This window comes from Cucurbita pepo, chromosome 3, assembly GCF_057944985.1.
Source record: "Cucurbita pepo subsp. pepo isolate OVF chromosome 3, ASM5794498v1, whole genome shotgun sequence".
Taxonomy (NCBI): Eukaryota; Viridiplantae; Streptophyta; class Magnoliopsida; order Cucurbitales; family Cucurbitaceae; genus Cucurbita; species Cucurbita pepo.
In genome coordinates, this window is record NC_141800.1 from 10,063,291 (window position 1) to 10,135,379 (window position 72,089).

Consider the following 72,089-nt stretch of genomic DNA (forward strand, 5'->3'; position numbering starts at 1 on the left):
CATGGCATACATCAGACTACCGACCGCTGATGCATAAGGAATGTGTCTCATATTCTCAACTTCTTGAGGTGTCTTAGGACTTTGTTCCTTCAACAAATGAACTCCATGCCTGAAAGGTAATAATCCTTTCTTGGAGTCCTGCATCTTATATCGAATCAATATTTTGTCGATGTATGATGCCTGAGACAATGCTAGTGTTTTGTTCTTGCGATTCCGAACAATTTGGATTCCAAGAACAAATTGAGCCTCTCCCAAATCTTTCATTTTGAATTGTGTTGCTAGCCAATGCTTAATGTCAGTTAGAAATCCCATATCATTTTCAATGAGTAAGATATCGGCAACGTACAACACCAGGAAAACTATTGTAGAGTTGACTATCCTTTTATAAACACAAGGTTCGTCAACATTTTGTTTAAAGCCATAAGATTTGATCGCAGAATCAAACTTTATATTCCAGGATCGAGATGCTTGCTTCAACCCATAAATGGATCTTTTAAGCTTGCAAACCCTTTGCTCGTGATCCTGTTCAATGAACCTCTCTAGTTGAGCCATATAGATACTCTCTTCAAGATTGCCGTTTAGAAAGGCTGTCTTAACATCCATTTGCCAAATTTCATAATCATAAAATGTGGCAATAGACATTCTAATCAATTGAAGCATAGCAACAGGAGAGAAGGTTTCTTCATAGTCCACCCCCTCTCTTTGGGTATAAACCTTTGCTACTTTTGAGCTTTAAAAGTCTGTACCTTACCGGTTTAGTCTCGTTTCCTCTTATAGATCCATTTGCAACCAATAGGTTTTACCCCATCTGGTTGATCTACAAGTTCTTAGACTGAATTGAAGTACATTGACTCCATTTAAAGATTCATGGCTTTAATCCACTGATCTCTATCTTCATCATTCATTGCCTGTTTATAGGTCAATGGATCCTCAACGCCATCATCAGGTATGATGACTTGAGTTTCTGTCAAACCCAAGTAACGATCGGGTTGAGTTATAACCCTCTCACTACGTCGAGGCATTTTCAACTCTTGAGAAGGATGTGATTGACCAGAAGTGTCAGCTCCATCAACAACTCTTGTTGAAGGACTAGCTTGATCAACAACTCTTGTTGTTTTATCAGTAGCTTCTTTAGAAATCTTACTTAATACTAGTTTGTTGCGAGGTTGATGATTTCTTACGTGGTCTTCCTCTAAGAATGTAGCATTTGTTGATACAAACACTCTATTTTCTTGAGGGTCATAAAACAAACCACCTTTCATCTCTTTGGGGTATCCTACGAATAGACATAATTTTGAACGACGTTCTAATTTCTTGGGGTTTTGCAACAACACATGTGCTGGACATCCCCAAATTCTGAACTGACGTAAACTACCTGATATGAACCAAGAGATATTCGATCAACAAGGTAATCCGAATCTTACTCCCCTTGTAGTGATTCCTTATCTTATCACATGCTTTCCTAAATATTCTCTGAAAACGTGATTCATTAAGCGCATAAATGTACTAGGAGCATTAGTTAACCCAAAAGGCATAACAAGCCATTCATACAATCCAAACTTAGTTTTGAACGCGGTTTTCCATTCGTCTCCTACATGCATTCTAATTTGATGATATCCAGATTTCAAGTCAATCTTTGTAAATAAACATGAACCATGCAATTCATCAAGCATATTGTCTAGCCTAGGAATAGGATGTCGATACTTTACCGTGATTTTGTTGATGGCTCTACAATCCACAAACACACGCCACGTTCCATCTTTCTTCGGCACTAATAAGACTGGTACAGAACATGGACTCAAACTCTCTCGTATATAGCCCTTCTCCATAAGCTCCTCTACTTGCCTTCGAATTTCTTTAGTCTCAGTTGGGTTGACTCTATAAGCTGGCCTATTAGGAATTACTGCCCATGAAGTCTATTTTATGTTCAATACCTCTAATGGGAGGTAGTCCTTTAGGGACTTCATCTTGGAATATGTCATCAAATTCCTGTAAAAGAGATTGAAACATACTAGGCAAAGACAAATTATTATCATTAGAGACCAAACATCCTTCCTTGTACACAAGTACAAAGATGGTTTTTTGTGAGAACGTTGCCCTTCTAACCTCTCCAACTCTAGCAAAACAACTCACATTCTTTCCTTTTTTTCCAATTTCATTCTTTTTTTCACTATGGTTTTCTCGTTGACTTTTCTCTATTTTTTCACTCAACTCTTTTTCCTCAAACTCTTTCTTTTTTTCTTCCAACTTTAATTGATCAGCAAATACATTTGCAGAACTCAAAGGTACAAGAGTGGTTTTTCTACCATCTTTTACAAAAGAATACCGATTCAAATAGCCATCATACATAACCCTCCTGTCAAATTGCGATGGTCGGCCAAATGTCTCCAGCATGCATTGGTAAAACATTACAAAGAACTTCATCTTTATATTTTCCTAAAGTATAAGATATTAAAGCTTGAGAAGTTACCTTCATTGTTCCACTGTCATTGAGCCATTGAAGCTTGTAAGGTTTAGGATGGTGTTGGGTTGGAATTAGCAACCTTTTGATCAGCATTGTACTTACGACATTGGTGCAGCTTCCACTATCAATTACAAGACTACAAGAAGTTCCCTTGACCAAACACCTTGTGTGAAATAGGTTGTCTCTTTGATCATCAACATCATTCTCTGTAACTTGAGTTTTAAGAAGTCTTCTGGTTACAAGTACCAAATGACTCCCATCTTCTAGTGCCTCCTCATTCTCCTGGATTTCCTCTTCAACTAGCTCATCATGGTCACTTTCCTCACTATCTGTGACAACTTGTCCATTCTTGATGATCATGACTTTCTTGTTAGGACAATCATGACTAAGATGACCAATTCCTTGACATTTCCAACATTTGATGTCTCTATTTCTTTCTCGAACCTCCTTATATTCCTCCGCTTTCTCTTTACCCGTGGAGGTCTCAGCTTTGTTCTTTTTGTCAAGATCATACTTGCCTCCAACTTTGAAATCTATCTTTTCAATATTTGCATTCTTTTTCCAAGTGTTGAAAGTAGTAGACTTTGAAATACCATACCTCTTGGAGTTCTCCTTCTCCCAAGCTAGTTGCCCTTCGATTTTGACAGCAAGGTGTAACACAATTCTTGCATGTCAAAGTACGCTTGCCTATCCACTTGGTGAGCAAGTTGTTGGTTTAACCCACCAAGAAATCTAGCTATTGTATCTTCCTCATCTTCATCAATACATGCTCTATTCATAAGGGTCTCCATTTCTTTGTAATATTCTTCAACACTTTTGGATTCCTGTTGTAAAGTATAGAGTTTTTGCTTGAGTACTCGAGAATAATGCTTAGGAATGTACCTTTTTCTCATTAATGTCTTCAATTCCTCCCACGTTTCAATTGGTTCTTCATAATTTCTCCTCCACTCTAATTTCAAAGATGTCCACCATATAATGGTGTAATCACAAAATTCAGCCACAGCAAGCTTCAACTTTCTTTCTTCACTAAAATTGTAGCAATCGAAGACATGCTCAATTTTGCTCTCATATTGCAAATACTCCTCAATATCAGATCTCCCATAGAAAGTTGGAATTTTTAGCTTTACTCCCCCGACTCCTTTTTCTTTTTCTCTCCCATACTGGTACTCCCTCTCAATTCTTTTTTGTGCTAAAATTTCTTTACCCCTTCTTCTGACTCTTCCTCTCCCTCGACCGACATCTCTCCCTCCCCTAGGACTATGTCCAGCTAAAAGGGTGACATTATCATCTTCTTCATTTTCAACTCCTTCATTCAAGAGTACTTCCCTCCCTTGAAGATTACCTAAGGCTATTTCAATTCGCTCCATCCGGTCTATCAATGTACTAATAACTTGATTCAAACGAGTAATTATTCCGACCTGTGCTTCTCTCCACCTATGGGGGTGATCTCCCCTCCATTTCCTCCATCTTGGTTCATGATTGTACAAACAGTAGTGGAATATGTTTAGGACCTCACACACTCAACTCACTGATTTTACACTCAGGGACACTCGTGTTTATACGCACAAAGGTAGGCTGTTTGGGAAAGTGACTAAATTATGATCAAGGTAGGCTAATATATCGGTAAAGCAATTCTGATAGTAGCAAGCTATTCAAGGCAATCAAGATAAGTTAATTATGAAATAACAACAAAATAAAACAAGACGTGAACCAAAAAATAAGGGACACGAAGATATTTTTGGATATAATTGCACACTGAAAAAAAATTCCAAAAAGAAAGGACGTGAAGATTTTAAGAACGATCTAACTTTCCCTTTTTACAGAATTCGGGAAATTTATATCTTCAAGCGTAGATTATGAGGAAAAAAAAAATATATATCAAACACAATGGTTCTAGATTTAGATGGATGAAGAAAAAGATATGAATTGAAGTTTATTTGATCTTCAAATAAACATGCAAATGATCTAAAAAAAATATATGATAAATATCGTTTATAATCACAATCGTAAGAACAAATATGATAAGATTTTTTTTTTTTTCAAGAACTCAACGTGATCTGATATGAACCAAGAGACATCAATCATACAATATACTTCAATGAAGATGTGAAGAAAAGGTTGTCAAAATTATCAAAAGATGTTTCAATTCATGCTACATTGAAGAAGAATGAAGTTTGATTGTTGTAAATTTTGGGTGGGTTATAATTTGGAGTAATTTAGAGTTATTGTATTTTAAGACTTTTTATTTCATTTCGGTTACATTTACATAATGGCTAATTATGGCCATAAAGTGTGAATGTTACAACTTTTGGAATGCCTTTAATAGTTTCATTTTGAGGCTATATAAAGCCATGTATGTTGTATTTGTAAGGTAGACTTGGAAAATATATTAAAAGAAGCATTTGTGCTTTCTTTAGCCAATGGCTAAGTTTCTTTGCAATTCTATGTAGTTTAGATTGCATGTAGAATCATTCAAGCTCGACATGATCAATCTTGCTTGTGGAATGATTCGAATCTCAAACAAGTGTTTGAGATATTTGATCAACAAGAGTCATTCAAGCTAGACATGATCGATCTTGCTTGTGGAGTGATTCGAATCTCAATCAAGTGTTCTTGCCTTGAGATATTCGATCAACAAGGTAATCCGAATCTTACCCCCCTTGTAGTTGATTCCTTATCTTATCATTTGGTATCAGAGCTTCAGGCTCAAGATCGGATATATGTTTCCTTTGCGTTTCTTCTCAATTTGATTTTTATTTATTTTCATCTTCTTAGTTTTTAATCAACCCAGAGTTCAAAATTCAATCTTTGCTCTATTTAAAATTTTGAGAGGTGAGAATGAGAGATTCATTTGTGTAACTGAGTGTAAAAAGAGTGTCCTAAAATTCCTTGAGCGTATACTCTTGAGAGAGTGTTGTGAGGTCCGTCGTATTTCCATAACTTATTTTTTGCAGCAAAGTTACACAAATAGATTCGAGGACGAATCCTCTTGAAGAAGTGGAGAATGATATGAACCAAGAGACATCAATCATACAATATACTTCAATGAAGATGTGAAGAAAAGGTTGTCAAAATTATCAAAAGATGTTTCAATTCATGCTACATTGAAGAAGAATGAAGTTTGATTGTTGTAAATTTTGGGTGGGTTATAATTTGGAGTAATTTAGAGTTATTGTATTTTAAGACTTTTTATTTCATTTCGGTTACATTTACATAATGGCTAATTATGGCCATAAAGTGTGAATGTTACAACTTTTGGAATGCCTTTAATAGTTTCATTTTGAGGCTATATAAAGCCATGTATGTTGTATTTGTAAGGTAGACTTGGAAAATATATTAAAAGAAGCATTTGTGCTTTCTTTAGCCAATGGCTAAGTTTCTTTGCAATTCTATGTAGTTTAGATTGCATGTAGAATCATTCAAGCTCGACATGATCAATCTTGCTTGTGGAATGATTCGAATCTCAAACAAGTGTTTGAGATATTTGATCAACAAGAGTCATTCAAGCTAGACATGATCGATCTTGCTTGTGGAGTGATTCGAATCTCAATCAAGTGTTCTTGCCTTGAGATATTCGATCAACAAGGTAATCCGAATCTTACCCCCCTTGTAGTTGATTCCTTATCTTATCATGATCTTTAGGAAGAAAATGAGAACAAAGTGAAAAGTTGATGAATAATGGCGGAAATGACAGCAAGAAAATAAATGGACAAATTTAAATAAAAGATAAACAAGAGCAGAAATGAAAGATAAAATCAATTCTAGAGTTGGCCACAAAGATGTAAACCTGGCTCTGATACCAAATTGATAAGGCAACCCTAACCCTCAGCCCAATGATCCAAGCTTTTGTTGAAGCAAGAACCTTTGAATCAAAGTAATTAACACCTCTTACGATCGAAGATCTAGAAGCTAGATTTGGAAACCTTGTTCGAAATTGAGTCACTCCACAACTTAAATTGAGTCACTCCACAATCTAACTTGATCAAGGCTTGATTGAATGGCTCGGGTGCAATCAAGAATTGCTTGAAACTTAGAAATAGCAAATATGATGCTCGGATTTCTAAGAGAAACTACGCGCGGAGAGCTCAATTAATTTCAAACCTATCGCATTAGCCACTCAAGCACATCAACATTTGTTAAAAAAAGATATGTTTAATTTCATAAATTATGTAAAAGTCAAATCGTCAATTTGACTTCAATATTTTTTTTTTCACAAAATTTTGAAATTGAAGGAAAATATCAAAGAAATCATATTTAAATTTTAAAGGGTTAAGCCAAGTGAATCGAGAATAATCATCAATAAAAATAACATAGTAAAAAAAACCCGAATTGGTTTTGATGGGGCAAGGTCCCCAAAGATCACAATAAATAAGATCTAGCACGTTAGATGACCTACTTTCATTGCGAGAATAAAGCAATCAATGATTTTTCACAAGCTGCCAAATACTACAAAATGCTCACCTTGCAGAAGCGTTCGCAAGCTGCCAAGTACTACAAAAGCCTTCAGCAAGGTCGAACGTACTGTTGGTTGCAGCGGTTAGCATAATGACCCTCCGTTTGACATATTTCACAACGAGGTGGTGGACGATTGTGACCTGAGTTGGTTTATCCTCGATTGGAAGAGTTATTTTTGTGGGAATAAGAACAACCTCGCTGGTTCCTAGAGGAAGCATGGTGGCTTCAATGGGTGCGACCATGATTAATGGCTATGAATGTCGGAGGAATGGAGTCAGAAAAATAAGGAGAACGTTGGAATAACTCAAAACTTTCAGCTTTTGAGACTAAATCTGTAAAATAGAGGGTGAGGAGTGAGAACCATTTGAGCAGTAGAAAAAGTTAAAAAATTGGTGCCGAGTCCACAAACGAACTAGTACACTTTATCAATGTCCTTGACAAGTCTGCAATGGCATGAAGTTGGTCACAAATTATGATATGAATCCAACAACTGATCACTTCCATGTACCCGAACGAGCAATTACAAGAAGTGATACAAAGAAGATTCAAGTATCAAATTAAGAAAATAATGGAGTAGCTGACATTGGAAAGTGATTAGAAGACTTGTCATGGGTAGTTGAAATACCAATTAAGACAATTCATGGATGCCTTATTTTCTTCAATTTGTATTTAATAACATTTATTAATAGTTTGTATGAATGCCTTATTTTCTTCCCTTTGTATTTAATAGCATTTATTACTAGTTTGTATGAATGTCTTATTTTCTTCAATTTGTATTTAATAGAATTTGTAGTTGGTGGTTCAACTTTTGATAAGCCCCTACAATGTTGGAATTTGCAAAGCTAGAGGTCCTTCTAGAATCCTTGCAAAATGTTCACAGAGAAAGCTAACTTAACGGATTGATTCCAACCAAAAGCTGGTTAGAAGATGAATGACTCTTAGATCGAACTTGGAATCTATGATGCTCACTCTTAGATATCAAGACAATTCACTCCAGAATTAGCTTGATCAAAACTAATTCAATGAATCGGTTTAAGCATCAAACCTAAAGCAAGTTTTGAAAAAGAATAACACCAAAAGGGTATCAAGAAAACACAAAGGTTTTGTCTATTCAACAATTCATTCCAAACATGAATATTACATGCCTTTAAATAAGCCCAAAAGATAACCCTAACATAATAAGGTTCAGCCACCAACTACAAATCACTAATAAATGCTATTAAATACAAATTTAAGAAAATAAGGCATTCATACAAACTATTAATAAATGCTATTAAATATAAATTAAAGAAAGTAAGACATTCATAAATTGTCTTAATTGGTAGTTCAACTACCAATGACAAGTCTTCTAATAACTTTCCAATATCAGCCACTCCATTATTTTCTTGATTTAATTCTTGAAACTTCTTTGTATTACTTCTTGTAATTGCTCGTTCGGGTACATGGAATTGATCAGTTGTTGGATTCATATCATCCCCCCTTTCTTTAAAAGGATTTGTCCTCAAATCAAATTCTTCGTTCTTTCCGGACAAGAACTGAATATTGTAAGTAAAGTAAATTTCTTCCCACACAAGGTAAAAGTATACTTGTTCATCAAACTATCAAATGTTACCTTTCTATCATATTGCCAAGGTCGGTCGAATAAGATGCCCCCCCGCATGCATTGGTACGACATCACAAAGAACTTCATCTTTATATCTCCCAAGAGTAAAAGAAATAAGAGCTTGGGAGTTCACCTTAATTTCTTCTTTGTTTGTTAACCAATGAAGTTTGTACGGTTTTTGATGGGGATGGACAGAAAGTTGAAGTCTTTTTACAAGGAAGAGCTTACCACATTTGTGCAACTTCCACTATCAATCACCAAGCTGCATGGGTTTCCTTTGATCAAACATCTTGTGTGGAACAAGTTTTCCCTTTGATCTTCAAATTTCTCTTCCTTGATTTGAACATTGAGTACCCTTCTTGTGATCAAAGATATGGAATTACCTTCTTCAACATACTCATCATCATATGCTGCGATTTCTTCCACAACCTGTGAATCATGATCCTCACATTCATCATCTGAATCAAGTATACCATTCCTTATCACCATAACTTTTTTATTAACACACTCTTTGCTCATGTGTCCAAACCCTTTGCACTTCCAACATTGAATAGAACTAGACTTCTCCTTTACTGTCTTTGAAGCTTCATTCTTCTTACCATTGGAACTCTCAGCCTTCACTCTTTTAGCAGCCACAAACTTTTCTTTTGGTGACATTGATTCATTTCTATTCACAAAACTATCCTTGTTCCAAGTTTTAGAATTTGAAAAGGTGTTAGTTCGTGATGTGTACCTTTTTTAATGCTCTTTTTCTTCCTTCAATTGATCTTCAATTTTGAGAGCAAAATGATACATGTCTTCCAGATATGATGGTGGATTTCTGTCAACAAGATGAGCAATTTCTCGATTCAAACCTCCAAGAAATCTAGACATGGTATCTTCTTCTTCTTCTCTAACATTTGCTCTTTCCATCATAGTCTCCACCTCTTGATAATATTCCGCCACACTGTTTATTTCTTGCCTCAAACCTTGCAATTTAGTTTTCAAATTTCTTTCATAATGTTTTGGAACATACCTTTTTCTCATGGCTTCTTTAAGTTCTTCCCATGTCTCTATTGGATTCTCCTCTTTTTTTCTTCTCTCGGATTTGAGATGTTGGTACCAATTACCAGCATGATTGGTAAATTCGGCAATAGCAAGTCTCATCTTCTTATTTTCACTATAGGTGTTGCAATCAAACATATGCTCTATCTTTCTTTCCCACTGCAAGTATGCCTCAGAATCTGCCGTTCCACAAAAGGGTGGGATTTTGAGTTTAACTCCCTCATCTCTATCTTCATGTACTCTTTCCATCCTTTTAGGTTGCATAATAGTTGCATGGTTATTTCTTCCTCTCCATCTACCATCAACTTGTCTTTCTTGTACTACTAGACCTTCATCTTCTTGTAATGTTCGTTCTTGTCTTTGTTGTTGCGCCCTTGTTTCTTGTCTATCTTCCATCATTTTTCATCATACCTTGAATTGCTTGAAGAATGGTTGTATTAAGATCTGATACTGGTGGTACTCCTTCTCTATTATGTGACATTTTGTTATCAAGGGATCTCTCCAAACTTCTCACAAAAATTTCACTCAGGGACACTCGTGTTTAACACTCAAAGGTAGGCTTTTGGTACTAGGTCAAGAATGTAAAGGTTGGTCTTTTTTTTTTTTTTTTTTTTTGTGCAATCTTGCTTTAAGCTTGATTATAACCAATTCAACGATCAATTCTAACAAGCTAAGACTAGTATCTCAAGGATCAAGAACTTGAAAATAAATGATAAGAACTAAATATATATATTTTTTTCGATAATCTGAGAGAGAAAAAATTGATAGAAAAAAATAACAATAAAGATATTTCACCTCTAGAGCGGCCAAAGAACGTCGACCAAATGCTCTGATACCAAATGATAAGCGCCTACAATGCTGGAATTTGCAAAGCTAGATGTCCTTCTAGAATCCTTGCAAAACGTTCACAGAGAAAGTTAACTTAACGGATTGGTTCCAACCAAGAGCTGGTTAGAAGATGAATGACTCTTAGATCGAACTTGGAATCTATGATGCTCACTCTTAGATACCAAGACAATTCACTCCAGAATTAACTTGATCAAAACTAATTCAATGAATCGGTTTAAACATCAAACCTAAAGCAAGATTTGAAAAAGAATAACACCAAAAAGGTACACATCACGAACTAACACCTTTTCAAATTCTAAAACTTGGAACAAGGATAGTTTTGTGAATAGAAATGAATTAATGTCACCAAAAGAAAAGTTTGTGGCTGCTAAAAGAGTGGAGGCTGAGAGTTTCAATGGTAAAAAGAATGAAGCTTCAAAGTCGGTAAAGGAGAAGTCTAGTTCTATTCAATGTTGGAAGTGCAAAGGGTTTGGACACATGAGCAAAGAATGTGTTAATAAAAAAGTTATGGTAATAAGGAATGGTATACTTGATTCAGATGATGAATGTGAGGATCATGATTCATAGCTTGTGGAAGAAATCGCAGCATATGATGATGAGTATGTTGAAAAAGGTAATTCCATATCTTTGATCACAAGAAGGGTACTCAATGTTCAAATCAAGGAAGAGAAATTTGAAGATCAAAGGGAAAATTTGAAGTTGCACAAATGTTGTAAGTAGCTTCCTTGTAAAAAGACTTCAACTTTCTGTCCATCCCCATCTAAAACCATACGAACTTCATTGGTTAACAAACAAATAAGAAATTAAGGTGAACTCACAAGCTCTTATTTCTTTTACTCTTGGAAGATATAAAGATGAAGTTCTTTGTGATGTCGTACCAATGCATGCGGGGGACATCTTGTTCAGCCGACCTTGGCAATATGATAGAAAGGTAACATTTGATGGTTTGATGAACAAGTATACTTTTACTTTGTGTGTGAAGAAATTTACTTTACTTCCGTTGTCTCCATATGAAGTACATTGTGACCAATTGAAATTAGAGAAGAAAAGAAAAGAATATGAAGAACAACAGTGGAGAGAAGAAACTAAGGTAAAGGTGAGAAATAAAAAGTGAGAAAAAAAAACAATATTCAATTCTTGTCCGGAAAGAACGAAGAATTTGATTTGAGGACAAATCCTTTTAAAGAAAGGGGGGATGATATGAATCCAACAACTGATCACTTCCATGTACCTGAACGAGCAATTACAAGAAGCAATACAAAGAAGATTCAAGAATCAAATCAAGAAAATAATGAAATGGCTGATATTGGAAAGTGATTAGAAGACTTGCCATTGGTAGTTGAACTACCAATTAAGACAATTTATGAATGCCTTATTTTCTTCAATTAATATTTAATAACATTTATTAATAGTTTGTATGAATGCCTTATTTTCTTCAATTTGTATTTGATTGCATTTATTAGTGATTTGTAGTTGGTGGCTGAACCTTATTATGTTCGGGTTATCTTTTGGGCTTATTTAAAGGCATGTAATATTCATGTTTGGAATGAATTGTTGAATACAGACAAAACCTTTGTGTTTTCTTGATACCCTTTTGGTGTTATTCTTTTTCAAACCTTACTTTAGGTTTGATGCTTAAACCGATTCATTGAATTAGTTTTGATCAAGCTAATTCTGGAGTGAATTGTCTTGGTATCTAAGAGTGAGCATCATAAATTCTAAGTTCGATCTAAGAGTCATTCATCTTCTAACCAACTTTTGGTTGGAATCAATCCGTTAAGTTAGCTTTCTCTGTGAACGTTTTGCAAGGATTCTAGAAGGACCTCTAGCTTTGCAAATTCCAGCATTGTAGGCACTTATGAGGGAATAAATCCCGTCCACAAACGTCTCGAATAAATCTCGTCCACAAACGTCTTTTGTCGGGAGACTTAAATACCAACAATATGTTATGTAAAATTCAGATTCGTGGATGAATGTAATTCAGATCTCAAATTGAGACGTTTCCCTTAGAAATCCGAGCATCATATTTGCCATTTCTAAGTTTCAAGCAATTGTTGTGGTAGAATTGCACCCGAGCCATTCAATCAAGCCTTGATCTAGTTAGATTGTGGAGTGACTCAATTTAGAACAAGGTTTCCAAATCTTGCTTCTAGATCTTCAATCGTAAGAGGTAATCTAATTCTAGCCTTATCTCTTGGTTGATCCAAATTTCGTATAAGGAGGTGTTAATTAGTTTGATTCAAGGGTTCTTGCTTCAACAAAAGCTTGGATCGTTGGGCTGAGGATTAGGGTTGCCTTATCACATACACCCCCATATTGATAGAACATGAAAATAATAAAGACATATCTAAGATAAAAAAAAACATGCAAAAGGGGTTTGGAAAGCCCATGTGGCCATGGACAACACGTCCTGGACAAGCATGTCGTATATGGATTTATTGCACTATTTATTGGTCTTGAAGCATGTCAAGTTGAATGTGAGATTTTTATTTCGCAAAGAAAATATGTCAAAGATATTATGAGTAAATTTAGTATGCTTAATTGTAACCGTGCAGTCACACTAACGAATATTAATGAGAAATTACAACATGAGGATGAAGCAGAAATGGTAGATGTTAGAAGGTTCAAAAGCTTGGTTGGCGGATTAATTTACTTAATGCACACACGACCCGACATTGCATTTCCTGTTGGTATTATTTCTAGGTTTATGCAACATCTTTCGAAGGTTCATTATGGAGCAGGAAAAAGAGTTCCGTTAGGTTGTCGGAACTATGGTGTAATAGCCCAAAAAAAAAAAAAAAAATCATAAATAATGAAATAAATAAAGAAATAAACCAATAAAAATAATTATAAAAAAATAGTTAAAAAAAAAATAATAAATAAACAAAAAAAAAAAAAACAACCTTTCCCCACTCCTCTCCACTAACCTCTCATCCCTTCCCACAATTATGTCTCCTCAACCCATCCTTATGCCAAAAAGTAACCTGCAAAAAAACAAAAAAAGGTCAGATTTGAGAGAAAAGTAAAATGGCATTCAAGGCGCAGATGGCAGATTTAGAGATTTTGGTCTGTTATTAAGGTAAAATCTTATCTCAAATTTTCTTTTCCTTTATATTATGGTTATAAGAAATTAATTTTGGATCAGATCTTCTTTCCTTTATCCAATATTCTACCCGCTCATGTAATAATCAAATCTCATTTTTGTCCTATAAATTTGTAAGATTAGCAAACAATCTATTAAAATTAGCCAATAATATCCGTTTAGAAAATAAATACTGAGTAGTCTGTTTAGAGAATGTAAATATATTTATACAATTAGAAGTGAGGAGGGAAGATTGAGGAAAGATTTGGTAAACATAATTTAAAAATAAAATCGAAAAATATCAGAGGACGAGTATCGGTTCAACCAGCCAAGTCAACATTTGAATAAGCCACTAGCACACTAATAATGGATGGACGAAAGGTAAGACCAAAGTGGAGTGTTCCCTTTGTTGGGTTTTATGTCCTAAAACTCATAGTTTGTAAACAAAAACATATTCTATTTTCAATAAGGTTATTATTGATGTTTATTTCGTAAAGATTGTTATTGAATAAAGTGAATTTTACTATTATTAATCTAAATTCAATAAACTAAGAACACTATGACTATAATATGATTACTTGAACTATATGTAGAGACATAAGAGTGGATCAAGTTCAAGTATATCGTCAAAATGATCTATAGTACAGGGATAAGGCTGAGTACCTTATCCTGGGGACACTATGGATGCGGCCTACTTTTGTATATGACATAAACAATGTGGTCACTAAATTGTACATGCAAAAACATGTGAGTGGGGGCGTCCTATAATGAGTATTGCATAAGATCAGACCATGAAGAAAATCTCTCTCACTTTATAATGTCGTTTATTGTTGAGACTGATTTTCTTTTCATTCGATGACCTTGGTAACTCGATCTTAATCCTGAGCTAACCATGAACTTCTGTTTATTCGGAATTATCCTTAGATTTGCATGGGTGAGAGTGGCTCGAGTTCGCCGACTAAATAGGCCTCCCATTCCAGGGGTAAGATTGGGTGAATGGCTGGGGACGTGGGGTGTAAGATGGAATTCACTCCTACCCACTTTTAGGGATAGAAGAGAGTAGTTCCCTTAAGTACTGACTCCAGGTCTTGAACAAGGGGCCCCACCCTCTCATTGGCATGAGAGGGATACGGTTTACTGGTAGGATCACAAACCAATTGTTCATTAGAGGATCAGTGGGACATAAGGAACAAGAAGTAACTTCAGGGGTAAAACAGTAAATTGACCCAGCTCTAGTTACAAACAACTTTTGAAGGATCGACTTACTAATCATGGTTATATCAAATGGACAGAAATATATGTATAGTGAGGGGAGTGCAACTACTAGGCTATAGTGGAGTGTCCTAGTAGTTAACGAATGTTGGTTAACAAGGTTAATGAGTTTAACCGGTTAATCTTGGATCGTTGAAGCCGATGATCTATAGGTCCATTAGGTCCCTCTGCTAGCTCATATCGGACTAAACCATAGAACAGTATGATAAGTGAGTTCAAAGTGTTCGAATTCAAATTAGAGAATATGCGCTACATATATACGATATATTTAACCGCATTTTTTTTTATTTACGAATTAAACAAAAAGAGAGAACCAGAGGTATTTAAATAAGATTTAAATATTTTAATCAAATATGTGTTGGAATTGATTGAGATTGACATTTGAATTAATATTAAATATTAATTAAATAGTTTAATTAATCATTTAATATTTCTTTAAATCTAAATTAATTATTCAAATTAATTGTTGAATTAAAATGAAGAAAGTCAAAATGTTGACTTCACTTCATGGAATAATCCATGTTTGAGTAAGTGGAATTTTGAGGTGTCAAAATTTGGTTTAACCAAAGTTGCATGCTTGCCAAATAAACCCCACAAATTTGAGTGGAATTTTGAGTGTGGTTAACTCAAACTTGCATGCTTGCCACATAATCCCAAACATTTGAGTGGAATGTTGAGTTTCAAAATTTGGTGATCTCCCATTTGCATGAACATGCAAATATGACTCTATAAATAGAGTAATCAAGGTACATGGAACTTCTCGTTGGAGAAAAACCTTGAGAAAAACTCTCACAAACTCTCTCTTCATATATACTAAATCCCTTCCAAGTTTAGTCACTCATCAGTTTCCACAATCCAGTTCTAAGGCCAGAGAATAATGGAGAAGGCACTAGTGGTGGTTCGAAACTGTTTGTGAGGAAAAAAGAATTTGAACTACAAAAGGTTAGTATTCAAACTCATTGAGTTTTAATGCTTTTGAACATGCTAGCTAATTTACTATAATTGATATACTTAGAGTGCCTAAGATCTAAATTGCTTCTGCATGTGTTATATGAACACCATCATATTCAATAACAATCTTTACTGAATAAACATCAATAATAACTTTATTGAAAATAGAATATGTTTTTGTTTACAAACTATGAATTTTAGGACATAAAACCCAACCGCATGCTTGCCACATAATCCCACAAATTTGAGTGGAATTTTGAGTGTCAAAATTTGGTGATCTCCGATTTGCATGAACATGCAAATATGACTCTATAAATAGAGTGATCAAGGTACATGGAACTTCTCCCTTGGGAAAAACCTTGAGAAAAACTCTCACAAACTCTCTATTCATATATACTAAATCCTTTCCAGTTTAGTCACTCACCGGATTCCACAATCTTGTTCTAAGGCTAGAGAATAGTGGAGAAGACACTAGTGGTGGTTCAAAACCATTCTCGAGGAAAAAAGAATTTGAACTACAAAAGATTAGTATTCAAACTCATTGAGTTTTAATGCTTTTGAACATGCTAGTTAATTTACTATAATTGATGTACTTAGAGTGTCTAAGATCCAAATTGCTTCCGCATGTGTTATATTAACACCATCACACAGCTATACATCACCCGCCACACTCAATTTGATGAGATTAACTTTCTGCTGCCTCTAGCTCCTAGACCCAACCTTTTTCCTCTTCATTTTTCAAATTTATTGTAACCGCATCTTTACCATATTGATTTATCCCCCTTACCACTTCTTCACTACACATTCCTTGATCCAGTTCATCCCTGTCTGATATTTGTTCTGACCTTGTGGATGAGTTTGTGCAGGTTGTTACTTCTCTTGTAGGTTCCTCTTTGCTACCCTCGACTTCTGATCTTGCCTCTATTGTACCTACTGCTGATTCCTCTTCTTCTTTGGGCTCTCATCCTATGATCATTCGAGCCAAAGTTTGTATCTTCAAGATTCATCATCCAGCAAATCTTGGTATTTTGGGCTCATCTTGACTTCTTTCTGCTCTTCTTGCATCCACTAAGCCAAAAGGATTCGAATCTGCGGCTAAGAATCCTGCTTGGGTCGCTGCCATGAAAGAAGAAATTCGAGCTTTACAACAAAATGACATTATTGTTACCGACAACAACTCATCTCTTCTTGACAGCTTTACTTGCAAGTTTCATTTTGAGTTTGCTACCAAGGATTTGGGTTCTCTCAGTTACTTTCTTGGTCTTGAAGCTTCATCCACTCCTAATGCTCCCTTTATTATTCAGTTAAAATAGCTTGAGATATTCTTACTCGTGCTTAGTTGCTCGATAGCAAATAAGTTCACACCCTCATGGTTGTTTCTCAACACTTGACTATTTATGATTCTCCTTTCTCTAATCCTACTCTCTATCAATCTCTTGTTCGTGCCCTATAGTACTTGACCATAGCATGTCTAGATACGGCCCATGCTGTCAATTTTTTCAGTGAATTTTGGCATGACCCTACGGCAGATCACTTTCTTGCTGTCAAACGTATTCTTCGCTATGTCAAGGGAACACCCCACTTTCGTCTTACCTTTCGTCCATCTACTGTTTCTAGTGCCATAGTAGCTTATTCGGATGTTGACTGGGCTGGTTGTCCCGATACTCATCGTTCTACATCTGGCTATTCTATTTTCTTGGTAACAATCTCGTTTCTTAGAGTGCCAAAAAGCAACCTACTGTCTCATCTCTTGAAGTGCCTAAACTTCCATGGCTTCCTTAGCGTCGACGTCATCCATGCAAGGGTACCTTACCTTCACCTAAAAATAAGAATAACACGTAGCTTTAGTATTTTAAGAAAACTTAGTAACCCCAAGGTTGAGGTCAGAAATGCCTACACAAGCAATTATGGTGGGACTTATTCTTTTAAAAATATCATAACATGGCTTTGGGCTCCACTTTCCAGTTTAGGTAAGGTTGGACGTGCAGTACTTCCTCACACACGGGACACACAATGCCCATGGACCCACCAAGTAAGCGTACGTACCCCAAGCTTGGTTCGTCAAGCTACCGCACGCTAGTACTGTGAACACCAAGGAGGGTAAGAACCCACATGATATCATGACAAACATAAATATCGTAAGGTACACATCCTTACTAATCATAACGGAGAAATATCTTGATGCACATACCACACATAAATGCATGAGATCTCCATATCTTAAAATCATGGTATATGTTTAAGATACAAATTGTACCTCCTTTCATTCATGATATAAGGTGAATATAGATTTTACATAATTATACTTATCACATCTTTCATAATTAGTGTATATAAGTTCGAGGGTTGCGCATCATGTGTCATTGATAATATAATATAACTCCATATTATGACATGAACATATTATAGTATAACTTACAACATGGCACAACATAACATGACATAGCCTAACATAATGGAGCTCTACAACATAGCATAACATAGCGTAAATGTAAGATAGTACACGTCATACAACGATAAAATATGTTACGTGCAGAGACATAGTGCATGTGTCGTTCATATAATAATCAAATCATCCAACCAAACCAACATTAAGGTCGCTTATCTGAGTAACTTAACTTAAAGAAAGTAATTTATCCGTGGAGCTAGTCCGGATCTGTCACTTGAAATTCAAGTCAACTTACGGGAGTTTACAACATCGAGTTAAAATATGTTTGAGCGATTTAATCAACCTAATCTTCATAATTAAACATCTAATTTAGCTAAGAACATTTTAAATTGGCCAAACAGTGGTTGTACTTATCTTAAATACATCTGAAATGCCAAAATCGACTCTGGTAGGGTCAGAAATGATAGGAAAGAGGTCTAAAATAGTGGAGTGGGCTAAAAATGGCTAATCGAATAAACTAAGTTGTTAGAGTGGCCAGAAGCCGAGCCAAGTCGTTGCTGAGAAGAGGCATTGATAAGGCAACCCTAATCCTCAGCCCAACGATCCAAGCTTTTGTTGAAGCAAGAACCTTTGAATCAAAGTAATTAACACCTCCTTATACGAAATTTGGATCAACCAAGAGATAAGGCTAGAATTAGATTACCTCTTACGATCGAAGATCTAGAAGCAAGATTTGGAAACCTAGTTCTAAATTGAGTCACTCCACAATCTAACTTGATCAAGGCTTGATTGAATGGCTCGGGTGCAATTCTACCACAAGAATTGCTTGAAACTTAGAAATGGCAAATATGATGCTCGAATTTCTAAGGGAAACGTCTCAATTTGAGATCTGAATTACATTCATCCACGAATCTGTTTTTTTTTACATAACATATTGTGGGTATTTATAGTCTCCCGACAAAAGACGTTTGTGGCCGGGATTCCATCCCGATCCCCTTTAATCTCCACAAATGACGAAGTCAATTTTGACCAATTGACCATTACAAAATGAAAACAAAAAACAATAAAATCTTTCAACAAATGTTGATATGTTTGAGTGGCAAAAAAAATAAATTTAAAATTTATTAGGCTTCACTTGTGTAGGTTTAAACCCTGTTGTTGACATTTTTAATGTTTTCCAACTTCAACCGTGAAAATATTCACCCTGATTCTTATCAGGCATGGGTCTCAACGTCTGGTTGGGCGTGCGGGTTTGGGTAGGTCACGCAATTTAGATGCGCGTAGGTCGAGTCACCAGGTCTGGTTGGGTTGGGCTTGGAGTCTGGAAGATCTAGGCCAAAGGTTATTGGGTTGGATTTGGTGTGTCTGTGATTGCGTTGGACCGAAAATAGATTGGTTGAAGGCTATTGGATTTTATCAAAGTCTATCACAAGTTTTGCTCCGAACTTGTTGTCTAGGCACTACCTCTAAAGCTCAGGTTCGGTTTCTAACTTCGCTTTCCAAGCTTTAAACTTGGATTTGGGCAAATTCCTTTTGAATTTTTCTATTATTATTATTATTTTTTTTTTTTTTTGTGATTTTTCTCACTTTTTGGCAATCTTTTTTTTTATCTAATTTTGCACCCTAACCAACTACAACACTGAGCTATTTTTTATATTTAATTTTTCTAGGATTATCTAACATTTTTCCTAAAGTCAAAATGGGAAGAGTGGTAAGACATTGAGATAAACAAGTGGATAATTTTGATATTTAATTTCTAATCTCAAATCATAAATTTCTAGAATACACCCGTTAATCCCGACATTTTATTTTCTAAACTTAAACATAAATTATTCCAACTAAGATCTAAAAATTGCAACATGGTTTACACAATTGACTCGAAGAAAGATTCAAGAACATGACTTGGAAGGAACAATTGAAATCAAGTTGGGTACCTAACACTTTCTGAAGACTATGCCAAAATACCAACACAAAACGTGGGTCCCGGTCCAATACAATAGACACTCAAACTCCATGCAATCTAACGATTTCTCTCATGTCTAACTATCCCCAATTATCCTCCGTGTAGGTGACCTTACTACGTAGAAAGTGTGTCGACTTGGTCAATCTATCAACGATTACCCATATCATTGTATACCATTTCAACATTCTAGGTTTACATCTTTTTGGTCGACTCTAGAATTGATTTTATTTTCATTTCTGCTATTGTTTATCTTTTCTTTAAATCTGTTCATTTATTTTCTTGCTGTCATTTCTGCCATTATTCATCAACTTTTCACTTTGTTCTCATTTTCTTCCTAAAGATCACGTTTAGATCTTGAAAAAAAAAACTTATCATATTTGTTCTTACGATTGTGATTATAAATGATCTGTATCATTTTTTATAGATCATTTGCATGTTTATTTGAAGATCAAATAAACTTCGATTCACATCTTTTTCTTAATCCATCTAAATCTAGAACCGTTGTGTTTGATATTTTTTTTTCTCTCATAATCTACGCTTGAAGATAACTTCTAAATTTTCGAATTCTGTAAAAAGACAGATTGTTCTTAAAATCTTCACGTCCTTTCTTTTTTGAATTTTTTATTTTATTTTTCAGTATGCAATTCTATCCCAAAAGATCTATGTCTCTTATTTGTTTGTTCACTTCTTGTTTTATTTTGTTGTTATTTCATAATTAACTTATCTTGATTGCCTTGAATAGCTTGCTACTATCACAATTGCTTTACTATATATTAGCCTACCTTGATCATAATTTAGTCACTTTCCCAAACAACCTACCTTTGTGTGTATAAACACGAGTGTCCGTGAATGTAAAATCAGTGAGTTGAGTGTCTGAGGTCCTAAACATATTTCACTACTGTTTGTACAATCATGAACCAAGACGAGGAAAATGGAGGGGAGATCAATGATCTAGTTGAAGAATTCCAGAAGAATGAAGAGGAACTGGAAGATGGGATTCATTTGGCACTTATAACAAGAAGACTTGTTAAAACTCAAGTTACGGAGAATGATGTTGATGATAAAAGAGACAACCTATTCCACACGCGGTGTTTCATCAAGGGGACTGCTTGTAGTCTTGTCATTGATAGTGGAAGTTGTACCAATGTTGTAAGTACCATGTTGATCAAAAGGTTACAAATTCCAACCCAAGATCATCCTAAACCTTACAAGCTCCAATGGCTCAATGATAGTGGAACAATGAAGGTAGTTTCCCAAACTTTAATATCTTTTACTTTGGGAAAATATAAAGATGAAGTTCTTTGTGATGTATTACCAGTGCAAGTTGGAGATATATTGCTTGGCCGACCATGGCAATTTGACAGGAGGGTTATGTATGATGGCTATTTGAATAGGTATTCTTTTGTAAAAGATGGTAGAAAAACAACTCTTGTACCTTTGAGTTCTGCCAATGTATTTGCTGATCAATTAAAGTTGGAGGAAAGAAAGAAAGAGTTTGAGGAAAAAGAGTTAAAAGAAAAACAAGAGTGGAGTGAAAAAATAGAGGAAAATCAAGAGAAAAAAAGAAAATGAAAAAAGAGATGAAATTGAAGAAAAAGGAAGAGAGAGAGTTATTTGGCTACAGTTGGAGAGGTGAGAAGGTTTTCACAAAAATCCATCTTTGTACTTATGTACAATGAAGGATTTTTTGTCTCTAACTATAACAACTTGGCTTTGCCTAGTGTTTTTCAATCTCTTTTAAAGGAATTTGAAGACATGTTTTACAAGGACTGTCAATCTCTTTTAAAGGAATTTGGTGGTGCCTTAATGGGACATCTTAGGATTAATAGAGTTTATAAGATGTTGCATAAACACTTCTTTTGGTCGAAGATGAAGCACGATATCCAAAAATTTTGTAGCAAATGTTTTAAACACAAAGAAACTAAATCTAGATCACAACCAAACGAATTTTATACTCCTTTGAATGTACGTAATAAACATTGGACTAATATATCTATACAATTTGTTCTTGGTTTACTGCACACTAAAAATGGTAAAGATTGTATTTTTGTTGTGACATATATATTTATTAAAATGAGTAAAGATGGATGATGCAAAGCATGTTGCTGACTTATTCTTTAAGAAAGTAGTTTATGGATTTAATACACTTCATTTGCCTCATATTCCTTCTAATTTCCTTCTAATATTTTTGTGAGTGAAGCATGCAGATTTGATCAAAACATTTCAACATTTCAAAAGGAGGTGAAGGAAAGGTGATGATTTTGTCTGATTCGAGGACGAATCCTTAGGGGGAAGATGATAAGAATCACGGTGTTCCAAATGGACCTATGGCAAAAAATATGTCAACAACAGAATTTCGAACCTACGTGCGGAGAGCCCAATTGATTTCAAACCGGTTGCATTAGCCACTCAAGCACATCAACATTTGTTAAAAAGAACTATGTTTAATTTCATAAATTATGTAAAAGTCAAATGGTCAATTTGACTTATTCTTTTGTGGAGATTAAAGGGGATTGGGAATAAATACCGTCCACAAACGTCTCGAATAAATCCCGTCCACAAACGTCTTTTGTCAGGAGACTATAAATACCCACAATATGTTATGTAAAATTCAGATTCGTGGATGAATGTAATTCAGATCTCAAATTGAGACGTTTCCCTTAGAAATCCGAGCATCATATTTGCTATTTCCAAGTTTCAAGCAATTCTTGTGGTAGAATTGCACCCGAGCCATTCAATCAAGCCTTGATCAAGTTAGATTGTGGAGTGACTCAATTTAGAACAAGGTTTCCAAATCTGCTTCTAGATCTTCAATCGTAAGAGATAATCTAATTCTAGCCTTATCTCTTGGTTGATCCAAATTTCGTATAAGAAGGTGTTAATTAGTTTGATTCAAGGGTTCTTGCTTCAACAAAAGCTTGGATCGTTGGGATGAGGATTAGGGTTGCCTTATCAGCTGCTGTATGCCAAGCTTGTTGTAGTACTTATAGAAGCTCGCCAAGGAGAATTCTTTGCCTCGGTCCATGCGCAACACTCAAATCTTCTTCCGGCATTAGGCCTCTACTCGCGCTTGAATGCGCTTAATCGCTTCTGTCGCCTCACTTTTCACTTGCAGCAGTATCAGCCACATGAAGCAACTTTTGTCATCGACGTAGCGGGAGGAAGAGGGTCTTGCCACCTAATAAGGCAACCCTAATCCTCAGCCCAACGATCCAAGCTTTTGTTTTAGCAAGAACCCTTGAATCAAAGTAATTAACACCTCCTTATACGAAATTTTGGATCAACCAAGAGATAAGACTTGAATTAGATTACCTCTTATGATCGAAGATCTAGAAGTAAGATTTGGAACCTTGTTCTAAATTGAGTTACTCCACAATCTAACTTGATCAAGGCTTGAATGGCTCGAGTGCAATTCTACAACAAGAATTGCTTGAAACTTAGAAATTGCAAATATGATGCTCAGATTTCTAAAGGAAACGTCTCAATTTGAGATATGAATTACATTCATCCATGAATCTGAATTTTACATAACATATTGTGGGTATTTATAGTCTCCCGACAAAAAACGTTTGTGGACGGGATTTATTCCCGATCCCCTTTAATCTCCACAAAAGAATAAGTGAAATTGACCATTTGGCTTTTACATAATTTATGAAATTAAAAATAATTCTTTCTAACAAATTGGTGAATTAAAATAGAGAAATTCAAAATATTAACTTCACTTAATGAAAAAATACATGTTTGAGTTAGTGGAATATTGAGGGTCAATATATGGTTTAACAAACTTGCATGTTTGCCAATAATCCCACAAATTTGAGTGGAATTTTGAGTGTCAAAGTTGGTTTAACCAAACTTACATATTTGCCAAATAAACCCCACAAATTCGAGTGAAATTTGAAGTGTCAAAATTTAGTTAATTTAAACTTGCATGCTTGCTACATAATCCCACAAATTTGAGTGAAATTTTGAGTGTCAAAATTTGGTAATCTCAAATTTGCATGAACATGCAAATATCACTCTATAAATACAGTGATGAAGGTACATGGAAAGTGTTTTTGTAAACCTTTGAGAAATTCTCTCAGAACTCTCTCTTTACATATATTAAATTCATTTCAAATTTAGTCACTCACTGGATTCCACAATCTCGTTCTAAGGTCAGAGAATAGTAGGGAAGACACTAGTGGTGGTTCGAAACTGGTTCGTGAGGAAAAAAGAATTTAAAATACAAAAGGTTAGTATTCAAACTCATTGAGTTTTAATGCTTTTGAACATGCTAGCTAATTTATTATAATTGATGTACTTAGAGTGCCTAAGATCCAAATTGCTTCCGCATGTGTTATATTAACACCATCAATTGGTATTAGAGCAAGTTTTAGGCACTTTATTTACATTAATTTAAGCATGGTGGGTACCATTTCATTGAATGAAATTTTGTGGTTGCTAAAGTGGATGTTTATGGTTTTGGCATTTTCTTTATGCTTCTCTTTGATACTGTTATTGTAATTGGCCTAACGTGTATGAGCTTTGATGAGTGAAGAAATGTCTGTAATTTTTATGAGTCATTAGAGTCCATTTTAGGTTGTAATTAATTGATAATGGAAACAAAAGCAAGCTTAACCGAAGAAGATGATGGAAGAGGCGGTTTGGGTGTTTTTCTATTGGTTGGGGTCTGGTTCAACATTTTAAGGGATGGTTCGACCGGTTCGTGATCCTCGGGAGCGGTTCAAGTTATTTTTAATTATTAATGTAATAATTTAGTTAATTGCTTGCTTTAAAAATGTCAAAACCAATCCACTTTAGTGTGTTTAATTAATTATGCATTGTGAATGTATGTTTTAATTAAATAGAAAATGTATATATATAAAGTATGTCTTATAGATTTAAAATCCCATCATAGGCTAAGCATGTTTCATGCATTACAAGTATGTTATAAGTGTTAAATGTCAAAACCAATCCACAGTAGAAATATGTTTAGTAGAGTATGATCACTCGACTTGGATACTGGATTCAGGGGCCACTAATCATATTTGTTTTTTTTTTTTTTTCTTCAGGAAACTAGTTCTTAGAGAATGTTGGCGGAAGGCGAGATAACACTCAGGGTTGGAACAGGAGAAGTTGTCTCAGCAAGATCAATAGGAAATTTAAAGTTGTTTTTCGGAGATAGATTCATTATATTAGATAATGTACTTTTTGTTCATGGAATGAAAAGAAATCTAATATCTATCTCTTGTTTATTAGAACAATTGTATAAAATATCTTTTGAAATCAATGAAGTGTTCATTTTTAAAAGAGGTGTTCATATTTGTTATGCAAAACTAGAAAACAACTTAAATATGTTAAAACCGAGCGAAACAAAAGCTATTTTAAATACTGAGATGTTTAAAACAGCTGAAACTCAAAATAAACGACGAAAGATTTCTCCTAATACCTATCTTTGGCACTTAAGACTAGGCCACATTAATTTCAATAGGATTGGGAGATTGGTTAAAAGAGGACTTCTAAATGAGTTAGATTAGAAGACAACTCTTTACCTCCATGTGAGTCCTGTCTTGAGGGTAAAATGACTAAACGACCTTTTTCCGAAAAAGGTTATAGAGCCAAAGAAACCTTAGAACTCGTATATACAGGTCTCTGTGGTCCAATGAATGTCAAAGCATGAGGAGGGTATGAATATTTCATCAGTTTTATTGATGATTATTCAAGGTATGACTATCTTTACCTAATGCATCACAAGTCCAAAGCTCTTGAAAAGTTCAGAGAGTATAAGACTAAGGTTGAGAATCTATTAGGAAAAACTATTAAAATACTTTGATCAGATCGAGGTGGAGAGTATATGGACTTAAGATTCCAGGACTATATGATAGAACATGGAATCACGTCTCAACTCTCAGCCCCTAGTATGCCTCAACAGAACGGTGTAACAGAAAGGAGAAATAGAACTCTGTTAGACATGGTTCGGTCTATGATGAGTTTCGCTCAATTACCTGATTCGTTTTTGGGATATGCAGTGGAGACTGCTACATAAAATTTGAACATAGTTCCTTCTAAGAGTGTTTCAGAAACACCTTATGAGTTTTGGAGAGGGTGTAAAGGCAGTTTATGTCACTTCAGGATTTGGGGATGCCCAGCACATGTGTTGGTTTAAAACCCCAATAAATTAGAACGTCGTTCAAAATTATGTCTATTCGTAGGATATCCCAAAGAGACGAAAGGTGATAAGGCAACCCTAATCCTCAACCCAACGATCCAAGCTTATGTTGAAGCAAGAACCCTTGAATCAAAGTAATTAACATCTCCTTATACGACATTTGGATCAACTAAGAGATAAGGCTAGAATTAGATTACCTCTTACGATCGAAGATCTAGAAGCAAGATTTGGAAACCTTGTTCTAAATTGAGTCACTCCACAATCTAACTTGATCAAGGCTTGATTGAATGGCTCGGGTGCAATTCTACTACAAGAATTGCTTGAAACTTAGAAATGGCAAATATGATGCTCGAATTTCTAAGGAAAACGTCTCAATTTGAGATCTGAATTACATTCATCCACGAATCTGATTTTTACATAACATATTGTGGGTATTTATAGTCTCCCGACAAAAGACGTTTGTGAACGGGATTTATTCGAGATGTTTGTGGATGGGATTTATTCCCGATCCCCTTTAATCTCCACAAAGAATAATTCAAATTGACCATTTGACTTTTACATAATTTATCAAATTAAACATAGTTTTTCTAATAAACATTGACGTGCTTGAGTGGCTAATGCGGCAAACTTGTAATCAATTGAGCTCTCTGTGCGCAGGTTCGAATTCTGTTGTTGACATAGTTTTTGAATCTTTTGGAACACCGTGATTCTTATCATCTTCCCCTCTTCAGAAGGATTCGTCCTCGAATCAGAAAAAAATCACCACCTTCTTTCCTTCACCTCCTTTCCTTCACCTCCTTTCCTTTTGAAATGTTTGAATCACCTCCTTTCCTTTTGAAATGTTTGAATCACCTTCTTTCCTTCACCTCCTTTTGAAATCTTTTGATCAAATCTGTATTAAATCTATAAACTACTTTCTTAAAGAATAAGTCAGCAGCATGCTTTGCATCATCCATAAATCTATCTGCCACATGCTTCATCTTCGGCCAACAAAAGTGTTTATGCAACATCTTATAAACTTTATTAATCCTAAGATGTCCCATTAAGGCACCACCATATGCTTCTCTAAAAAACAAGTCTTTTATAGAGCATTTAGGAATACAAAGCATACTCTTAGTAATTAAAAATTTATGAAACACATAATAATCATCCACCACTTTTTTTGCAAGACAAGATACATAAATAGTTCTAAAGTCTTGGTCATCTCTATATAATTCAATAATATGCTCAACTCCATGAATTTTTGCAGTAAGAGAAGTAAAGAGATCATACCTTTTAGATAACACATGAGCTACTGTATTATCCTTACCTTGCTTATACTTGATGACATACGAAAATGTTTCAATAAATTCCACCCACTTTGCATGTCTACGGTTCAGTTTGCTTTGACCCTTCACATACTTCAAGTTTTCATGATCAAAGTGGATCACAAATTCTCTAGGCCATAAGTAGCGTTGCGGCACATGCAATACATGAACTACAACCAATTCTTTATCATAGGTAGGGTATTTCAATGTTGCCCCATTTAGTTTTTCACTAAAATACACTAACGGCTTTTCATCTTGAATTAAAGCAACACTTATGACCAAACCACATGCATCACATCCAATTTCAAAAGTTTTATAAAAGCTAGGCAAAACAATAATGATGCATTGTTTAATTTGTTCCTAAGCAAATTGAATGCATTCTCTTGCATTCCTCCCCATTTAAAAACAACATTCTTTTTCACTAAGTCATTCAATAGTTCAGTTATGGTTCTAAAATCATTTATAAATCTCTTATAGAGGTTAGCTAACTCATAAAAACTCCAAACTTTACGTGCACTCTTTGGTGTTGGCAAATCCATAATGAATTTAACTTTGTCTCTCTAATGCTATTCTACTTTTATCAACTATGAAGCCAATATAGTGAACTTTTTCCATGCAAAAACTACCCTTATTAAAATTAAATTTCTCTTTTCTATGTGTAATCAAAACTAATTTAACATGCTCCACATGCTCAAGCAAAATCTTCAAATAAATTATAATATCATCAATATAAACAACAACATGTTTTCTCATATATTTTCGCAAAACATTATCGATTAAGCGCATAGGTGTACTATGAGAATTAGTTAACCTAAAAGGCATAACAAGTCATTCATACAATCCAAACTTAATATTGAAAGTTGTTTTCCATTCATCTCCTACATGCATTCTAATTTGATGATATCCAGATTTCAAGTCAAACTTTGTAAATAAACATGAACCATGCAATTCATCAAGCAGCCTAGGAATAGGATGTTGATACTTTACCGTGATTTTGTTGATGGCTCTCCAATCCCCGCACATGCGCCACGTTCCCTCTGTCTTCGGCACCAATAAGACTGGTACAGAACATGGGCTCAAACTCTCTCGTATATAGCCCTTCTCCATAAGCTCCTCTACTTGCCTTCGAATTTCTTGAGTCTCAGTTGGGTTGGCTCTATAAGCTGGCCTATTAGGAATTACCGCCCCTGGAATGAAGTCTATTTTATGTTCAATACCTCTAATTGGAGGTAGTCCTTTAGGGACTTCATCTTGGAATACGTCATCAAATTCCTGTAAAAGATATTGAAACATACTAGGCAAAGACAAATTATTATCGTTAGAGACCAAACATCCTTCCTTGTACACAAGTACAAAGATGGTTTTTTGTGAGAACATTGCCCTTCTAACCTCTCCAACTCTAGCCAAACAACTCACATTCTTTCCTTGTTTTCCAATTTAATTCTTTTTTTCACTATGGTTTTCTCGTTGACTTTTATCTATTTTTTCACTCAACTCTTTTTCCTCAAACTCTTTCTTTTTTCTTCCAACTTTAATTGATCAGCAAATACATTTGCAGAACTCAAAGGCACAAGAGTGGTTTTTCTACCATCTTTTACAAAAGAATACCGATTCAAATAGCCATCATACATAACCCTCCTGTCAAATTGCCATGGTCGGCCAAGCAATATGTCTCCAGCATGCATTGGTAAAACATCACAAAGAACTTCATTTTTATATTTTCCTAAAGTAAAAGATATTAAAGCTTGAGAAGTTACCTTCATTGTTCCACTGTCATTGAGCCATTGAAGCTTGTAAGGTTTAGGATGGTGTTGGGTTGGAATTAGCAACCTTTTGATCAGCATTGTACTTACGACATTGGTGCAGCTTCCACTATCAATTACAAGACTACAAGGAGTCTCCTTGACTAAACACCTTGTGTGAAATAGGTTGTCTCTTTGATCATCAACATCATTCTCTCTAACTTGAGTTTTAAGAAGTCTTCTGGTTACAAGTACCAAATGACTCCCATCTTCTAGTGCCTCCTCATTCTCCTGGATTTCCTCTTCAACTAGCTCATCATGGTCACTTTCCTCACTACCTGTGACAACTTGTCCATTCTTGATGATCATGACTCTCTTGTTAGGACAATCACGACTAAGATGACCAATTCCTTGACATTTCCAACATTTGATGTCTCTATTTCTTTCTCGAACCTCCTTATATTCCTCCGCTCTCTTTACCCTTGGAGGTCTCAGCTTTGTTCTTTTGTCAAGATCATACTTGCCTCCAACTTTGAAATCTATCTTTTCAATATTTGCATTCTTTTTCCAAGTGTTGAAAGTAGTAGACTTTGAAATACCATACCTCTTGGAGTTCTCCTTCTCCCAAGCTAGTTGCCCTTCGATTTTGACAGCAAGGTGTAACACAATTCTTGCATGTCAAAGTACGCTTGCCTATCCACTTGGTGAGCAAGTTGTCGGTTTAACCCACCAAGAAATCTAGCCATTGTATCTTCCTCATCTTCATCAATACATGCTCTATTCATAAGGGTCTCCATTTCTTTGTAATATTCTTCAACACTTTTGGATCCCTGTTGTAAAGTATAGAGTTTTTGCTTGAGTACTCGAGAATAATGCTTAGGAATGTACCTTTTTCTCATTAATGTCTTCAATTCCTCCCACGTTTCAATTGGTTCTTCATAATTTCTCCTCCACTCTGATTTCAAAGATGTCCACCATATAATGGCGTAATCAAAAAATTCAGCCACAGCAAGCTTCAACTTTCTTTCTTCACTGAAATTGTTGCAATCGAAGACATGCTCAATTTTGCTCTCATATTGCAAATACTCCTCTGGATCAGATCTCCCATAGAAAGTTTGAATTTTTAGCTTTACTCCCCCGACTCCTTTTTCTTTTTCTCTCTCATACTGGTACTCCCTCTCAATTCTTTTTGGTGCTAACATTTCTCTACCCCTTCGTCTGACTCTTCCTCTCCCTCGACCGACATCTCTCTCTCCCCTAGGACTATGTCCCGCTAAAAGGGTGACATTGTCATCTTCTTCATTTTCAACTCCTTCATTCAAGAGTACTTCCCTCCCTTGAAGATTACCTAAGTGTTGAGTTATGGAGTCTGCTCCCTGTATTTATAGCTTGGTCAATGGCTATATCCGGTAAAGCTATATTTGGTAAAGCCATATATGGTAAAGCTATATCCGGTAAAGCTATATATGGTACATAGCTATATAGTAGATGGTTAAATCTGGTAAAGCTATATTTAGTAGACTGAACCATATATATATCCCGTCTAGTAAAGCTTTGAAATGTACTTTTCTATTCTCTGTACTCTCTCTTGTTGTACATACCTGAAGTCATCAATAAAAAAAAATCCTTTTAGCCAGAGTTCTCCTTGCAATTCTCTCTATCCTTTTCTTTCTGATCATCTAGATCGAGCGTGTGCGTTGTTGTGCGATCCTAACAACTGGTATTAGAGCAAGGCAAAATTCACCACGATCTGTGAAGATGGAAAGTTCAAAGATTGGAATTGAGAAGTTCGATGGATCCGATTTCGGTTTCTGGAAGATGCAGATTGAAGATTATCTGTACCAGAAAGATCTTCACGAACCTCTGTTGGGGGTGAAGCCGGATACCATGACCACGGAACAGTAGAAGCTCAAGGATCGACAAGCCTTAGGGATGATCCGGTTGACGCTATCCAGAAACGTGGCGTTTAACATCACCAAGGAGAAGACAACGTCAGATCTGATGAAGGCGCTGTCAAATATGTATGAAAAATCGTCGGCTATGAACAAGGTGTATTTGATGCGTAGATTGTTCAATCTACAGATGTCTGAAGGTGGACGTGTTACGGATCATATAAATGAATTCAATATGATCATAAGTCAACTGGGTTCGGTGGAAATTAATTTCAAAGATGAAATTAAAGCGTTGATTTTGATGTCATCCTTACCCGAGTCATGGGACACTGTTGTTACCGCAATCAGCAGTTCCCGAGGATCTGATAAACTGAAGTTTGATGAAATTCGAGATGTCTCAGCGAAAGTATTCGCAAACAGGAAACTGGAGATTCATCAGGCATTGCTCTCAGTGTTGATCGAAGGGGAAGAAGCAAATCAAAAAGCTCAAACAAACATGGGCATTCAAAATCAAAGAACCGGGGAAAATCTCCAAACAAACCCAACTAACGTGTTGGAGCTGTGGGGGAAAAGGACACTTTCGGACAGATTGTACAAAGCTAAAGAAGAAGCAGAATCATAAATCTTAAGATGATGATGATTCTATATACACAACAGAAGATGCTGAGGACGTTTTAATCCTTAGTGTGGATAGCCCAGCTGAATCCTGGATTTTGGATTCAGGTGCATCGTTCCATTTGTCTCCAAAAGGAATTGTTTCGAAATTTCAAATCAGGAAATTTCGGGAAGGTGTATCTTGCCAACAATAAAACCTTGGAGATTGAAGGAAAGGGAGATGTCTCCATACAAACTCCAGCAGGAAATCAATGGACATTACAAGATGTCAGATACATTCCTGGTCTCAAGAAGAACCTGATCTCTATTGGTCAGTTGGATAGCACAGGCTATGCAGCAGAGTTTGGAAAGAGTTCCTGGAAGATTGTGAAGGGCGCCATGGTTGTTGCGCGTGGCACAAAATCCGGAACCTTATACACTACTGCAGAGTGTATAAACATGACTGCTGCTGCTGAGAGTGCTTCCAATTCAAGTCTATGGCACAATAGACTTGGACATATGAGCGTCAAAGGAATGAAGATGCTGACTGCGAAAGGAGCTTTAGAAGGCTTAAAATCTGTTGATATGGGTCTTTGTGAGAGCTGCGTTATGGGCAAACAGAAACGAGTTAGTTTCACAAAGGCTGCCAGAGAACCGAAGAAAGTGCGGTTGGAAATGGTCCATACAGACGTCTGGGGATCATCTCCAGTTTCATCACTTGGTGGATCAAGGTACTACGTCACCTTCATTGATGACTTCAGCAGGAAGGTATGGGTTTACTTTCTGAAACACAAGTCAGATGTGTTTACCATCTTCAAGAAGTGGAAAGCTGAAGTTGAAAATCAGACCGGCTTGAAGATCAAATGTCTGAGGTCTGACAATGGAGGAGAGTACAACAAATCAGAGTTTATAACATTTTGTGTAGCTGAGGAAATTAGATTAATAAGAACAATTCCCGGTAAGGCAAGACAAAATGGTATTGCAGAAAGAATGAACAGAACCTTGAATGAACGAGCAAGAAGCATGAGGATTCATTCTGGATTGTCAAAGACATTCTGGGCTGATGCTGTGAACACAGCAGCATATTTGATTAATAGAGGGCCGTCAGTACCCTTGAAGTTCAAATTGCCCGAAGAAGTATGGACAGGAAAAGAACTCAAGTACTCTCACTTGAGAACCTTTGGCTGTACTGCGTATGTTCATGTTGATCCAGAGAAGAGAGATAAGCTTGATGCTAAGGCTGTGAAATGCTACTTCATAGGCTATGGTTCTGACATGTTCGGGTATAGGTTTTGGGATGAGAAAAATATGAAGATCCTAAGACACTGTGATGTGACATTTGATGAAAATGTCATGTACAAGGACAGAGAGAAGATAAACTCTGAGACTACGAAGCAAGTGGGAGTTGAACTTGAGTGGCAAGAAAATTCACACAGTGATGGTACAACAGAAGCTCAAGAAACTCCTGATCTTATTGCTGAAGAACCAGACGTGGAGCAAGTTGCACCTGAGCAGGTGTTGAGAAGATCATCCAGAACTACCAGAGCACCAGATAGATATTCAACCTCATTACATTATCTGTTGCTGACTGACGAAGGAGAACCAGAGTCCTTTGATGAGGCCCTACAAGTGGAAGATTCAACTAAGTGGGAGCAAGCCATGGATGATGAGATGAGCTCACTTGAAAGGAATAATACGTGGGTGCTGACTGAGTTGCCTACAGGAAAGAGAGCTCTGTTGAACAAATGGGTGTTCAAAATCAAGGTTGAACCAGATGGCAGAAGGAGGTTTAAGGCTCGGTTAGTAGTTAAAGGATATTCACAAAGAAAAGGCATTGATTATGCTAAGATCTTTTCTCCAGTTGTGAAATTAACTACTATCCGAATTCTACTGAGTATTGTTGCATCGGAGAATTTGCACCTTGAGCAAATGGATGTAAAAACGGCATTTTTACATGGAGATCTAGATGAGGAGATCTATATGCAACAACCCGAAGGATTTGCAGCTCCAGGCAAGGAGCACATGGTGTGTAAGCTCAATAAGAGCTTGTATGGACTGAAACAAGCACCGAGACAATGGTACAAGAAGTTTGACTCCTTCATGAGCAAGAGTGGTTTCCACAGAAGTGAAAAGGATCAGTGTTGCTACCTCAAGAAATACACTGATTCTTATGTGTTTCTACTCCTGTATGTGGATGATATACTAATTGCTGGATCAAGTATGAGGGAGATAAACCACCTGAAGGCAAGCTTGTCTTCAGTATTTGAGATGAAAGATTTAGGTGCAGCGAAGCAGATCCTTGGGATGAGGATTTCTCGAGATAGATCTGCTGGCACATTAAATCTATCCCAAGAGCAGTACATTGAGAAGGTGTTGTCCAAATTCAAGATGAATAACGCTAAACCCAGGACTACCCCCTTGGCAAATCATATTAAATTGTCAAAGGGGCAATCTCCCAAGACAGTTGAGGAACGTGAGCACATGGCATCAATTCCGTACGCTTCTGCAGTTGGGAGTTTGATGTATGCTATGGTCTGCACTAGACCTGACATAACACATGCAGTGGGAGTTGTTAGCAAGTACATGGCAAATCCAGGGAAGGAACATTGGGAAGCTATGAAGTGGCTTCTGAGATATCTGAGAGGTACATCCAATACTACAATTTGTTATGGCAATGGCAAAGTAGTTCTGCAAGGTTTTGTGGATGCTGATCTGAGTGGAGATGTAGACTCCAGCAAGAGCACATCTGGGTATATCTACACTATAGATGGAACAGCAGTGAGTTGGATGTCCAAGCTTCAAAAATGTGTTGCTCTTTCATCTACTGAAGCTGAGTACGTGGCCATAGCTGAAGCTGGAAAGGAGATGATATGGATGACAGACTATCTAGAAGAATTAGGCCGGAAGCAGTGCAAGAAGATCCTTTATACAGATAGTCAGAGTGCCATACAGTTGGTGAAAAACCCAGTCTATCATTCAAGGACAAAACACATTAGAAGACGGTACCATTTCACTCGCAGGTTAGTGGAAGAAGGCGATATGTGTTTGGAGAAGATAGAGGGTGCAAAGAATCCAGCAGACATGTTGACAAAATGTGTTGATGTTGGAAAATTAAAGCTATGCAAAGCCTTAATTGGTATGATGTAGGATCAGTCTCCAAGTGGGAGAATTGTTGAGTTATGGAGTCTGCTCCCTGTATTTATAGCTTGGTCAATGGCTATATCCGGTAAAGCTAAATTTGGTAAAGCCATATATGGTAAAGTTATATCCGGTAAAGCTATATATGGTACATAGCTATATATAGTAGATGGTTAAATCTAGTAAAGCTATATTTAGTAGACTGAACCATATATATATCCCGTCCAGTAAAGCTTTGAAATGTACTTTTTCTATTCTCTGTACTCTCTCTTGTTGTACATACCTGAAGTCATCAATAAAAAAAAATCCTTTTAGCCAGAGTTCTCCTTGCAATTCTCTCTATCCTTTTCTTTGTGATCATCTAGATCGAGCGTGTGCGTTGTTGTGCGATCCTAACACTAAGGCTATTTCAATTCGCTCCATCCGGTCTGTCAATGTACTAATAACTTGATTCAAACGAGTAATTGTTCCTACCTGTGCTTCTCTCCACCTAGCTTCATTGATCTCCCCTCCATTTCCTCCATCTTGGTTCATGATTGTACAAACAGTAGTGGAATATGTTTAGGACCTCACACACTTAACTCACTGATTCTACACTCAGGGACACTCGTGTTTATACACACAAAGGTAGGCTGTTTGGGAAAGTGACTAAATTATGATCAAGGTAGGCTAATATATCGGTAAAGCAATTCTAATAGTAGCAAGCTATTCAAGGCAATCAAGATAAGTTAATTATGAAATAACAACAAAATAAAACAAGACGTGAACAAAAAAATAAGGGACACAAAGATATTTTTGGATATAATTGCACACTGAAAAGAAAAAAAAATTCCAAAAAGAAAGGACGTGAAGATTTGAAGAACGATCTAACTCTCCTTTTTACAGAATTTGGGAAATTTAGAAGTTATCTTCAAGCGTAGATTATGAGGAAAAAAAAAGAAAAAAAAGAATCAAGCACAACAGTTCTAGATTTAGATGGATGAAGAAAAAGATGTGAATCGAAGTTTATTTGATCTTCAAATAAACATGCAAATGATCTAAAAAAAAGTGATAAATATGGTTTATAATCAGAACAAATATGATAAGATTTTTTTTTTTTTTTCAAGATCTCAACGCGATCTTTAGGAAGAAAATGAGAAAAAAGTGAAAAGTTGATGAATAATGGCGGAAATGATAGTAAGAAAATAAATGGACAAATTTAAAGAAAAGATAAGCAAGAGCAGAAATGAAAGATAAAATCAATTCTAGAGTCGGCCACAAAGATGTAAGCCTAGGCTCTGATACCAAACTGATAAGGCAACCCTAATCCTCAGCCCAACGATCCAAGCTTATGTTGAAGCAAGAACCCTTGAATCAAAGTAATTAACACCTCCTTATACGAAATTTGGATCAACCAAGAGATAAGGCTAGAATTAGATTACCTCTTACGATCGAAGATCTAGAAGCAAGATTTGAAAACCTTGTTCTAAATTAAGTCACTCCACAATCTAACTTGATCAAGGCTTGATTGAATGGCTCGGGTGCAATTCTACTACAAGAATTGCTTGAAACTTAGAAATGGCAAATATGATGCTCGAATTTCTAAGGGAAACGTCTCAATTTGAGATCTGAATTACATTCATCCACGAATCTGATTTTTACATAACATATTGTGGGTATTTATAGTCTCCCGACAAAAGACGTTTGTGGATGGAATTTATTCGAGATGTTTGTGGACGGGATTTATTCCCGATCCCCTTTAATCTCCACAAAGAATAATTCAAATTGACCATTTGACGTTTACATAATTTATCAAATTAAACATAGTTTTTCTAATAAACGTTGACGTGCTTGAGTGGCTAATGCGGCAAACTTGTAATCAATTGAGCTCTCTGTGCGCAGGTTTGAATTCTGTTGTTGACTTAGTTTTTTGAATCTTTTGGAACATCGTGATTCTTATCAAAAGGTGGTCTGTTTTATGACCCTCAAGAAAATAGAATGTTTGTATCAACAAACGCTACATTCTTAGAGAAAGACCACGTAAGAAATCATCAACCTCGCAGCAAACTAAGAAATCATCAACCTCGCAGCAAACTAATATTGAGTGAGATTTCTAAAGAAGCCACGTAAGAAATCATCAACCTCGCAGCAAACTAATATTGAGTGAGATTTCAAAAGAAGCTACTGATAAAACAACAAGAGTTGTTGATCAGGCTGGTCCTTCAACATGAGTTGTTGATGGAGCTTTCTAGTCAATCACATCCTTCTCAAGAGTTGAGAATGTCTCGATGTAGTGGGAGGGTTATGTTGGGTTTTATGTCCTAAAACTCATAGTTTGTAAACAAAGATATATTCTATTTTCAATAAAGTTATTATTGATGTTTATTCAGTAAAAATTGTTATTGAATAAAGTGAACTTTACGATCATTAATCTAAATCCAATAAACTAAGAACACTCTGGCTATAGTATGATTACTTGAACTATATGTAGAGACATAAGAGTGGATCAAGTTCAAGTATATAGTCAAAATAATCTATAGTATAAGGATAAGGCTGAGTACCTTATTCTGGGGACACTATGGATGCGACCCACTTTTGTATATGATATAAACAATGTGATCACTAAATTGTGCATGTGGAGACATGTGAGTGGGAGCGTCCTATGCAATGAGTATTGCATAAGATCGGACCATGAAGAAAACCACTCTCACTTTATAAAGTCGTTTACTGTTGAGACTGATTTTCTTTTCATTCGATAACCTAGGTAACTCGGTTTTAATCCTGAGCTAACCATGAACTCCTGTTTATTCGGAATTATCCTTAGATTTGCATGGGTGAGAGTGGCTCTAGTTCGCCGACTCAATAGGCCTCCCATTTCAGGGGTAAGACTGGGTGAATGGCTGGGGACGTGGGGTGCAAGACGGAATTCACTCCTACCCACTTTTAGGGATAGAAGAAAGGTAGTTCCCTTAAGCACTGACTCCAGGTCTTGAACAAGGGGCCCCACCCTCTCATTGGCCTGAGAGGGATTCGGTTTACTGGTTGGACCACAAACCAATTGTTCATTAGAGGATCAGTGAGACATAAGGAACAAGAAGTAACTTCAGGGGTAAAACGGTAAATTGACCCAGCTCTAGTTACGAACAACCTGTGAAGGATCAACTTACTAATCATGGTTATATCAGATGGACAGAAATATATCTATAGTGAGGGGAGTGCAACTACTAGGCTATAGTGGAGTGTCCTAGTAGTTAACGAATGTTGGTTAACCAGGTTAATGAGTTTAATCGGTTAATCTTGGATCGTTGGAGCCCATGATCTATAGGTCCATTAGGTCCCTCTGCTAGCTCATATCGGACTAAACCATAGAACAGTGTGACGAGTGAGTTCGAAGTGTTCGAATTCAAATTAGGGAATATGTGTTACATATATACGATATATTTAACCGCAATTTTGTTTCATTTACGAATTAAACGAAAAGAGAGAATCTGAGATATTTAAATAAGATTTAAATATCTTAATCAATTATGTGTCGGAATTGATTGGGATTGGCATTTGAATTAATATTAAATATTAATTAAATAGTTTAATTAATCATTTAATGTTACTTTAATTTGAAATTCATTATTCAAATTAATTGTTTGAATTAAAATGAAGAAAGTCAAAATGTTGACTTTCATCTAATGGAAAAATCCATGTTAGTGGAATTTTGAGGTGTCAAAATTTGGTTTAACCAAACTTGCATGTTTGCCAAATAAACCCCACAAGTTTGAGTGTAATTTTGAGTGTCAAAATTTGGTTAACTCAAACATGCATGCTTGCCACATAATCCCAAACATTTGAGTGGAATTTTAAGTGTCAAAATTTGGTGATCTCAAGTTCGCATGAACATGCAAACTTGACTCATTTAATAGAGTGATCATGATACTTGGAAGAGATTCTTTATCTTGATGAAAAACCTTGAGAAAAACCTCTCACAAACACTCTCTTTCACATATACAAAATCTCTCCCAAGTTTAGTCACTCACCGGATTCCACAATCCCGTTCTAAGGCCGGAGGATAGTGGAGAAGACACTAGTGGTGGTTCGAAACCGGTTCGTGAGGCAAAAGGAGTTTGAACTACAAAAGGTTAGTATTTAAACTCATTAAGTTTTAATACTTATGAACATGCTAGTTATTTACAATAATTGATGTTCTAAAAGTGCCTAAGATCCAAATTGCTTTCGCATGTGTTATATTAACACCATCAGGTTATAACTCAACCCAATCGTTACTTGGGTTTGGCAGAAACATAGGTCATCATACCTGATGATGGTGTTGAGGATCCATTGACCTATAAACAGGCAATGAATGATGAAGATAGAGATCAGTGGATCAAAGCCATGAATCTTGAAATGGAGTCAATGTACTTCAATTAAGTATGGGAACTTGTAGATCAACCAGATGGGGTAAAACCTATTGGTGGTTGCAAATGGATCTACAAGAGAAAACGATACCAAGCTGGTAAGGTACAGACCTTTAAAGCTCGACTTGTAGCAAAGGGTTATACCCAAAGAGGGGGGTGGACTATGAAGAAACCTTCTCTCCCGTTGCTATGTTTGAATCAATTAGAATACTCTTGTCCATTGCCACATTTTATGATTATGAAATTTTGCAAATGGATGTCAAGATTGCCTTTCTAAACGGCAATCTTGAGGAGAGTATCTATATGGCTCAACTAGAGAGGTTCATCGAACAGGATCACAAGCAAAATGTTTGCAAGCTTAAAAGATCCATTTATGGGTTGAAACAAAGATCACGATCTTGGATTATAAGGTTTGATACTGCTATCAAATCTTATGGCTTTAAACAGAATGTTCACGAATCTTGTATTTACAAGAAGATAGTCAACTCTACAGTAGTTTTCCTGGTGTTGTACGTTATGTGCAATTTCTAATTGACATTAAGCATTGGCTAGCGACACAATTCCAAATGAAAGATTTGAGAGAGGCTCAATTTGTTCTTAGAATCCAAATTGTTCGGAATCGCAAGAACAAAACACTAGCATTGTCTTAGGCATCATACATCGACAAAATGTTGGTTCGATATAAGATGCAGGACTCCAAGAAAGAATTATTACCTTTCAGGTACGGAGTTCTTTTGTCGAAGGAACAAAGTCCTAAGACACCTCAAGAAGTTGAGGATATGATACATATTCCCTATGGATCAGGAGTCGGTAGTCTGATGTATGCCATGTTGTGGGAATTGTCAGCAGATATCAGTCCAATCCGGGACATGCTCATTGGATTGCCGTTAAAAATATCCTCATGTATCTTAGGAGAACGAGGGACTATATGCTAATGTACGACGCTAAGGATCTGATCCTTACAGGGTACCTGACTCATATTTCAGACCGAGAAGCCATAAAGCAAGGTTGCATTGCTGATTCCACCATGGAGGCTGAGTATGTTGCTGCTTGTGAAGCAGCGAAAGAATCAATATGGCTTAGGAAGTTCTTAACTGATTTGGAAATTGTTCCAAATATGCATCTGCCTATCACTCTTTATTGTGATAATAGTGAAGCAGTTGCAAATTCTAAAGAACCAAGAAGCCATAAGCGAGGAAAACATCTCATAAGGGAGATTGTGCAACGAGGAGATGTGCAACGAGGAGATGTGATCATAAAAAAGATAGCTTCAGAGCACAACATTATGATCCATTTACGAAGCCCCTCACGACTAAAGTGTTTGAAGGGCACCTAGTGAGTCTAGGACTACGAGCTATGTAATCTAGGGCAAGTGGGAGAAAAAACATGGGTACGTGATGCGCTAGTTTATTGTATTTATGTCTTCCTCTCTACTCAACATAAAACCCCACTAGAGTTTTAGTCCAAGTGGGACTTTGTTGGGTTTTATGTCCTAAAACTTATAGTTTGTAAAATAAAACATATTATATTTTTAATAAAGTTATTATTGATGTTTATTCAGTAAAGATCGTTATTGAATAAAGTAAATTTTACGATCATGAATCTAAATCCAATAAACTAAGAATACTATGCCTGTAGTATGATTACTTGAACTATATGTAGAGACATAATTGTGAATCAAGTTCAAGTATATAGTCAAAATGATCTATAGTACAGGGATAAAGCTGCGTACCTTATCCTGGGGACACTATGGATGCGTCCCACTTTTGTATATGACATAAACAATGTGATCACTAAATATATACGATATATTTAACCGCATTTTGATTTAATTACGAATTAAACAAAATGAGAGAATTGGAGATATTTAAATAAGATTTAAATATTTTAATTATGAATACGGATTCATAATCAATATGTGATGGAATTGATTGTGGATTGGAATTTGATTTAATGTTAAATATTAATTAAATTATTTAATTAATACTTTAAGATTATTTTGATTTGGAATTAATTATTTAAATTAATTGGTGAATTAAAATAGAGAAAGTCAAAATATTGACTTCACCTCATGGAAAAATACATGTTTGAGTTAGTGGAATAATGAGTGTCAATATATGGTTTAACAAACTTGCATGTTTGCCAATAATCCCACAAATTTGAGTGGAATTTTGAGTGTCAAAATTTGATTTAACCAAACTTGCATGTGTTCCAAATAAACTCCACAAATTCGAGTGGAATTTTGAGTGTCAAAATTTGGTTAATTCAAACTTGCATGCTTGCCACATAATCCCACAAATTTGAGTATCAATACTTTACCGTTTGTTGATGGCTCGACAATCAACACACATCCTCCACGTGCCATCTTTCTTGGGTACCAAAATCACAGGAACCGAACAAGGACTCATGCTTTCTCTAACATATCCTTTATCCATGAGTTCTTCTACTTGTCTCTGAATCTCCTTAGTCTTAGTGGGATTGGTCCTATAGGCAACCATATTTGGAAGAGTTGCCCCAGGTACGAAGTCAATTTGGTGTTCAATCCCTCTTAGAGGGGGTAACCCCGTACATGCATCTTCATGTGGAAATATGTCATTGAATTCCTGCAAAAGAGACTTAAAAGCACTTGGCAAAGCATCATTAGTTTTTTGTTCTATTGCTAAACACATTCCTTTGCACATAAGTACAAATTTTGGTTCGTGGGCTAACATATTCCTCATTTCTCCCTTTCTTATAACCAAACTCACATTTTCTCTCTTTTCCTCAAAATCACTTTTTTTTCTTTCTTTGTTTTCACTCATCCTTTGCCCCTCACTTTTCTTTTTTTTTTTCACTCTTATCTCTATCTTTTACTTTAGTTCTTCTCTCCACTGTGGTTCTTCACATTCTTTTCTTTTCTTCTCTAATTTCAATTGGTCACAATGTACTTCATATGGAAACAATGAAGTAAAGTAAATTTTTTCCCACACAAAGTAAAAGTATACTTGTTCATCAAACCATCAAATGTTACCTTTCTATCATATTGCCAAGGTCGGCCGAACAAGATGTCCCCCGCATGCATTGGTACGACACCACAAAGGATGATAAAAATCACGGTGTTCCAAATGAACCTATTACCAAGAATAATAAAAAAAATATGTCAACAATAGAATTCGAACCTACACGCGAAGAGCTCAATTGATTTCAAACCTATTGCATTAGCCACTCAAACACATCAACATTTATTAGAAAAAATTATGTTTAATTTCATAAATTATGTAAAAGTCAAATGGTCAATTTGACTTATTCTTTGTGGAGATTAAAGGGGATCGGGAATAAATCCCGTCCACAAACGTCTTTTGTCGAGAGACTATAAATACCCACAATATGTTATGTAAAATTCAGATTGGTGGATGGATGTAATTCAGATCTCAAATTGAGACGTTTCCCTTAGAAATCCGAGCATCATATTTGTCATTTCTAAGTTTCAAGCAATTCTTGTGGTAGAATTGCACCCGATCCATTCAATCAAGCCTTGATCAAGTTAGATTGTGGAGTGACTCAATTTAGAACAAGGTTTCAAATCTTGCTTCTAGATCTTCGATCGTAAGAGGTAATATAATTCTAGCATTATCTCTTGGTTGATCCAAATTTCGTTAAGGAGGTGTTAATTACTTTGATTCAAGGGTTCTTGCTTCAACAAAAGCTTGGATCGTTGGGCTGAGGATTAGGGTTGCCTTATCAATTTGGTATCAGAGTGTAGGTTGCATCTTTGTGGCCGACTCTAGAATTGATTTTATCTTTAATTTTCGCTATTGTTTATCGTCTCTTTAAATCTGTCATTTATTTTCTTACTGTCATTTCCAACGTTCTTCATTATCTTTCTACTTTGTTCTTAGTGTCCTGTTAAAGATCATATTTCGATCTTGAAAGAAAAAAAAAATCCTTATCATATTGTTCTTAATAAATCTTTATCATTAGACCATTCACACGTTTATTTGAAGATCAAATAAATTTCAATTCTCATTTTTCCCTAAAGCATATAAATCTGGAATTGTTGTGTTCGATCTTCATGACCATTCTCTTTGGAATTCATTTTTTTTCAGTGTGCAATTATACCCAAAAATATCTTTGTCCCTTATTTATTTGTTCATTTTTTGTTTTATTTTGTTGTTACTACATAATTACCTTGTCTTGATTGTCTTGAATAGCTCGCTACTATTAGAATTGCTTTATCCATATTACCTACCTTGATCAGAAATTAGTCACTTTCCCAAATAGCCTACCTTTGTGTGTTAAACACGAGTGTTCCTGAGTGTAAAATCAGTGAGTTGAGTGTGTGAGGTCCTAAGCATATAAAACTACTGTTTGTACAATCATGAACCAAGATGAGAAAAATGGCGGGGAGATCAATGATCTAGTTGAAGAAGTCCAGAAGAATGAGGAGAAACTGGAAGATGGTATTCATTTGACACTTATTACAAGAAGACTTCTTAAAACTCAAGTTACGGTGAATGATGTTGATGATCAAAGAGACAACCTATTTCAGACGCGGTGTTTAGTCAAGGGGATTGCTTGTAGTCATTGATAGTGGAAGTTGCACCAATGTAGTAAGTACTATGTTGATCAAAAGATTGTAAATTCCAACTCAAGATCATCCTAAACCATACAAGCTCCAGTGGCTCAATGATAGTGGAACAATGAAGGTAATTTTCCAAGCTTTAATATCTTTTACTTTGGGAAAATATAAAGATGAAGTTCTTTGTGATGTGTTACCAATGCATGCTGGAGACATATTGTTTGGCCGACCATGGCAATTTGATCGGAGGGTTATGTATAATGGCTATTTGAATAGGTATTCTTTTGTCAAAGATGGTAGAAAAACCACTATTGTACCTTTGAGTTCTGCAAATGTATTTGCTGATCAATTAAAGTTGGAGGAAAGAAAGAAAGAGTTTGAGGAAAAAGAGTTAAAAGAAAAACAAGAGTTGAGTGAAAAAAGAGAAAAAAATCAAAGAGAAAAAAAGAATGAAAAAATAGATGAAATTGAAGAAAAAAGGAAAAGAGAGAGAGTTATTTGGCTACAGTTGGAGAGGTGAGAAGGTTTTCACAAAAATCGATCTTTGTACTTATGTACAATGGAGGATTTTTGGTCTCTAACTATAACAACTTGGCTTTGCCTAGTGTTTTTCAATCTCTTTTACAGGAATTTGAAGACATGTTTCAAGAAAAAGAAATACCTCCCACTAGAGGTATTGAACATAAAATAGACTTCATTCCAAGGACTGTCATTTCTTATAAGCCAGCTTATCGGGTCAATCCAACCGAGACAAAAGAAATTCAAAGGCAAGTGGAGGAGCTCATGGAGAAGGGCTATGTACGAGAAAGTTTGAGTCCATGTTCTATACGAGACTTATTGGTGCCAAAGAAAGATGAAACTTGGCTCATATGCATGGATAATAGAGTCATCAACAAAATCACGGTAAAGTATCGACATCCTATTCCTAGGTTAGACGATATGCTTGATTTATTGCATGATTCGTGTCTATTTATAAAAATTATTTTGAAATCTGGATGTCATCAAATTAGAATGCATGTAGGAGATGAATGGAAAACAACTTTCAATATTAAGTTTGGATTGTATGAATGGCTTGTTATGCCTTTTAGGTTAACTAATGCTCCTAGTACACCTATGCGCTTAATATATAATGTTTTGAGAAAATATATGAGAAAACATGTTGTTGTTTATATTGATGATATTATAATTTATTTGAAGATTTTGCTTGAGCATGTGGAGCATGTTAAATTAGTTTTAATTACACATAGAAAAGAGAAATTTAATTTTAATAAGGGTAGTTTTTGTATAGAAAAAGTTCACTCTATTGGCTTCATAGTTGATAAAAGTAGAATAGCATTAGATAGAGACAAAGTTAAATTCATTATGGATTTGCCAACACCAAAGAGTGCACGTAAACTTCGGAGTTTTCATGAGTTAGCTAACCTCTATAAGAGATTTATAAATGATTTTAGAACCATAACTGAACTATTGAATGACTTAGTGAAAAAGAATGTTGTTTTTAAATGGGGAGGAATGCAAGAGAATGCATTATTTGTTTTGCCTAGCTTTTATAAAACTTTTGAAATTAGATGTGATGCATGTGGTTTGGTCATAAGTGTTGTTTTAATTTAAGATGAAAAGCCGTTAGTGTATTTTAGTGAAAAACTAAATGGGGCAACATTGAAATACCCTACCTATAATAAAAAATTGTTTGTAGTTCATATATTGCATGTGCCGCAACACTACTTATGGCCTAGAGACTTTGTGATCCACTTTGATCATGAAAACTTGAAGTATGTGAAAGGTCAAAGCAAACTGAACCGTACACATGCAAAGTGGGTGAAATTTATTGAAACATTTTCGTAAGTCATCGAGTATAAGCAAGGTAATGATAATACAGTAGCTCATGTGTTATCTAAAAGGTATGATCTCTTTACTTCTCTTACTGCAAAAATTCTTGGAGTTGAGCATATTATTGAATTATATAGAGATGACCAAGACTTTAGAACTATTTATGCATCTTGTCTTGCAAAAAAAGTGGTGGATGATTATTATGTGTTTCATAAATTTTTAATTATTAAGAGTATGCTTTGTATTCCTAAATGCTCTATAAAAGATTTGTTTTTTAGAGAAGCATATGGTGGTGCCTTAATGGGACATCTTAGGATTAATAAAGTTTATAAGATGTTGCATAAACACTTTTGTTGGCCGAAGATAAAGCATGTGGCAGATAGATTTATGGATGATGCAAAGCATGCTGCTAACTTATTCTTTAAGAAAGTAGTTTAGGGGGAAGATGATAAGAATCACGGTGTTCCAAATGAACCTATTGCCAAGAAGATTCAAAAAATATCATGAAGATTCAAAAAAATATGTCAACAAAAGAATTTGCTGCTAACTTATTCTTTAAGAAAGTAGTTTAGGGGGAAGATGATAAGAATCATGGTGTTCCAAATGGACAGAATTCGAACCTACGTGCAGAGAGCTCAATTGATTTCAAACCTGTCGCATTAACCACTCAAGCACATCCACATTTATTAGAAAAAACTATGTTTAATTTCATAAATTATGTAAAAGTCAAATGGTCAATTTGACTTATTCTTTGTGGAGATTAAAGAGGATCGAGAATAAATCCCGTCCACAAACATCTCAAATAAATCCCGTCCACAAATGTCTTTTGTCAGGAGACTATAAATACCCATAATATGTTATGTAAAATTCAGATTCGTGGATGAATGTAATTCAGATCTCAAATTGAGACGTTTCCCTTAGAAATCCGAGCATCATATTTGCCATTCTAAGTTTCAAGCAATTCTTGTGGTAGAATTGCACCCGAGCCATTCAATCAAGCCTTGACCAAGTTAGATTGTGGAGTGACTCAATTTAGAACAAGGTTCCAAGCCTTATCTCTTGATTGATCCAAATTTTGTATAACCAGGTGTTAATTACTTTGATTCAAGGGTTCTTACTAAAACAAAAAGCTTGGATCGTTGGGCTGAGGATTAGGGTTGCCTTATCAAAGAACTTCATCTTTATATCTTCCAAGAGTAAAAGAAATAAAAGCTTGGGAGTTCATCTTAATTTCTTCTTTGTTTGTCAACCATTGAAGTTTGTATGGTTTTGGATGGGAATGGACAGAAAGTTGAAGTTTTTTTACAAGGGAGTTGCTTACCACATTTGTGCAACTTCCACTATCAATCTCCAAGCTACATGGGTTTCCTTTGATCAAACATCTTGTGTGGAACAAATTTTCCCTTTGATCTTCAAATTTCTCTTCCTTGATTTGAACATTGAGTACCCTTCTTGTGATCAAAGATTTGGAATTACCTTCTTCAACATACTCATCATCATATGCTGCGATTTCTTCCACAAGTTGTGAATCATGATCCTCACATTCATCATCTGAATCAAGTATACCATTCCTTATCACCATAACTTTGCTCATGTGTCTAAACCCTTTGCATTTCCAACATTGAATAGAACTAGACTTCTCTTTTACCGTCTTTGAAGCTTCATTCTTTTTACAATTGGAACTCTCAGCCTCCACCCTTTTAGCAGCCACAAACTTTTCTTTTGGTGACAACGATTCATTTCTATCCACAAAACTATCCTTGTTCCAAGTTTTAGAATTTGAAAAGGTGTTAGTTCGTGATGTGTACCTTTTTGAATGCTCTTTTTCTTCCTTCAATTGGTCTTCAATTTTGAGAGCATAATGATACATGTCTTCCAGATATGGTGGTGGATTTCTGTCAACAAGATGAGCAATTTCTCGATTCAAACCTCCAAGGAATCTAGACATGGTATCTTCTTCTTCTTCTCTAACATTTGCTCTTTCCATCATAGTTTCCATCTCTTGATAATATTCCGCCACACTTTTTGTTCCTTGCCTCAAACCTTGCAATTTAGTTTTCAAATTTCTTTCATAATGTTTTGGAACATACCTTTTTCTCATGGCTTCTTTAAGTTCTTCCCATGTCTCTATTGGATCCTCCTCTTTTCTTCTTCTCTCGGATTTGAGATGTTGGTACCAATCACCCGCATGATTGGTAAATTCGGCAATAGCAAGTCTCATCTTCTTATTTTCACTATAGGTGTTGCAATCAAACACATGCTCTATCTTTCTTTCCCATTGCAAGTATGCCTCAGAATCTGCCGTTCCACAAAATGGTGGGATTTTGAGTTTAACTCCCACATCTCTATCTTCATGTACTCTTTCCATCCTTCTAGGTTGCATAATAGTTGCATGGTTATTTCTTCCTCTCCATCTTCCTTCAACTTGTCTTTCTTCTACTACTATACCTCTTCATCATCTTGTAATGTTCGTTCTTGTCTTGTTGTTGCGCCCTTCTTTCTTGTCTATCTTCCATCATCATTTCCATCATACCTTGAATTTCTTGAAGAATGGTTGTATTAAGATCTAGTACTGGTGGTACTCCTCCTCCATTATATGACATTTTGTTATCAAGGGACCTCTCCACACTTCTAACAAAAATTTCACTTAGGGACACTTGTGTTTAACACTCAAAGGTAAGCTTTTGGTACTAGGTCAAGAATGTAAAGGCTGACTTTTTTTTTTTTTTTTGGTGCAATCTTGCTTTAAACTTGATTATAACCAATTCAACGATCAATTCTAACAAGCTAAGACTAGTATCTCAAGCTAAGACTGATTTTTTTTTTTTTTTTCTATTGATTCTTCTTTCTTTCTTTCTTTCTTTTTTTGATAATCTGAAAGAGAAAAAAAATTGATAGAAAAAAAAAAATAACAATTAAGATATTTCACCTCTAGAGCGGCCAAAGAACATCGACCAAATGCTCTGATACCAAATGATAAGCGCCAACAATGCTAGATTTTTGCAAAGTTAGAGGTTCTAATAGAATCCTTGTAAAATGTTCACAGAGAAAGCTAACTTAACGGATTGATTCCAACCAAGAGCTCGTTAGAAGATGAATGACTCTTAGATCGAACTTGGAATCTATGATGGTTACTCTTAGATACCAAGACAATTCACTCCAGAATTAGCTTGATTAAAACTAATTCAATGAATCGGTTTAAATATCAAACCTAAAGCAAGGTTTGAAAAAGAATAACACCAAAAAGGTATCAAGAAAACACAAAGGTTTTGTTTGTATTCAACCATTCGTCCTCAAACATGAATATTACATGCCTTTAAATAGAACCAAAAGATAACCCTAATTTCAACCACCAACTACAAATGCTATTAAATACAAATCGAAGAAATTAAGGCATTCAGACAAACTACTAATAAATGCTATTAAATACAAATTGAAGAAAATAATGTATTCATAAATTGTCTTAATTGGTAGATCAACTACCAAAGGCAAGTCTTTTAATTACTTTCCAATGTCAGCCACTCTATTATCTTCTTGATTTGATATGTTAATGCTATAAAGATTTTTAGGCTCAAAAGTCTTTGTTTCAACTTGTACACTAGCTAGCTTTCGAAGATGCAATGTATAGGCCTCTTGAATCTTCTTAACCTTGCTTCTTGTAATCGGTCTTTCGGGTACATGCAAAGGGTCAACAGTTGAATTCATATCAGCCTCGACCATAGTCAGTAATTTGCGGACAAGTATTGCCTCAAGGTGGTCTGTCATCTCATCGATTCTTTCAGCTTTAGCGGCAAACTCATTCATGCAAGATTCAATCCAAAAGGCCTATTCCATGTGGAATTTCACTCATGTAGAGTAATTGTTTTTCGATTTTAGCTAATCGATCGGCCTGGGACTTGTCAGTTGTTTTGTTACGGACATGATTGTTTAATACTTTCTAGAGAGGTGACTTGCCTCTGATACCACGTGTTACAATCGCACTCTTGGAGTAGTGGAACAGCGATTGTGGTGCACTTATTCTATTCTAGCGAACAAGTGAGCCGTAAAAAATTCAGGCACTGCAGACAACGTTGACTTATGTTTGGGCCTCGAGTCACGTGTGAGGAAAATGTTTTAGAAAACATGAGCGAGAAAATACATTTGAAAACGATTTGAAAGAATTGAAGAAAACAGCGTTACATGACTATAAGAAAATAAAGGAACAGGTGACAAGTAGTCATATCCCTATACAACATTTTGGGGCATTTACCTCTGGTGGGTGTAGACATGATTTTGGTGAACGATCATACACCCCCATATTGCCAGAACTTGAAAATAGTAAAGACATATCTAAGATGAAAGCATGCAAAAGGGGTTTGGAATGGGCATGCGGCCATGGACAACACGTCCTAGACAAGCATGTTGGATATGGATTTATTGTACTATTTCTTGGTCTTGAAGCATGTCAAGTTGAATATGAGATTTTTATTTCGCAAAGAAAATATGTCAAAGATATTATGAGTAAATATAGTATGCTTAATTGTAACCGTGCAGTTACACCAACGAATATTAATGAGAAATTACAACATGAGGATGGAGCAGAAATGGTAGATGTTAGAAGGTTCAAAAGCTTGGTTGGCGGATTAATTTACTTAATGCACACACGACCCGACATTGCATTTACTGTTGGTATTATTTCTAGGTTTATGCAACATCCTTCGAAGGTTCATTATGGAGCAGGAAAGAGAGTCTTACGTTATGTTGTCGGAACTATGGCGATAAGATAAGGAATCAATACAAGGGGAATAAGATTCGGATTACCTTGTTGATCGAATATCTCAAGGCAAGAACATTGTTTGAGATTCGAATCACTCCACAAGCAAAATCGATCAGGTCTAGTGATAAGATAAGGAATCAACTACAAGGGGAATAAGACTCGGATTACCTTGTTGATCGAATATCTCAAGCCAAGAACACTTTGTTTGAGATTCGAATCACTCCACAAGCAAGATCGATCATGTCTAGCTTGAATGATTCTTGTTGATCAAATATCTCAACGCAAGAACACTTGTTTGAGATTCGAATCACTCCACAAGCAAGATTGATCATGTCGAGCTTGAATGATTCTACATGCAAACTAAACTACATAGAATTGCAAAGAAACTTAGCCATTGGCTAAAGAAAGCACAAATGCTTCTTTTACTACATTTTCCAAGTCTGCTTACAAATACAACATACATGGCTTTATATAGCCTCAAAATGAAACTATTAAAGTCATACCAAAAGTTGTAACATTCATACTTAATGACCATAATTAGCCATTATGTAAATGTAACCTAAATTAAATAAAAAGTCTTAAAATACAATAACTCTAAATTATAATAAATTGTAACCCACCCAAAATTTGCAACAATCAAACTTCATTTCTTCTTCAATGTAGCATGAATTGAAACATCTTTTGATAATTTTGACAACTTTTTCTTCAAATCTTCATTGAAGTATATTGTATGATTGATGTCTCTTGGTTCCTATCATTCTCCACTTCTTCAAGAGGATTCGTCCTCGAATCTATTTGTGAAACTTTGCTGCAAAAAATAAGTTATGGAAATACGAAGGACCTCACAACACTCTCTCACGAGTATACACTCAAGGAGTTTTAGGACACTCTTTTACACTTAGTTACACAAATGAAGCTCTCATTCTCACCTCTCAAAATTTTAAATAGAGCAAATATTGAATTTTGAACTCTGGGTTGATTAAAAACTAAAAAGATGAAAATAAATAAAAATCAAATTGAGAAGAAACGCAAAGGAAACATATATCCGATCTTGAGCCTGAAGCTCTGATACCAAATGATAAGATAAGGAATCACTACAAGGGGAGTAAGATTCGGATTACCTTGTTGATCAAATATCTCAAGGCAAGAACATTGTTTGAGATTCGAATCACTTCACAAGCAAGATCGATCATGCCTAGCTTGAATGATTCTACATGCAATCTAAACTACATAGAATTGCGAAGAAACTTAGCCATTGGCTAAAGAAAGCACAAATGCTTCTTTTACTACATTTTCCAAGTCTGCTTACAAATACAACATACATGGCTTTATATAGCCTCAAAATGAAACTATTAAAGTCATACCAAAAGTTGTAACATTCATACTTAATGACCATAATTAGCCATTATGTAAATGTAACCTAAATTAAATAAAAAGTCTTAAAATACAATAACTCTAAATTATAATAAATTGTAACCCACCCAAAATTTGCAACAATCAAACTTCATTTCTTCTTCAATGTAGCATGAATTGAAACATCTTTTGATAATTTTGACAACTTTTTCTTCAAATCTTCATTGAAGTATATTGTATGATTGATGTCTCTTGGTTCCTATCATTCTCCACTTCTTCAAGAGGATTCGTCCTCGAATCTATTTGTGAAACTTTGCTGCAAAAAATAAGTTATGGAAATACGAAGGACCTCACAACACTCTCTCACGAGTATACACTCAAGGAGTTTTAGGACACTCTTTTACACTTAGTTACACAAATGAAGCTCTCATTCTCACCTCTCAAAATTTTAAATAGAGCAAATATTGAATTTTGAACTCTGGGTTGATTAAAAACTAAAAAGATGAAAATAAATAAAAATCAAATTGAGAAGAAACGCAAAGGAAACATATATCCGATCTTGAGCCTGAAGCTCTGATACCAAATGATAAGATAAGGAATCACTACAAGGGGAGTAAGATTCGGATTACCTTGTTGATCAAATATCTCAAGGCAAGAACATTGTTTGAGATTCGAATCACTTCACAAGCAAGATCGATCATGCCTAGCTTGAATGATTCTACATGCAATCTAAACTACATAGAATTGCGAAGAAACTTAGCCATTGGCTAAAGAAAGCACAAATGCTTCTTTTACTACATTTTCCAAGTCTGCTTACAAATACAACATACATGGCTTTATATAGCCTCAAAATGAAACTATTAAAAGCATACCAAAAGTTGTAACATTCATACTTAATGACCATAATTAGCCATTATGTAAATGTAACCTAAACTAAATAAAAAGTCTTAAATTACAATAACTCAAATTATAATAAATTGTAACCCACCCAAAATTTACAACAATCGAACTTCATTCTTCTTCAATGTAGCATGAATTGAAACATCTTTTGATAATTTTGGCAACATTTTCTTCACATCTTCATTGAAGTATATTGTATGATTGATGTCTCTTGGTTCATATCATATGGTGTAATAGCCGTAAAAAAGAAAAAAATCATAAATAATGAAATAAATAAAGAAATAAACCAATAAAAATAATTATAAAAAAATAATAATAAATAAATAAGAAAAAACTTCATTTCCCCACTCCTCTCCACTAACGTTTCATCCCTTCCTACAATTATCTCTCCTCAACCCATCCTTATGCCAAAAAGTAACAGTAGCTACTGAAAAAACAAACAACCAAAAAAATGTAAGATTTGAGAGAAAAGTAAAATGGCTTTCAACAAGCAGATTTCAGATTTAGAGATTTTGGTCTGTTATTATGGTAAAATCTTATCTCATATTTCCTTTCCTTTATAGTTATGGTTATAAGAAGTTAATTTAGGATCAGATCTTCCTTCCTTTATCATATATTTTACCATATCATGTAATAATCAAATCTCATTTTCGTCCTATAAATTATGATTAGGCCAGCAATCTATTAAAATTGGCCAATAACATGTGTTCAGAAAAACACAAGAATTATTTTACCACTTGAATGACTCTACATGCAAGTTCTAAACACAAGAATTTGTAAAGAAAGTTTAGCTCTCAACAAAGCTAAAATAGAAATTCTATTCTTAATTCCAAAATTTGATGTCTAATCAAAGAAAAGAAGGCTTTATATAGCCTTTACAACCTTAACCTATGTCATACCTAACTCCCAAATTAAATGGGCTAGTAAATGAGAAATACCCATAACCTCCATATTAAAATGACTCGTTAATGGTGGAATAGAGTAACCTATGTGGGTTACAATATAACCTTAACTCCTATATTTAAAACTAGCTTAAATATGACAAACAAATAGTTAAACTATATTTAAATAATGCAATTAATAAAATGTGCTTATTAGTCATCCTTAGACTAGTTTCATAAATTCAGCTGAGTTCATTAAATGCAACTTAAAGTGCATTTAATTCATCTCTTTCTTGAAGCTCAACTTTACACAACATATAAGGGAGGTCTCCAACGTCTTCTAGAATTTCCTTTGATGAGCTCACCATAGCTTGAATATAACTGTATAAGGTTTGTAGTAGCTTCTTAGCTCTCGTCCTTGTAATTGGACCTTCATGTATGGAAATTCCTTGATCGTGGTTCATATTAACCGCATTTTTGTTTTATTTACGAATTAAGCAAAAAGAGAGAATCGGAGATATTTAAATAAGATTTAAATATTTTAATCAAATATGTGTCGAAATTGATTAGGGTTGGAATTTCAATTAATATTAAATATTAATTAAATAATTTAATTAATCATTTAATATTACTTTAAATCGAAATTAATTGTTGAATTAAAAGGAAGAAAGTCAAAATATTGACTTCACTTAATGGAAGAATGCATGTTTAAGTGAGTTAAATTTTGAGGTGTCAAAATTTGGTTTAACCAAACTTGCATGCTTGCCAAATAAACCTCACAAATTTAAGTGGAATTTTGAGTGTCAAAATTTGGTTAACTCAAACTTGCATGCTTTCCACATAATCCCAAACATTTGAGTGAAATTTTAAGTGTCAAAATTTGGTGATCTCCAATTTGCATGAACATGCAAATATGACTTTATAAATAGAGTGATCAAGGTACATGGAACTTCTCCCTGGAGAAAAACCTTGAGAAAAACTCTCACAAACTCTCTCTTCATATATACTAAATCCCTTCCAAGTTTAGTCACTCATCAGATTCCACAATCCCGTTCTAAGGCCATTCGTGAGGAAAAAGGAAAAACTCTCACAAACTCTCTCTTCATATATACTAAATCCCTTCCAAGTTTAGTCACTCATCAGATTCCACAATCCCGTTCTAAGGCCATTCGTGAGGAAAAAGATTAGTATTCAAACTCATTGAGTTTTAATGCTTTTGAACATGCTAGCTAATTTAGCTAGCCCTAAGATCCAAATTGTTTCCGCATGTGTTATATTAACACCATCACACTTGATAAAATTTAGTATTCAAACTCATTGAGTTTTAATTCTTTTGAACATGCTAGCTAATTTAGCTAGCCCTAAGATCCAAATTGCTTCCGCATGTGTTATATTAACACCATCACACTTGATAAAATATCAACAACAGAATTTGAACCTACACATAGAGAGCTCAATTGATTTTGAACTTGTCAAATTAACCACTCAAGCACATCAACATTTGTTAGAAAAAAATTATTTTTAATTTTATAAATAATGTAAAAGTCAAATGGTCAATTTGACTTATTCTTTTGTGGAGATTAAAGGGGATCGGGAATAAATCCCGTCCACAAACGTCTTTTGTTGGGAGACTATAAATACCCACAATATGTTATGTAAAATTCAGATTCGTGGATGAATGTAATTCAGATCTCAAATTGAGACGTTTCCCTTAGAAATTTGAGCATCATATTTGCCATTTCTAAGTTTCAAGGAATTCTTGTGGTAGAATTGCACCCGAGCGATTCAATCAAGCCTTGATAAAGTTAGATTGTGGAGTGACTCAATTTAGAACAAGGTTTTCAAATCTTGCTTCTAGATCTTCGATCGTAAGAGGTAATCTAATTCTAGCCTTATCTCTTGGTTGATCCAAATTTCGTATAAAAATGTGTTAATTATTTTGATTCAAGGGTTCTTGCTTCAACAAAAGCTTGGATCGTTGGGCTAAGGATTAGGGTTACCTTATCAGTTTGGTATCAGAGCGTATGTTGCATCTTTGTGGCCGACTCTAGAATTGATTTTATCTTTAATTTCCGCTATTGTTTATCGTCTCTTTAAATCTGTAATTTATTTTCTTACTGGCATTTCCATCGTTCTTCATTATCTTTTTGCTTTGTTCTTAATGTCCTGTTAAAGATCATTTTTAGATCTTGAAAGAAAAAAATAATCTGTATCATATTGTTCTTAATAAATCCTTATCATTAGACCTTTGCACGTTTATTTGAAGACCAAATAAATTTCAATTCTCATTTTTCCCTAAAACATATAAATCTGGAATTGTTGTGTTCGATCTTCACGACCATTCTCTTTGGAATTCATTTTTTTTCACTGTGCAATTATATCTAAAAATATCTTTGTCCCTTATTTATTTGTTCATTTCTTGTTTTATTTTGTTGTTACTACATAATTACCTTGTCTTGATTGTCTTGAATAGCTCGCGACTATCAGAATTGTTTTATCCATATTACCTATCTTGATAAGAAATTAGTCACTTTCCCAAATAGCCTACCTTTGTGTGTTAAACACGAGTGTTCCTATGTGTAAAATCAGTGAGTTGAGTGTGTGAGGTCCTAAGCATATAAAACTTCTGTTTGTACAATCATGAACCAAGACAAGAAAAATGGAGGGGAGATCAATGATCTAGTTGAAGAAGTCCAAAAGAATGAGGAGAAACTAGAAGATGGTATTCATTTGGCACTTATTACAAGAAGACTTCTTAAAACTCAAGTTACGGAGAATGATGTTGATGATCAAAGAGACAACCTATTTCACACACGGTGTTTAGTGAAGGGGACTACTTGTAGTCTTATCATTGATAGTGGAAGTTGCACCAATGTAGTAAGTACTATTGTAACGACCCGGGAAAGAAAGAAAAAGAAAAAAAAAAAAAAAAAAAAACTCAGTCGCCGGAAAACCCGCGAGTTTTCCGGCGACCGCCGAGTTTCGCGGAACCCACGCGAAACAACGGCCACAGCACGCCCACCCTCAGCCCAGCATCTTCAGAACGCCTGCAAAGGGAGAAAAGAGAGAAAAATTTCGAGAGAGAGAGAGAGAGTTCGGACAAACGTCGGCGAGTGTCCAGTTTCTCCGACGAGCCCTCAAACCACCCTTAAACCGACACCAAACGACCTGTTACTATCGTAAGAGAGATCCCTAACGAAAGCACATTAACTGAGGGTGCGTTTTGTGTTATTTCGTAAGCGTCGTCGTCGGTAACCGAGGTCGAAAAGTTAGGTTTCTTATTCGATTCTTAGATCTATGGCTTTTAGGAGCTTTTAGGCCGCAAAACTCCCAAAAAGGAAAGAAGAACGACGAACAAAGAGGAAAAGGGAAGGAAGAGGACCGAAATCGGCAACGGAAACGCCGCGGGAAGGAGAGAGAAAGCTCGCCGGAAAATCGGCCAAAGTCGGGTAAGGAAGACGAGATCCACGGATCCGGGTCAACCCGAACCCAGAACCCGGGAGAGCCAGCCCGTTCCTCCCTTGGCCTCTGCCTTCGGCCCAGCCCAACTACAGCGGCCCAAACCTCAAACCGGCCCAGAAGCTACGGTTCAGTTGAACCAACCCAGACTAGACCCACGGTCCAATTGAGCCGGCCTGCAAACCAAACACTTGCGGCCCAGCCCAGTAAGCCGAGGCCCAACGTTTAGCCTTGGCCCAGTAGCCTTCCACAGCCCGCGACCCGAACCACGACCCGAACCGGACTCCGACCCGCGCTTCGACCCGACACTACCGCCCGACGTGGCTTTCTCTACTGCTGCCACGTGTCACACAGCGGCGCGGCAGTCCTCAGCTCGGCTCGGCGCAAACGGCTCGGGCTCCCTCCGGCGGCTCCAGCGGCTGTTCGGCTCGGCTCACCTGTTTTCAGCCCGGTTTCCACTGTTTCGACCCTCCCGGATCTGTTTTCGGCCCCGATTAAGGTATCCGAGGCCGTTTTAGAGCCGTATTTTACATTTATTAAATTATAGGTAAATTAATTGTGAAATACTAACGGAAAGTGGTGAACGGCGTGATAGGAAACAAACCCAGCGAAGTAGGAAGCAGCTCTCACGGAACGGGAGCTTACGTTTAGCTATTTAGGGAGTACTTCGGCCGAGGCCAATCAAGTAAGTGGCCTTACTATAGGATAAGCTAAATAAATTGTATGATGCTTGATGATATGTGCCAGTTTATACATATTTTGTTGAGTGACGCTTAATATGTTTGACGCACGTTGTGGCATTATGATGAGCATGATGATTGCATGATTTTTACCTTAATATGATGATGTTTTCCATATTGAGCATGCTAGATGATGATGAGTGCCATATTGCATCATGTCGTTAGATCGACGTAGGACACAACCCTAAGAGCATGAAAATGATATTAATATAAATATCCACGATATGCGTTACCTAGAGTAACAAAGAGATGAGACTAGAGGGTTGTGTCAGAAGAGACATTACGATGGATTTAGAGGGACCTCATGCATTTTGTATGTTCATAAGCATAGGGCTACTTTCCCTAGAGATGATGAGTGCGGACGCGTACCTTATGATGAGCGCGAATGCGCACAGGTGCGAAAGCACACAGATGAGGGTGTTCATGAGGCGCATGACACTATGGGGTTCCGCTGACCTCCGGACGTCGCTACAGATTAGCTTGACCAGAGGGTCCAGGGGGTGTGCGAGCGCCCTGGGGACTCACACTCGCACGTGTGAGTCGTGTGTAGGGAAGTACTACACATCCAATTTGTCCGAGACTGGAGGCCACCCCTAAGATGATTAGAGATAGGTCCCTATTCATGTTTGCATGTGTTTGCATTAGCATGGCCCCTATAGTGGGGTCACTTACTGAGTATTTCGAAAAATACTCAGGCCGTGTGCCATATTGTTTTTCAGGTAAAGGCAAGGCTCCCATGTACGGTTGACGGTGGCATCGTGATCAGAGACTGTGGCGCGTGCATAGGATAGTTGCATATTTAAAATTCCTAGTCTTGGTTAGGATAGGGCGTTTGCATTTCATTCATTTATATTAATTAATTTGTAATCGTTTTATTTTGTCTTTTGAACTCCAGCACGATGTTTGAAACACGTAAGTCCGGCAGTGTTTTCCAATGTTTTAATGTATTCTGAAGTTTTTAAATTTTTCCGCTAATAAAGATGAGCATGCTTAGATTTTTATTCTGCATTAGAGATGAGCATGAGACGTTAGTGGCGACTCTAGATATGTGGAAATTTAGGGTCGTTACAACTATGTTGATCAAAAGGTTGCAAATTCCAACTCAAGATCATCCTAAACCTTACAAGCTTCAATGGCTCAATGATAGTGGAACAATGAAGGTAATTTCCCAAGCCGTAATATCTTTTACTTTGGGAAAATATAAAGATGAAGTTCTTTGTGATGTGTTCCCAATGCATGCTGGAGACATATTGCTTGGCCGACCATGGCAATTTGACAGGAGGGTTATGTATGATGGCTATTTGAATAGGTATTCTTTTGTAAAAGATGGTAGGAAAACCACTCTTATACCTTTGAGTTCTGTAAATGTATTTGCTGATCAACTAAAGTTGCAGGAAAGAAAGAAAGAGTGATATGAACCAAGAGGCATCAATCATACAATATGCTTCAATGAAGATGTGAAGAAAATGTTGTTGAAATTATCAAAAGATATTTCAATTCATGCCACATTGAAGAGTAATTTAGAGTTACAATTTAGAGTAATTTAGAGTTATTGTATTTCATTAATGTTGACATTAATGAAATACAATAACTCTAAATTATTGAAACATTTTCGTATGTCATCAAATATAAGCAAGATAATAATAATATGGTAGCTGATGTGTTATCTAAAAGGTACGATCTCTTTACTTCTCTTAGTGCAAAAATTATTGGACTTGAGCATATTACCGAATTATATAGAGATGTCCAAGATTTCAGAACTATTTATACCTCTTGTCTTGCAAAAAAAACTATGGATGATTATTGTTTGTTTCATAAATTTTTTATGCTTTGTATTTTTTAATGCTCTATAAAAGATTTGCTTTTGAGAGAAGCACATGGTGGTGCCTTAATGGGACATCTCAGGATTAATACAATTTATAAGATGTTGCATAAACACTTCTTTTGGCCGAAGATAAAGCACAATGTCCATAAGTTTTGTAGCAAATGTTTTAATCGCGAAGAAACTAAATGTACACTCATTTGAATGTACCTAACAAACCTTGGACTAATATATCTCTGAAATTTGTTCTTGGTTGCATGCTGCTGATTCATTTTTTTAAAGTAGTTTATGGATTTAATACACTTTATGAAACAAAATTTTTCTAATATTTTTGTGAGTGAAGAAGAATCAGGCAGATTTGATCAGAAAGGTGATTATTTTTTTCTGATTCGAGGACGAATCCTTTTGAAGAGGGGGAAGATGATAAGAACTTACGCACAGAGAGCTCAATTAATTTTGAACCTGTCGCATTAGCCACTCAAGCACATCAACATTTGTTAGAAAGAACTAGTTTTAATTTCATAAATGATGTAAAAGTGAAATGGTCAATTTGACTTATTCTTTTGTGGAGATTAAAGAGGATTAGGAATAAATCCCGTCCACAAACGTCTTTTGTCGGGAGACTATAAATGCCCACAATATGTTAGGTAAAATTCAGATTCGTGAATGAATGTAATTCAGATCTCAAATTGAGACGTTTCCCTTAAAAATCCGAGCATCATATTTTCCATTTCTAAGTTTCAAGCAATTCTTGTGGTAGAATTGCACCCGAGCCATTCAATCAAGCCTTGATAAAGTTAGATTGTTGAGTGACACAATTTAGAACAAGGTTTCCAAATCTGGTTTCTAGATCTTCGATCGTATGAGGTAATCTAATTCTAGCCTTATCTCTTGGTTGATCCAAATTTCGTATAAGGAGGTGTTAATTATTTTGATTCAAGGGTTCTTGCTTCAACAAAAGCTTGGATCGTTGGGCTGAGGATTAGGGTTGCCTTATCAATTTCGTATCAGAACCTAGGTTTACATCTTTGTGACCGAGTCTAGAATTGATTTTATCTTTCATTTCTGCTATTGTTTATCTTTTCTTTAAATTTGTCCATTTATTTTCTTGCTGTCATTTCCGCCATTATTCATCAACTTTTCACTTTGTTCTCATTTTCTTCCTAAAGATCACGTTGAGATCTTGAAATAAAAAACAAAATCTTATCATATTTGTTCTTACGATTGTGATTATAAACGATATTTATCATTTTTTTTAGATCATTTGCATGTTTATTTGAAGATCAAATAAACTTCGATTCACATCTTTTTCTTAATCCATCTAAATCTAGAACCATTGTGTTTGATATATATATTTTTTTCTCATAATCTATGCTTGAAGATAACTTCTAAATTTCCCGAATTCTGTAAAAAGGAGAGTTAGATCGTTCTTAAAATCTTCACGTCCTTTCTTTTTGGATTTTTTTTTTCAGTGTACAATTATATCAAAAAATATCTTCGTGTCCCTTATTTGTTTGTTCACGTCTTGTTTTATTTTGTTGTTATTTCATAATTAACTTATCTTGATTGCCTTGAATAGCTTGCTACTATCAGAATTGTTTTACTGATATATTAGCCTACCTTGATCTAATTTAGTCACTTTCCCAAACAGCCTACCTTTGTGTGTATAAACACGAGTGTCCCTGAGTGTAAAATCAGTGAGTTGAGTGTGTGAGGTCCTAAACATATTCCACTATTGTTTGTACAATCATGAACCAAGACGAAGGAAATGGAAGGGAGATTAATGAAGCTAGGTGGAGAGAAGCACAGGTCGAAACAATTACTCGTTTGAATCAAGTCATTAGTACATTGACAGATCGGTTGGAGCGAATTGAAATAGTCGTAGGTAATCTTCAAGGGAGGGAAGTACTGTTGAATGAAGGAGTTGAAAATGAAGAAGATGACAATGTCACCCTTTTAGCGGGACAGTCTTAGGGGAGGGAGAGATGTCGGTCGAGGGAGAGGAAGAGTCAGAAGAAGGGGTAGAGAATTTTTAGCCCCAAAAAGAATTGAGCGGGAGTACCAGTATGAGAGAGAAAAAGAAAGAGGAGTCGGGGGAGTAAAGCTAAAAATTCCAACTTTCTATGGGAGATCTGATCTAGAGGAGTATTTGCAATATGAGAGCAAAATTGAGCATGTCTTCGATTGCAACAATTTCAGTGAAGAAAGAAAGTTGAAGCTTGCTGTGGCTGAATTTTGTGATTACGCCATTATATGGTGGACATCTTTGAAATCAGAGTGGAGGAGAAATTATGAAGAACCAATTGAAACGTGGGAGGAATTGAAGACATTAATGAGAAAAAGGTACATTCCTAAGCATTATTCTCGAGTACTCAAGCAAAAACTCTATACTTTACAACAGGGATCCAAAAGTGTTGAAGAATATTACAAAGAAATGGAGACCCTTATGAATAGAGCATGTATTGATGAAGATGAGGAAGATACAATGGCTAGATTTCTTGGTGGGTTAAATCGACAACTTGCTCATCAAGTGGATAGGCAAGCGTACTTTGATATGCAAGAATTGTTACACCTTGCTGTCAAAATCGAAGGGCAACTAGCTTGGGAGAAGCAGAACTCGAAGAGGCATAGTATTTCAAAGTCTACTAATTTCAACACTTGGAAAAAGAATGCAAATATTGAAAAGATAGATTTCAAAGTTGGAGGCAAGTATGATCTTGACAAAAAGAACAAAGCTAAGACCTCCAAGGGTAAAGAGAAAGCGGAGGAATATAAGGAGATTCGAGAAAGAAATAGACATCAAATGTTGGAAATGTCAAGGAATTGGTCATCTTAGTCGTGATTGTCCTAATAGGAGATTCATGATCATTATGAATGGACAAGTTGTCACAGATAATGAGGAAAATGACCATGCTCAGCTAGTTGAAGAGGAAATCCAGGTGAATGAGGAGGAACTAGAAGATGGGAGTCATTTGGTACTTGTTACCAGAAGACTTCTTAAAACTCAAGTTACAGAGAATGATGTTGATGATCAAAGAGACAACTTATTTCATACAAGGTGTTTAGTCAAGGGGACTCCTTGTAGTCTTGTAATTGATAGTGGAAGCTGCACCAATGTCGTAAGTACAATGCTGATCAAAAGGTTGCTAATTCCAACCCAACACCATCCTAAACCTTACAAGCTTCAATGGCTCAATGATAGTGGAACAATGAAGGTAACTTCTCAAGCTTTAATATCTTTTACTTTAGGAAAATATAAAGATGAAGTTCTTTGTGATGTTTTACCAATGCATGCTGGAGACATATTGCTTGGCCGACCATGACAATTTGACATGAGGGTTATGTATGATGGCTATTTTAATCGGTATTCTGTTGTAAAAGAGGGTAGAAAAATCACTCTTGTACCTTTGAGTTTTGCAAATGTATTCGCTGATCAATTAAAGTTGGAAGAAAAAAAGAAAGAGTTTGAGGAAAAAGAGTTGGAAGAAAAACAAGAGTTGAGTGAAAAATAGAGAAAAGTCAAAGAGAAAAACATAGTGAAAAAAAAAAGGAAATTGAAAAAAAAGGAAAGAATGTGAGTTGTTTGGCTAGAGTTGGAGAGGTTAGAAGGGCAATGTTCTACAAAAAAACCATCTTTGTACTTGTGTACAAGGAAGAATGTTTGGTCTCTAACGATAACAATTTGTCTTTGCCTAGTATGTTTTAATCTCTTTTACAAGAATTTGATGATGTATTCCAAGATGAAGTCCCTAAAGGACTACCTCCCATTAGAGGTATTGAACATAAAATAGACTTCATTCCAGGGGCAGTAATTTCTAATAGGCCAGCTTATAGAGCCAACCCAATAGAGACTAAAGAACTTCAAAGGCAAGTAGAGGAGCTTATGGAGAAGGGCTATGTACGAGAGAGTTTGAGTCCATGTTCTGTACCAGTCTTATTGGTGCCGAAGAAAGATGGAACGTGGCGCATGTGCGTGGATTGTAGAGCCATCAATAAAATCACGGTAAAGTATCGACATCCTATTCCTAGGCTAGACGATATGCTTGATGAATTGCATGGTTCATATTTATTTACAAAGATTGACTTGAAATCTGGATATCATCAAATTAAAATGCATGTAGGAGACGAATGGAAAACCGCATTCAAAACTAAGTTTGGATTGTATGAATGACTTGTTATGCCTTTTGGGTTAACTAATGCTCCTAGTACATTTATGCGCTTAATGAATCACGTTTTGAAAGAATATTTAGGAAAACATGTTGTTGTGTATTTTGATGATATTTTAATTATTCAAAGACTTTACATGAGCATGTGGAGCATGTTAAGTTAGTTTTGATTACACTTAGAAAACAGAAACTTTATGCTAATTTTAATAAGTGTAGTTTTTGCATGGAAAAAGTTAACTTTCTTGGCTTCATAGTTGGTCAAAATGGAGTAGAAGTAGATGAAGAGAAAGTTAAAGCAATTAGAGATTGGACAACACCATAAAATGCAAGTGAAGTTCGTAGTTTTCATGGGTTAGCTAGCTTCTATAGGATATTTATAAAAGATTTTAGCACCATAGCTGCACTCGTGAATGACTTAGTGAAAAAGAATGTTGTTTTTAAATCGGGAGATATGCAAGAGAATGCATTCAATGAGCTTAAGAATAAATTAACCAATGCACCATTACTTGTCTTGCCTAACTTTGATAAAACTTTTGAAATTGAGTGTGATGCAAATGGTTCGGGCATAGGTGCTGTTTTGATGCAAGATGGAAAACCTGTAATGTATTTTAGTGAAAACCTAAATGGGGCAGCATTGAACTATACTACCTATGATAAAGAATTGTTTGCTTTAGTTATGGCCTAGAGAATTTGTGATCCACTCTAATCATGAAAGCTTGAAGTATCTTAAGGGTTCACGGTGGTGGACCTATTGAAAAGAAGATTAAACAATGTCAACAATAGAATTCGATCCACATCCGCTCTAATCATGAAAGCTTGAAGTATCTTAAGGGTTCACGGTGGACCTATTGAAAAGAATATTAAAAAATGTCAATAATAAAATTCAAACCTATGCACAAAGAAGTCAATTGATTTTGAACCTGTCGCATTAGTCACTTAAGCACATCAACATTTGTTAGAAAAAACTATTTTTAATTTCATAAATGATGTAAAAGTCACATGGTCAATTTGACTTACTCTTTTGTGGAGATTAAAGGGGAACGGGAATAAATCCTGACCACAAACGTCTTTTATCGATTTTGATAGCAAGGTGTAACAATTCTTGCATATCAAAGTACGCTTGCCTATCCACTTGATGAGAAAGTTGTCGGTTTAACCCACCAAGAAATTTATCCATTGTATCTTCCTCATCTTCATCAATACATGCTCTATTCATAAAGGTCTCCATTTCTTTGTAATATTCTTCAACCCGTGAATGACTTAGTGAAAAAGAATGTTGTTTTTAAATGGGGAGATATGCAAGAGAATGCATTCAATGAGCTTAAGAATAAATTAACCAATGCACCATTACTTGTCTTGCCTAACTTTGATAAACCTTTTGAAATTGAGTGTGATGCAAATGGTCGGGCATAGGTGCTGTTTTGATGCAAGATGGAAAACCTGTAATGTATTTTAGTGAAAACCTAAATGGGGCAGCATTGAACTATACTGCCTATGATAAAGAATTGTTTGCTTTAGTTATGGCCTAGAGAATTTGTGATCCACTCTAATCATGAAAGCTTGAAGTATCTTAAGGGTTCACGGTGGTGGACCTATTGAAAAGAAGATTAAACAATGTCAACAATAGAATTCGATCCACATCCACTCTGATCATGAAAGCTTGAAGTATCTTAAGGGTTCACGGTCGACCTATTGAAAAGAATATTAAAAAATGTCAATAATAGAATTCAAACCTATGCACAAAGAAGTCAATTGATTTTGAACCTGTCGCATTAGTCACTTAAGCACATCAACATTTGTTAGAAAAAACTATTTTTAATTTCATAAATGATGTAAAAGTCACATGGTCAATTTGACTTACTCTTTTGTGGGATTAAAGGGGAACGGGAATAAATCCTGACCACAAACGTCTTTTATCGATTTTGATAGCAAGGTGTAACAATTCTTGCATATCAAAGTACGCTTGCCTATCCACTTGATGAGAAAGTTGTGGGTTTAACCCACCAAGAAATCTATCCATTGTATCTTCCTCATCTTCATCAATACATGCTCTATTCATAAAGGTCTCCATTTCTTTGTAATATTCTTCAACCCGTGAATGACTTAGTGAAAAAGAATGTTGTTTTTAAATGGGGAGATATGCAAGAGAATGCATTCAATGAGCTTAAGAATAAATTAACCAATGCACCATTACTTGTCTTGCCTAACTTTGATAAACCTTTTGAAATTGAGTGTGATGCAAATGGTCGGGCATAGGTGCTGTTTTGATGCAAGATGGAAAACCTGTAATGTATTTTAGTGAAAACCTAAATGGGGCAGCATTGAACTATACTGCCTATGATAAAGAATTGTTTGCTTTAGTTATGGCCTAGAGAATTTGTGATCCACTCTAATCATGAAAGCTTGAAGTATCTTAAGGGTTCACGGTGGTGGACCAATTGAAAAGAAGATTAAAAAATGTGAAGTATCTTAAGGGTTCACGGTGGTGGACCTATTGAAAAGAAGATTAAAAAATGTCAATAATAGAATTCAAACCTATGCACAAAGAAGTCAAATGATTTTGAACCTGTCGCATTAGCCACTTAAGCACATCAACATTTGTTAGAAAAAAAGTATTTTTAATTTCATAAATGATGTAAAAGTCAAATGGTCAATTTGACTTATTCTTTTGTGGAGATTAAGGGGAATCGGGACTAAATCCCGACCAAAAACGTCTTTTATCGGGAGACTATAAATACCCATAATATGTTATGTAAAATTAAGATTCGTGGATAAATATTGTAACGACCCTAAATTTCCACATATCTAGAGTCGCCACTAACGTCTCATGCTCATCTATAATGCGGAAATATAACTCTTACATGAACGTCATTTATAACGTGAACTTCGAAATACGTTTAAAACAACTTCTTCTCTGGAAAACACAGCCATGGTCTTACGTGTTTAAATACAAAATACTAAAATTTAGAGAAATTAAAAACAAATACAAAATAATTTAAAACAATGGAATGCAAAATGACCTATTCTAACTTAAAACTAAGAATTTAAATATGAGTTTACCCTATGTACGTGCCACAGTCTCTGCTCGCGATGCCGCCGTCCTCCGTACAAGTGCGCCTTGCCTTTACCTGAAAAATGATGTGGCACACGGCCTGAGTATTTCATAGAATACTCGGTAAGTGGCCCCACTATAGGGGCCATGCAAATGCAAACACATGCAATCATGATTTAGGGACCTATCTCTAATCATCTTAGGGGTGGCCTTCAGTCTCGGACAAATGCGGTCTTTGGTGCGTCTTTTTCTTTGCTCTTTATTTAATGGTAACCTGACCGTAGATCTATCTTAGAAAATATCGTTGCTTCTCTTAGTTGATCGAATAAGCCTTCTATTCTAGGCAGAGAGTATTTGTTCTTTATGGTTCTCTTATTTAATTATCTGTTATCGATACAAAAATGCATCGATCCATCTTTCTTCTGAACAAACAACACTGGCGCACCCCAGGGGAATATGCTAGGTCGAATGAACCCTTTATCCCGTAAGTCTTGTAATTGCGCCTTGAGTTCTTTCAACTCTGCTAGCCCCATGCGATAGGGTGCTTTAGAAATAGGCCCAGTTTCCGGCTCGAGTTCAATGATGAAGTCGACCGCTCGAGAAGGGGGTATTCCAGGTAGGTCATCTGGATACACATTTGGGAACTCATTTACGATGGACACATTTTTTAGGGTCTTTTCTTTTCCTCTTATGTCTACGTCATATGCTAATATAGTCCAATCGTCTTGTTGCACTAGTCTCTTTTCTTTCATCATTGAGACTAGCTTTGAGGTAGTCCCCGTACTTGTGCCTTTAAATTTAAAGCTAGGTCACATCGGTGGTGAGAATGTCTCTCTCTCTTTTTTTTTTTTTTTTTTTTTTTTGCGACAGTCTATACTAAAATGGTTTGCAGCTAGTCAATCCATGCCTAGTATTACGTTGAAGTCGGTCATCTTTACTAATATTAGGGCTACGCTTAGAGTTTGGTCGGCTACTATTGCTTGGTCATTCTTTACTCTATCTTTAGTTACTACGTCTACCCTCTCAGGGCTGCTTGCCGACCATACATACAATAAGGGTTCTAATTCAAACCCTGTCTCTGATCCCTCTGGAGGTGGGCTCTCTTCAGCCTCACCTCGTCCTCTATCTCTAATAGGAGGTCGTCCTCTTCCTCGTCTTACTCTTTCGCATGGTCTAGGCAGCATGGTTCTAGAAACCAAGATAGCATCTGTTAAGTCTAAGGCTCATTACCTATGAAATTATGCTATGCATCACATCTACTAAGTTCACATCATATTGCAAACAAAATTACTCAGCATGCAACACATCACATCATGCTCTTAAATAAATACGTGAAATATCACAACAATTTCAGTAACATTAACATAAAAATGCATGCGAGTTTAAAAATGTTTCTTCTTATCTTGTGCAAGGCGTACCTGACGGTGACGGGGCATCAACGTTGGGACCATGGAACATGCCAAGCCTACATTGTAGGCTAGTCTACAGAATCTAAAATCTAGAGCTCTGATACCAACTGTAACGACCCTAAATTTCCACATATCTAAAGTCGCCACTAACGTCTCATGCTCATCTATAATGCGGAAATATAACTCTTACATGAACGTCATTTATAACGTGAACTTCGAAATACGTTTAAAACAACTTCTTCTCTGGAAAACACAGCCATGGTATACGTGTTTAAATACAAAATACTAAAATTTAGAGAAAATAAAAACAAATACAAAATAATTTAAAACAACGGAATGCAAAACGACCTATTCTAACTTAAAACTAAGAATTTAAATATGAGTCTACCTTATGCACGTGCCACAGTCTCTGCTTGCGATGTCGCCGTCCTCCGTACAAGTGCGCCTTGCCTTTACCTGAAAAATGATATGGCACACAGCTTGAGTATTTCAAAGAATACTCGGTAAGTGGCCCCACTATAGGGGCCATGCAAATGCAAACACATGCAATCATGATTTAGGGACCTATCTCTAATCATCTTAGGGGTGGCCTCCAGTCTCGGACAAATTTGATGTGTAGTACTTCCCTACACACGACTCACACGTGCGAGTGTGAATGCCCAGGGCGCTCGCATACCCCCTGGACCCTCTGGTCAAGCTAATCTGTAGCGACGTCCGGAGGTCAGCGGAACCCCATAGTGTCATGCGCCTCATGAACACCCTCATCTGTGTGCTTTCGCACCTGTGCGCATTCGCGCTCATCATACGGTGCGCGTCCGCACTCCTCATCTCTAGGGGAAGTAGCCCTATGCTTATGAACATAAAATATGCATGAGGTCCCTCTAAATCCATCATAATGTCTCTTCTGACACAACCCTCTAGTCTCATCTCTTTGTTACTCTAGGTAACACATACTCGTGGATATTTATATTAATATCATCTTCATGCTCTTAGGGTTGTGTCCTATGTCGATCTAACGAAATGATGCAATATGGCACTCATCATCATATAGCATGCTCAATATGGAAAACATCATCATATTAAGGTAAATGTCACGCAATCATCATACTCATCATATTGGCACAAAGTGCATCAAACATATCAAGTACGACATTTATCAAAATATATATATACTGAGCACATCATCAAGTATCTTAACCCACACATCATCAAGTATCTTAACCCATACATCATCATAACTCATACATCATCATAAGTCATACATCATCATAACTCATATTGCGCATCGTACGACATAGTTCATACATCATCGTAATTCATACAATTTTTAGCCTATCCTATAGTAAGGCCACTTACTTGGTTGGCCTTAGCCGAAGTATTCCCTAATTAGCTAAACATAAGCTCCCATTCCGTGAGAGCTGCTTCCTACATTGTCGAGATTTGTTTTCTATCACACCGTTCGCCATCTTTCGTTAGTATTTCACAATTAATTTACCATTTATTCAATAAATGTGAAATACAGCTCTAAAACGACCTCAGTAAAAAAAATCGAATTCCATGTTTTCATTGTTTCTAAATTGTATTGGGTAATAAACTTCATGTTACTTGGATCATTCCATCCAAATATGGTTTCTAATAATATTATATTTAATGGGTACAAATTATAATAATTTTCTCATATTTTCCACTTACCTCCATCACTCCGTTCATCTCCTCTGTTATGGAATCTGATTTTCTTTTCTTTCCTAAAAATATCATTATGATTATCTTTTCTTTTCTTTCCTAAAATATCATGAATCATCATTTTTTTTTTTCTTAATTCTGCTTAGCCATTTTCAATCCAATCTGATTTTCATTTCTTTCATTAAAAATGTCTATTCAATTAGCCAAATCATTTTGAATCTGTTCTAATTTTCTTTTCTTCCTTAAAATCTATTAACCAAGCCATTTTAGATCGACTTAATTTTCTCTTCTTTCTTAAAATCTTCCTCGCTTCCATCTTTTTTTTCTTTTAATTCTAATTCTTTTCTAATTCTATTCCCATATCTAATTCTTTAACTCTGTTAAACCGTCTAATTACCAGATTTTCTTTTCCCTCTGTTATTTATAACCATTCTATTGTAACTCTGTTCAACAGTCTTACCAGATTTTCTGTTCTCTCTGTTATTTTCCACCATTCTATTGGAAGATTTTTTATGGGTTGTTTCTAAATCTTTCTCTCTATCACTGTATATTTCTTTTTTTTTTTCCTTCTTTTTTTTTGGAAATATCTTTATTTCTTTCTCTTTCTCTTTCTTTGTATTTCTTTTCTCCTACCAAATTTTAGGTTAAGATATCATCGTTTCTAACTAAGATCTAAGTAATTGCAACAATTAATATCCTTCCAAATAAAAAAAAAAAGAAAAGGTAAATCTGAATACTAACATTTTCAAATGACATCTTTCTTCAATGATCTGCCTAACCATCTCTCCATTATCTTCCTTCTCCTTTTTCTACCAGAAAATCTATCTGCCTTTCTTCTACAGAAACTTGTCTTTCTTCCCAGAAGATCTATATGCCTTTCTTCTCCTCATAAAATATTTTCTTTCTTTTTCTCTTTTGGTGGTAGAATTATTGATGACTGATGAGAAGGTATTTTAGGGTAGGGTGGAGAGATTAAAGGAGAGGTGGTCAGTTAATCTTTTTTCTTGCTTATTTTATTATTTTTATTTTACTATTATTATTATTATTAACCTAACGGGGCGTTACAAATGTAATTTAGATCTCAAATTGAGATGTTTCCCTTAGAAATCCGAGCATCATATTTGCCATTTCTAAGTTTCAAGCAATTCTTGCGGTAGAATTGCACTCGTGCATTCAATCAAGCCTTGATCAAGTTAGATTGTGGAGTGACTCAATTTAGAACAAGGTTCCAAATCTTGCTTCTAGATCTTCGATCATAAGAGGTAATCTAATTTCTAGGCTTATCCCTTGGTTGATCCAAATTTCGTATAAGAAGGTGTTAATTATTTTAATTCAAGGGTTCTTGCTAAAACAAAACCTTGGATCGATGGGGTGAGGATTAGGGTTGCCTTATCAGTTTGGTATCAGAGCCTAGGTTTACATCTTTGTGGCCGACTTTAGAATTGATTTTATCTTTCATTTCTGCTATTGTTTATCTTTTCTTTAAATCTGTCCATTTATTTTCTTGTTGTCATTTCTGTCATTATTCATCAACTTTTCACTTTGTTCTCATTTTCTTCCTAAAGATCACGTTGAGATCTTGAAAAAGAAAACAAAATCTTATCATATTTGTTCTTACGATTGTGATTATAAACGATATTTATCATATTTTTTTTTAGATCATTTGCATGTTTATATGAAGATCAAATAAACTTCGATTCACATTTTTTTCTTAATCCATCTAAATCTAGAACCATTGTGTTTGATATATTTTTTTTTCTCATAATCTATGCTTGAAGATAACTTCTAAATTTCCCGAATTCTGTAAAAAGGAGAGTTAGATCGTTCTTAAAATCTTCACGTTGGAGAGGTGAGAAGGTTTTCACAAAAATCGATGTTTGTACTTATGTACAATGGAGGATTTTTGGTCTCTAATTATAACAACTTGGCTTTGCCTAGTGTTTTTCAATCTCTTTTACAAGAATTTGAAGACATGTTTCAAGATAAAGAAATACCTCCCATTAGAGGTACTGAACATAAAATAAACTTCATTTCAAGGACTGTTGATATGAATCCAACAACTGATCACTTCCATGTACCCGAACGAGCAATTACAAGAAGCAATAATGGAGTGGCTGACATTGAAAAGTGATTAGAAGACTTGCCGTGGGTAGTTGAATTACCAATTAAGACAATTTATGAATGCCTTATTTTCTTCTATTT